Source organism: Salminus brasiliensis, chromosome 5 (genome assembly GCF_030463535.1).
Source record: "Salminus brasiliensis chromosome 5, fSalBra1.hap2, whole genome shotgun sequence".
Lineage (NCBI taxonomy): Eukaryota > Metazoa > Chordata > Actinopteri > Characiformes > Bryconidae > Salminus > Salminus brasiliensis.
The window spans coordinates 36,043,987-36,116,075 of record NC_132882.1 but is presented as its reverse complement, the minus strand read 5'-3'; the positions used below and the strand labels follow the sequence as shown (position 1 = coordinate 36,116,075).

Below are 72,089 nucleotides of genomic sequence, written 5' to 3'. Positions count from 1 at the left end.
CTACATTGATCAAGAATACTGCATTTCTAATCCTGTAAATCCTGCATTTTGTACTGTTTCTACCTTAAAGTGCTAAACCCCGCTGCAGAAATCCACCCATAGCAGCGGAGAGGAAACTTTAAATATGAAGAAATAAGAAGTAGTTGAGCTCTTCCTCACAGTTGTGTTTTCTTCTTCCAGGTAAGATCATCAGTTCAGGTAAAGCCAGAGTTTTACCCTGTAAATATAGTTCAGGCAGTTTAATGAAGACAGACCTGGTAAAGGAAATGAACTGGGTTTATTCAGTAAATGCTGCCTCTTACGCTGAAATCTTTATATACAGCACACAGGCTTGTTGCTGGTGCTGTGCCCAGGTTTCTTGTACCAGTTAAGGTAATATTAGGCATCCTAAGAGGTTAAGATGTTGCTTTAAACTATGGTACAGCTGTGTACCCTTTCCAAAAGGTAGCACTCCAGCAACAGGCCAGTTTGGAGCCTACAGTGAATAAAGTGTTCAGAAATCTCCACACAGATGTTCATAATGTCTTTCCATGCTGTTTTATTTAGTAGTAAAGATACACAGCTTTAGCCTTCATTCAGAGAGCAAAAGAAACAGAGCTCCATATTAACAGAGCAATGTTTATGAAGGGGAGATTAAGGAGTTAAAAACACAACCTGAACTCAGTACCATTACAAAGTTGACATTAACAGCTACAAAACAATGAGACCAAAGCAAAAAGGTGAAAATGTTTTAACATCCATATTGAAGAAATCACTGACATGGTGTGACAGAAGACCTGAAATCCTCCACCAGACACCAGCATAGAGGACATTAAAGCCAGATGACCGGCTCTGTTTAAGGCCTCTCATGTGAGCTGCAGTGCTGCTTAGACTTGCATGTTGTTGAGATCTATTCCTAGTCGATGCCTCACGACTGCATTAGTGTGTTTGTAGATTTAGCTTTTAAATGTAAATGTTCTCCACTGTTTTCTTAATTGCATTATTCTTATTAACTTTTAATCATTTGCTATTTATCCTTATTTAACTTGGGTATGTAGTTTATAGGAACAATATTTCAGTCAGTACAGACATTGAAGTTCTGTGATACTAAAAAAAAATCAGTATATTGACCTGCTGTACAGTCAAATAAAGCAACCCAGACTGTAGACAATGAGCAAATATTGATAATGCTGTACATTGAGCAGTGTTTTATTTTCTTGCTGTTAAAAACAGTCTAAGAAAAATAATAATATTTCTACTATTTGAGGCTCTAATGCTATTGTATGTCTTTCAGCCCCAGGACGAGTTTCACAGAATCACAACAGAGCACCTTGAATCAGAGTTCATGTCCAAGCTGAATGAATTTACTCCAAAGCTTCTTGTTCTCTTCAGTTCTAAGGGTGGAGCTCTAGGGTTGAAGCTACAAGCTCTCCTCCTCAAAGTATCCTTCAATTACTTCTTAGTTTGTTCAAATCTTATTACAGGGATTTAATGACCGAACTGCAGGAATATCATTTGCTTATTAGTGAACTTTTCAACAGTTATTTTATTACAGATTTTTACTGTAAAATAACAATGGCATGTGATGATGAAGAATAAGGATTATCATTTCAGGCTCTCACCCATCCTTGCATTAACATGACCAGTTGTCATTTAGTGCTTGATGGTGTACCTCGGAGCATCGACAGATCAGCTCTTACTCTAAAGAGTAAGAGGTGAGTTGATGTTTATGTAAAAAGGGAACATAGTCATGTCTCTCTTTTCTTAGCTCTTCTTGTATGTCTTGGGAAGGTCAGCACCAATCAGCCATAACATCAAATTCTTGTTTCTACAGTGTCAATTGTATCAGCTCCACATACCATATAGGAGCACTGAGTAGTTACAGTTACAGACTGTAGTACATTTGTTCCTCTGTCTACTTTATTACCCTGTTCTTCATTGGTCAGGTCCCCACAGGACCACCACAGAGCAGGTGTTATGCCGAGGGTGGATCACTGCAGTCACACTGACAAGGTGAATGTATGTAGTGTGTGTGTTGTGCTGGTACATGTGGATCAGACGGTCATGCTGCTGGAGTTGTTAAAGACTGTCCACTCTCTGTCCACTCTATTAGAAACTCCTACTGGTGTTGCTTCTCCACCTTGTGGGTGTAAAGTCGGAGCTGATCACTCATCTGCTGCTACACAGTTTGTGGTCTTCTGGTCTTTCATCAGTGCCCACAGGACGCCTGATCCACTCAGGTAAGACACAGCACACACAAACACACCACTACCATGAGAGTGTCACTGGAGTGTTGACATTGATCCACCTGCTCTGTGGGGGTCCTGACCTTTGAAGAACAGGGTGAGAAAGTGTACAGAGAAACAGATGTACTACAGTCTGTAAGTGTAGAACTACAAAGTGCTCCTATAAATTCATTATGAAATGGACAAATGGTTAGATACAAGGAGGGGGCTTTAATGAATTGGCTGTTATTTCTAGTCATTTTTCCAAGCTAATAAGTTTTCTTTCTGTGTGTAATCACTGTCCTGTGTTTTACATGAATTGACCAACTGGCAGATTTCATTATCCTTCAGCTAACCCAAGAAATGCATTACTAACAGAGGCAGCTATGATTGAGCCTTTTATGTTGGAATTACTTTGTAAATTACTCTTAAACCAAACAGATATAAAACTGTAATTGTTATACGTGCCATTATTAAGACTCCAAACTCAGAAATGAGCAACTTCAGGCCCGGGGAGGTTTATTGGATTAAACCGTTTATTTTCTTGTTGCTGTTTACAATATTCTTGCGGTTTCATGATGCTGATGGAAATTTACAAAATCAAGACGGGAACATCAGGGTACTGACAAGGGGGATGCTGCTTCTACGAGTGCGAGATGAGAGTCACATGACTGAAGCTGGCTATCAAACCCTGTATGAGAGCGGTATGGACTTTGGAGTGAGGAAGAGAAGTCAGACACAGACAAGAGGGTAAGAACTGCTGCCTGCCTCACAAAACCGTTTCTCCATCCCTTCTCAATGGTCTCTTCTACCTTCCTCTTATTCTTAGTAGCTTAACGTGAGACACTGTTCTGTGACCAATCAGGTGACCAAGATACAAACAATCGAGCAAATCAGAGTATGCACCGTCAAAAGTCTCCACCCATTCATTCAACAGACCCTGTAGGCCGACGGATTTAAAGGGTCTATGTTTGTGCTGCGGTCTAAAAAGATAGCCGTAATAACCATGGAGTTCGATACTCCCAAAAAGATAAAACTGACTCTGGCTGAAAAATGATTGCTCTTGAAAGACGCTGACATTCATGCATGGTGTTTGTCTAACAGTGATTATTTTGGGTTCTATTATCATGAAGAAAATTACAGTGTCGTCTTGTACAGTGGGCCGACATCGAGTTTATTATATTTATTATATATTGTGATCTGTCTCAACAGGCCACCACAGAATTTTCTTTCCACTGCCTGAAACACAAACCAAACAATATGCATTAGATACAGATGCACTCCTTAAGATTTGCAATGCTGAGATTATTTCATGTTAATTGATATTTCTAGAAAGTTAGGAGCATGTACTAATATCACACTATCAGCTCCTCTCTATCACCAAAAGACATATTTTAGCTTGTACTGCTTCTTCTCTTCCTTTTCTCCCTGGCTAACCTGATCCTAAGCTGAGTCGTTGCATTGGAACCAACTGTGCTGCAAGATCTGCTGAAAAGTAGGCCTCCTGGATGGTTTGTACTGCAGGCACCAGCTAATCAGATTGCAGCATTCTGTGTAGAGTGATGGGATTGGATGAGAGAAAGATGCTTCAGCATGACGTTTAGCTTTTCTTTTCTTTTAATGATCTCTACATTTCAAAAAGACTACCATGCTAAATACACAGATCTGAACTTCTACATTTGGGGACACCTGGTATGTACTGCAATCCTTCAGCTTTAGTTCTGCATATTCTCCCAACTACAGATCTAGTTTCTGATTTCTGTCTCTTCCACTTAGATATGTGTCTGTTTTCTTCTTGTTTACCAAGATGCTCCCATTTATCTTACCACTGGATAGGCCGTCCTCAAAGCACAGAAGCCCCTCGAGGATATCCAGGCCGTTTCTAAAGGGCAGGAATCCACACACCATCCTGAACAGAAGGACTCCTAACGACCACACTGTTGCAGGCCTGGCGTGGTACCTCCGCTTTAGGAGGAATTCTGGAGGCCAGTATTCCAAGGTGCCTGAGAACATAACAGAGGAAGAGAAATAAGGAGAGCTGAGCACAGATCTTCATTTAACAGCTTAAGTGGCTATGGGACATCAGGCTCCTCTGAGGATCCTCATTTTGTAAGCAATGTGTGAATTTTGTAATGATTTCAGTGCCCTAAACTCAAATGTACCTGCGTAATCAGTATGTCCAGCCTTCCTGACCCAGTCACCACAGCTAAAATCAATGAGCTTTAGCTCCGAGGTGTCCGTGTTGATAAGGAAGTTCTCTGTTTTGATGTCCCGGTGCAGGACACCTCGCTTGTGGCATTTTTTTGCCGCCCCAACTGCCTGGACCATTAAGTTTCTGGCCATGTCTTCAGTGATTGAACCTCCGAAGTTGTCAATGAAGGCATCCAAGTCCATGCAGGGATGAGGACGCTCAAGGATTAGAATATAGCGCTCAGGCTCATCAAACCAGTCGATGAGCTTTATAATATTGCTAATGGGTGGCTCACTCATCGTCTGCATGAGAGCCACTTCAGCAGGCACAGACTTGGAATCATCAGGCTGCAGGAAAACATTGTGAGATCAGATAATGAGAACTGATCATGTGAAATCCAGTTCTGTGTTACTACTAGTATGCTTTATGGACAGGTTTTGAAGGTAAAACTGGGTTCTAGGTACACTTACACTTTGGACGTATAGATCACCTTCCTGTTTTGTGACAAATTTAATGGCCACCTGCACACAAGGATAATACCAGGTATTAGGATTATGGGGACTGAAAAGACAATAGACGAGATAATGAAGTTCTGGAGAGACTGAGGTAACAACCTGTAGGAGATTGGAGAGACGTGTTCCTGCGAAGACTGTTCCAAAGCCTCCTTCGCCCAGTTTCTTTCCAAAAATATATAAATCATCAAAGGTATCTGTGGAAAATAGTGGTGAACGTGAGTATTAGCTCTCTTTAGATCATTTATCATGAGTTTATCTATTAACATCACCTGCAGTGCAGGGGGCAGTGGAATTTACATCATGTAAATTTGGATAATTAAAGATAATTAAACTTATATACACAGGACCTTCTTCAGGTCTGGCCAATGAACTGACCTGGCTTGGTGGCCTTCGTCTGTCCATGAGTTGTATCCTTGGGACGGTTTACGGTCCCTTTCCTCTTTTTCCTGGTAGAGGCTTCAGTATCAGGGACTGGACTCGTTCCTACCAGAACACTGACAGACTGGTGTGCAGTCAACAACCTTCACTGGAATGTAGAGAAGACCAAGGAAATGGTTGTTGACTTCAGGAAATCAAGACCGGACCACTCTCCGCTTAACATCAACGGCTCCTCTGTGGAGATCGTTAAGAGCACCAAGTTCCTTGGTGTCCACCTAGCGGAGAACCTCACCTGGTCCCTGAACACCAGCTCTACAGCCAAGAAAGCCCAACAGCGTCTCTACTTCCTCCGGAAGCTGAGAAAGGCCCGTCTCCCTCCACCCATCCTCACCCTCTTCTATAGGGGAACCATAGAGAGCATCCTAAGCAGCTGCATCACTGCCTGGTTTGGGACCTGCACAGCCTCTGACCGCAAGTCCCTCCAACGCATTGTGAGGACAGCTGAGAAGATCATCGGAGTCTCTCTCCCCTCCGTCATGGACATTTACACCACCCGCTGCATCCGCAAAGCAACCAGCATTGTGGATGACTCCACCCACCCTTCACACAGACTGTTCTCCCTCCTGCCATCAGGAAGAAGGTACCGCAGCATCCGGTCCAACACGACCAGACTCTGCAACAGCTTCTTCCCCCAAGCCATCAGATTCCTCAACACAACTCAACTTCTGAACTGATATCTTTCTGGTACATGTACACTCTCCCTCTCTCTCTCTCTTTCCAACCATTTACCCCAGATAACATGGGAAGCATTTTTTGCACAAGCATTTGCACTAATAACTTTACTACCTCACTGGACTCTATTTATTGCACATTGCACAATTTGCACACTACCGTCATTATTTATTATTCTCTGGTCTGTACTGTGTTGTGTTGTCTGTCCGCACTTGTTTGTTTGTGTTGCACTTGAGTCTTGTATGCACTGTCTATGTTGCACCATGGTCCTGGAGGAACGTTGTTTCGTTTCACTGTGTACTCTGTATGTAGTTGAAATGACAATAAAACCCACTTGACTTGACTTGAACACTGCGGCTGAATTCCACCTCTGTCCTTTTCCTTTTTCTTCCACCACCATCTGTGTACAGGATGATTTGTATTTTTAATGGAATTTCATAGACTGTGAGCTGCGTATATTTCTGCTAATGGTAATACTAGACAGGTACATAACATTCATATACTATTTTTTTATGGTAAAGTGCTGTTTAAATGTGCTGAAACTGCACTAGTGTCCATAAACAATGTTGCTAAGTAAAGAGCATTTTTGTCCCGTCACTAAAGTCTCATATTAGATTCAAAAGTGGCCTTAAAACAAAAGCAGCTCTAATAAGTAAAACTTCAGCAGAAGTGTATGGACTGACCTGTATGTTTAGAGCGCTGCTCCATCGTTTTCTGAGTGTTTTCGTTCATTGAACTCAACAGAAATGACCAACTTTCAAGTTGTACAGTTTTGCAGTTCTGCATCAGTTCCCTCATTTATTGTGACATCATAATGAGCTTGTTGCCACAGTGATGTACTGAAATCTAGACATGGGCCATGTATACTCTATATGTATGTATAGAAGTGTGTGTGTGTGTGTGTGTGTGTGTGAGAGAGAGAGAGAAAGAGAGAGAGATGCACCCATTGCTGACACAGATGTGCAAATGCACACACACAGCTTGTCTAGTCCCTGTGGAGAAATACTGCCAACAAAATAGGACTGCCAACAAAAATCTGGAGCAGATTAACAATAATGTCTTGTGTAGGTGCGGGCAGCATAAAGCTCATTAAGTAATCAGTCTCATAAAATTACTGTTAGAATCAGTGTCAGTGCATACCCATGATTATGGGATAGACATGGGATTTAGGCTTGTATGACACGTAGGCCGTAGCTTGTGTTTCATATGATTTGACTATAACTTTTAGTGACAGTCTTAGTGGATGAACATGTCTCCAATTTATCTGTTGTTTAGACTCGTCGACCCAAGATGTCATGACCCTCCTTGGGGCTCAGAACATATTGTCTCTATTATTCGATCACATGATTAAGTAATGACTATATGTGCCTCTCCTTTTTTCTATGTATATACACTCTGCCTTTCTGACCAATAAACAGGAAATCATTTGAGTACAGAGCTGTCTCTGTCATTCTTCGAGGTCCCCCCAGCTCGCTGCAGGATCGGGTAGGACGGAGGGCTTCATGCTTGTACTGCATCTGCCAGTTTCCTCACAGCACTTGACTCAGTCCATCACTGAGGTTCATTACTGGCGAGTCTTACTGGCACTCATCACTGCAGACTGTAGCAAAAAGCTGGTTGTACTTCACTAGCAGCTCGACAGGAAACACACTGATTTATCCTTATTAAAAACACTCTCCGGTCATATGACCGCCTACATCACACTGATGGGGACTATTAATCATGGTTTGCGAGTGCGGACCACACTAGCTGAGGCAAGGAGGGAGAACTCAAGAAATTTGGGCTGGAGTTCTGGGGGGCTTCAAGCGGATGGAATTCGAAGCCAGACCCCAAAAGTTCCAGCTTATGGTTGCCTTAGCCTGAGGTCATTGAGCATCATCAATTTGTAAAGAATAATCTGAGAAATGATTTGGAGTGTGACTTAAGAGCGAGACAATTAATAGTTATCATCAGTGTGATGTAGACGGTGAGGGAGGGTGAGGGAGGGACGATCTCACTTAATCAAAACTTTCGGGTGGACTTTTACTGCTCCATATGAAGGAGACCACAAATCAGTTACTCCCCTTCAGCCGGAGTGGAACAAACTAGCTACTCCTCCGATCCCAAGTGTAGACCTTATCTGTTTTCTCTATGCTGGCCACAGTGAGTTATTGTTCAAGTGACCTCAAAGTTGCATACCAACTCGTTTGGGTATCACCAGGTGTGAGGGGCTTCTAAAAAACATATTTGAGCTTCCTTCCTCTTCATTAATTATGCACGTATGTTAACGCCTTTTGTTTATTCATATCACAATTAGGTGTAACCAATGCGCTTCAATAACTTCTTTTTCTTCTGTGAACCAATGGAAAGTGACAACACCCCTTTGGAGAGATATATAACCTTTTGTAACTTGGTCAACCTTCAGAGGTCTCTGAGTATTTGCCAGGAGCTTCTCCCCGGCCGAAAGCTTTTCAATAAATATATTACTTTGGAACATTAATTGTGATTTCTGCTTATTTAAAAAATCCACCATGGCTTAGTATCAGTTTTAGGTTCAGCTCAGGTTTAGACTTGATTTAAAGTTAGGCTTGACATCAGTTTTAGGTTCATCTGAGGTTTAGGCTTGATTTAAAGTTAGGTTTAGTGTCAGTTTTAGGGTTAGCTAAAGTTAGGCTTGATTCAAAGTTAGGCTTGACATCAGATCTAGGTTCAGCTGAGGTGTAGGCTTGATTTACAGTTAGGCTTGATGTCAGGCTTAGGTTCAACTGAAGTTTAGGTTTGATTTAAAGTTAGGCTTGACATCAGTTTTAGGTTCAGTTGAGATTTAGGATTGATTTAAAGTTAGGCTTAGTGTCAGTTTTAGGTTCAGCTGAGGTTTAGGCTATTTTAAGCTGATCTTTGTAGGAAGATAAAGTAATGGAAGGTAAAATACTGGACAGATCAGGTTGTTATAGGAGAAGACTTTAATGTAGTTCCAGACGACTGGAAATTTCACCTTTGAACAAATGGGAGTGGTTTAAATGCAATGTTAGAGCAGCAGCAATTAGGACAGTATGCTTCTAAACAGATGAGGGTCCAACACTCACAACAGACACACACAGACTCGTTCAGCATTGATTAGGAAGTGACCCCATGGGATGAGAAACAGGAAGTTGTGAATTACTAATTAAATGTCCCTACATACTCTGATCAACTTCGTAAACTACTGTAGAATTTACAGAAATACTTTAATTAAATTTTTTTCCTAAGAAATGTTAGGGGTGCCAATAATTGTGGAACAGATGATTTTATGAATAATCATTTCTTAGTCAGGTATTTTTTTTCCCCCTTTAAAATTCACTTGAGTTAAAGGTTAGATTTTACTCTTTTTTCCATCGTGGTCCTATATTATTTAGAAAAAAAACTAAATTTATTAGAAGCTAAAGAACACATCTTAACCAAGGGTGCCAATAATTATGGAGGGCACTGTATAACCACTAGACTACTATAATAACACACAAAGAATGATTTAAAGTAAAGTAACAGCAAATATTACATGTATTATGATTTTTATTATTAGTGGAATATAAAGGATTAAAGACTGCACACATTGCTTTCAGAATATAGAAGAGTATATATGATATACAAGCTTTGACAGCCCTAGTTTCTCTAAAGCAGGAACGTACAAGCAGTTGGCGTCATCACTCGGTTATATGTTCAAAGTGTCAACAAGTAATATATAATAGGAAAAGGGAGTGATATTAAAACATGGGCAAAAAACTAAATTGATAACAGGACAATTTGTTTATTTATAAAACACTTTTCACAATGAATGTCATCACAAAGCAGCTTTACAGAGATCTGGGTATAAATATCTAAAATAAAACCCAGGAATAAAAACAATAAATTCATACTGAATTAAAAGAATATGGAAATGCGCCGTCAAGCCATAAAAGATGAAAACGTGCATCTCAATACATGGTAGAGAGAGAGACAGAGAGAGAGAACAGAAAGGAGGGGGGGGGGGAAGGGGTTAGGAGATCCAATAGGTAGGGTGGAAGTCAGATCACGGCAAGCTGGGGAAAAAAAAAAAAAGTAAAGGTTTCAAGCCAATTTAAAACACATCTTAGATAAAACAAGGCCTTGGTTCACAGGGAAGGTCCTGACTACATAAACATACTCAAAGGATTGGATACAATAAAAATGTCCTTTCCTAAACTCCTAAAAAGGACTTACTGTACAAATGACACAGGTAGAATTGATCAAGGTCATAACAGTAGAGACAGAATTGTGGCCAAAATACATTTGCAAAGAAACAGACATATCTACCACTCAGAGAAAAAGGCCTCGAATGAACAGGATAATACAGCAGCCACCGAGCACAAGCACTGCAATCCATATGATCAGCTCAGAGTCCATAAACATTTTCCATTTACCAAATATGGATTTCTATCATCCCGTAAGACTGGTGTCCTCACCCCTTATTCCAGTCCTGAAGCACTGTGGCTGTAAAAGCTACATAGGACAACCACATGCTGTCATTTCAGTAGCGTTGGTAAGAGTCTCGAACGTGAGAACAGCTCAGCCAGTTTGGATGAAACACTTTGTTTTGAACACAGAAACTCACAAGAGACATCGGTATGATTGACTAACTAAACATTAGGTGGTGCATTGTCCTTGTGTGTAAAAAGGATAGGAACCAGATTCCTGGGGGCCTGAAAGGAGGTCAAGGGTACACAATGTTCTGGGCCATTTTACTCAGAAAGTGTTCTAAATAGTCCAGAGTTCAATCCTGTTCTGGGTGCATTCCCAACCTACAAATCCATTTCTGTTCCACCACAACTGAAACAAAGCGTCCTGGGTCAGATCTTGCAGGTGGTGGGAAGCGAGCAATACAATCAGTCCAATGCGGTTGTTCACAGGGTGCTGAGTCAGGAATTCTCCTGTCACAGTCTTTGGCCTTCAGAGCTAAAAGTTTAAGTGTGGTGTGTCAGCGTCATCGCAGGCAGCCAAGGCGGCGCTAGGCTCACCTTAGGCTGTGTTGTCAACGTAGGATGGAGTCAGGATGACTGTTTGCCAGCCATTGCCATTGACTCTTCAGATGGTCAGATCATCTGATCACATGCATCTTAAAATTGTAACAATAAAAGTGTCACTCAGGTCATTTGAAGTATAAGAACTGTACAGAACACACTGATTATTGATTGTTACAGACTTACTCTACAATAGACGGAGTTCTACACAATGACAAAGTAAAAGCAGGGTTTTAGACATTTGTGGTAATTAAAAAAAATAAAATAAATAATAATAATAATGTAAAATCTCATATGTACACAAGTTGAAGAAAAAAACCCTGAGAGGAACCAAGACAGCACAACACGACAGAACAAGAATAAAAATCAACAAAGAAACAGTAGTGCATTTTAAGAGCTGCTGCAAATGTGACATCAAGCCAAAAATGATGAAAATGTGAGTGCAATGTGAAAGTGTGTGCAGGTAAACAGTCATGTGCACAGCTATGCAGTGAGGTAAGAATGACTCAATATAAAGACGCAGAGCAGGACAACATATCAGTGGGAGGAGCGCAGCAAAACAGGGGGGGTTTACAGTGGGACAAGGCTGACCCAGAGGGTAGGCACCAGCACCCAACCACGAATAAACTCACGTCAGCAGCGAGCAGCTCAGCGTATGAGGAGAAGGAAGAAAATTAAGAAAGGGATTTAGGAGTAGGAGTAGACTGGTGTACGACCTGTAAACGTAGATTAGAAAGACAATAATAATCAGAACCTGTAATCAGATCAGGACAGAACAGTGTTAGTATGAAAACAGACTACAGCAGCATGATTAGAATACTAAAAGTGTGCCCAGAACAGCAACAGGACGTTTATTCCAGAGTTGGAGGCTCTTCCCCCAGATTTGCTTCTTCTGAAGTGGGAAACTGATAGTAGTCCAGAATCCTGCAAAAGAAATGTACGTTACTGGTTGTAAGGTTTAAAAAGTTCTCCAAGATGCTGTGGGGACAAACAATCGAGAGACTCAAGTCAGAAGAAGTATTTTATAATCAAAGTAGATATTAACTTGAATCCAGTGCAGGGATGAGAGAATAGACAGATGTGGTCACAATTTCAAGCTGTAGTGAGAAGTCAAGCTGCTGCATTCAACTTACAATACAGTCAGAGTTGCAACCAGAGTCTAAACAGAATGAATTGCAGATTTATAACCAGAGAGGTATAGATTGACAGACAGCCAGAGATGCAGAAGGACCGAAAGCCAGCCAGCCACAGAGTTGCACATGGAATTGCACAGTCAGAGCAGCACACAACCACAGAGATGCAGACGCATAGTCAGAAAGAAAGCCATCATTGTACCTGACAGCCAGCCAAACAAAGTTGCAGAGGGATTATCATACATTTGCAGATGGATAGGGAGTCAGTCTGACAGCCAGTCAGAGTAGCTGCCAGAATCTAAACAGAATGAACTGCAGATTTAGACAGCCAGAGAGAGGTGTAGATGGACAGACATACCAGAGTGTTGTTGATTGACAGAGGGACATACAGTCAAACATGGTTGCAAATGCATAGTCAGAAAGACTGCCAGAGTTGCACATTGACAGACAGACAGACAGACAGACACTGAATTGCACACAAATGGCCAAGCAGACAGCCACACAGTTGTAAATGAAAAGGCAACCAGAGTTTTAAATGGAGAGACAGCTAGAGAACAGGCAGCCAACCAGAGATACACATGAATAGCCAGGCAGCGAGCGTTGCACATGGACATGCAGACAGCCATAGATGGAGTGAGACAGATAAAACAGAACAAGTTGCAGATGGACTGAAAAACAAATACAGAGCAACAGATTTATAGACAGACAGTTGCAGACGGAGAAGACAGTTTTACATAGACATCCAGACAGTGTTTGCATATGGACTGACAGCCAGTCAGAGTTGCAGCCAGTCTAAACAGAATGAATTGCAGATGAACGGGCAGGTGTACATGGACAGCTAGAATTGCAGAGGGACATACATACAGTCAAACAGTGTTGCAGATGCATAGTCGGAAAAACAGCCAGCCAGCCAACCAGAACTGCACATTGAAAGAAAATTAGCCACTGAATTGCCACACAGTTGCAGATGGATACAACCAGCCAGAGATGCAGATAGTCAGACAGTTTTACATGGATACAGTGTTTCATATGGATGAAAGAGTTGCTGCCAGAGTTGCTGCCAGAGCCTTAGCAGGATGAATTGCAGAGTTTTAGATGGAGACAGACAGAGATGCAGAACGGTAAGCAGCCAGTGAGCCAGCTAGAGTTGCACACGGACAGCCAGTCCAGCCACAGAATCACACATGGAAAGAAAGCCAGCCAGCCACAAAGTTGCACATGGACATGCAAACAGCGCCACACACAGTTGCAGACAGACACAGTTCAAAATGGACAGCCACCCAGTCAACCAGTTGCAGATGGATATACAGCCAGTCAGAGTTGAAGCCAGAGTCTAAACAGAACCAATTGCAGATTTATAAACAGCCAGAGTGTTGTAGATGGAAAAACAGCCAGAGTTGCAGAGCGAAATATACACTGCCAAACAGTCAGAAACCGCCACAGTCAGAAAGACAGCCAGCCATAGAGTTGCACATTGTTAGACAGCAAGCCACTGAACTGCACATGGATAGACAGCCAGCCATCAGAGTTTAAACAGAACGCAACAGAATTGCAGAGTCATAGACAGCCAGAGTGTGCTAATGGACAGATAAGCCAGAGAGTGTTGATGGACATACACACAGCCAAATATAGTTACAGACGCACAGTCAGAAAGACAGCCAGCCACAGAGTTGCACATGAATAGACAAAGCCTAGGCAAAACCAGTTTTAAAAACTGTGATGGAACTATGCTAAACAAGTCCTTTTCAGTAACTGAAGCAGGTATGCTTTGGAGCTGGTGCACCATTCATTAACACAAAAAGCTGTGGTTGGAGAGTGTGGTGCAGGCTAGATCATCTGTTACATGAATCAGATCTTTAGGGTGAGTCGGTAGGGAGATTATCTGCCTTATATGTAAAGAGAGCTACCTCTGATTAAAAGTTGGACAGACAGAAGTTGCAGATGGATGGACAACCAGCCAGAGTTACAGATGGACAAAGAGATAAGGATAGACAGACAGTCACACACTGTTGCAGATGGAATAGATAAAAAGACTTAGCTTTTTATCATAAAAACGCCGCCACTACCAGACCTGTAAAGAAAACTGTAATGGTTAAAACCTGGAGGAGTGGATTCATTCAGGGCCATGTATTCATTAGACATGGTGAACTAAGGTGGTTATCCCTAATAATGTCATTGATAATGTTTGGTTACAATGTGAGGGACCGACAAAGGTTAGATACTGCAGGGTTTGTCAGAAATATGAGCTAGAGACAATTTTTAATACAAGCAGAGCAATGGCAGAATTAATGATTGGAATAAAGTAAATCATGTAAATCACTTACCTGACTGGTGTGACTGGGTAGGGCCAGTCCGTCCTGGCATAGCACCTTCTTGATGTTCCCGGGGAGATCAACAAACCCCAGGGAGCACAGATGAAGCCTTTCTTTGCAGAAGGGGACCAGACGTAAAACCTGCAGCCAGCAGTGGAGCGTGAAGAGTTGGCTGAACGCCTTGCTCCCTCATCAGTAGATGGGCATGGGGCTAGATGCGACGATCAGTGTGCAAAAGAGGGTTATAGATACACTCTGGTGAGAGCTATCCAACTACTGTTTTTGGGTTGTTCCAATAGACAAAGTATGAAAGAACCATTAAAAGAACTGGTGGATGTTTGTATGTTTTGTTGTGTTTTCAGTGGGTTTGTGGGGCAGTAAACAAAATAACACTTAGTGGATGATTCTCTCTGCATTTTTTTCTTTTTGATTTCAAGACGACTTACAAAGCCATAACCATTACAATGAGTACAAGACCTGATCCAAGTTGGACAGTCAGTAAATTGTCGCTGTTCATTTGGCTCAGATAAGAACAACACTGGACTGCAGTCAAGCATGTAAGGAGGTACTTAAAGCCTTTAACTGATCATGGACTGTGTTACCAGAAGAGAGGAGAGAAACTGAAGCTTGAGGCACACAGTCATGCAGATTTGGCTTCAAATACTGAAGACAGGCGAAGCACAACTAAAGACGGTCCTCTTACTCTCTGCTCGGTCTACATGTGAAGGAGAATGTATGGCACTGGCTGCCACTATTCAGGAAAGCTTGTACCTCACACAGCTATATGCACCTGTGAAAATATTGGAAGACCACCAAGACGCAATTGCTCTTTCCATGAACCCTGTATGGTGACACCACTTCATTAGATCAGCACTCCATGAGTGTAAAATAACTGAACACTGTCCCACAGCAGATATGGTTATGAAAAAGCCAAACCTTTTAAAGATGAGAGTATTTGGATCAGTATACTACCCTTACAAACATGACAGATAGAAGTTAGACTCAAAATGAGAAAGTGAATCTTTGTAGGGTACGACAAGAACAGTCCATCATACCTAGCTTACTATCCAGACACAGGGAAAGTCCTCAAACACAGACTGGTGAAATTTCTTACAAAGTGTGTTACTGAACGCCAAACCCAGACTGACCAGTCAATAGCAGATGACTTCCATGAAGAGAGATGTGTATCCCCATTCCAACAGCTAACAGTGTTCAGACTCCAGAAGAGGTAAAAGAGTTTCAAACTGACGCTTAAGATGGCGTTTAAACAAAGGCTGACATAGCACACACCATTCAAAGAGAGACAGGACAGCACCTCAGTATTTAAACTGACTGTGTGTCAGATATTAAAGACCAGATACTGACCAATACTGACTACTGTTACAGGATCTGTAAAGTACCACAGAGCTTCAAAGAGGTGTTCAACAAAATCCCAGTTTGAGTTGATGCAGATGAGCTTCTGCTCCACCAGGTGGACGTTACAACATCCTACTTGTATGCACAGATTGATTGTGAGATGTGTATGGAGAAACCCGAGGGATTTAAAGCAAACACAAATACAGGTGAAAAGGTTTTCTGTAAACTGAATAAGTCACTGTGTGCTCTCAAACCATCTGGCTTTACACAGAACCTAGATGACCATTGTGTCTACAACAAACACCCTAAAAACAGGAGGATGATACTGATAATCTGTGTTGAGGATCTAATCATTGCTGCCAGAGACAATGACTTACTCATGGAGGTGAAAAAGAGGTCAACAACATTCAAGAAGAAGGAAAACTGAACTATTTTCTAGGTACTGATTTGGATTAAAGTCAAGAAGCAGTAAAGAGGAGTCAAAAGAAGTACACATCAAAAGTACTAGAACAATTTGTCTGCTAAGGTCAACCCCATGTGGACAAAAGTCACAGTGTAACAAGTACTGATTCTGTTGATCCTACAAGATCTCACAAAGCAGCAGGTAGATTGACTTATGTGAAGAGACAAAAGGTGTGGGGGGCATTAGGTAGCAAGGAAACTTAGTAATGTGGCTAAATTCAGGCCTCACTGTATTGAAGACCCTTATTCAAGGAACATACGGTTCTAATACTCATTGCAAGTTTTTCCATGGTTCCTTTTTTTATATATTCATGTTGTGTGTAGGTTTTACTCCTTACAATTAACTTGCTCCCCATATGGCTATTGGGATAAACTTTACACAGAGTGAGACACTGAATGGACTCAAACCAAGGACTTCCCTGGTTTAGACTTTCCTTTCACAAGAAAACACCCAGGATTTATAAACTGTCTTCAGAAAGAAGGACATCTGAAGTAAAAAGACAGACGAAGCACAACAGGCTCCAGTTTTAGTCCAACTAAAGACAGTTCTCTTACTCTCTGCTCTCTACATGTGAAGCAGAATATATGGCACTGGCTGTTACCACTCAGGAATGCTTGTACCTCACAGCTACTAAATGCCATGAACAGTGATCACCAATATGCATCTGTGAAAATATTGGAAGACAACCAAGAAGCAATCGCTCTTTCCATGAACCCTGTATGTTGATAAAGATGGAAAGATGGATGTTGACATTAGATGCCAGTATTTGGATCAGTATACAACCCTTACAAACATGACAGACAGAAGTTAGACTCAAAATGTTAAAGGGAATCTTTGTTAGGTAGGACAAGGACAGTCCATCATACCTAGTCTACTATCCAGACACAGGGAAAGTCCTCAAACACAGGCTTGTGACATTTCTTACAGAGTGTGTTACTGAACACCAAACCCAGACTGACCAGGTAATAGCAGCTGATTATTTCAATGGGGAGAGATGTGTACCCCCATGCCAACAGCTAACCATGTTAACCCACCCCAGAAGAGGTTCAAGAGTTTCAACCTCATGCTCAGGGATGGCGCTTAAACAGAAGGAGACAGACATAGTGCACGCCATCTAAAAAGAGATAGGAAAGCACCTCAGTATTCAGCTGACTGTGTCAAATATTAAAGACCAGATAATCACAGATACTGACTTCTGTTACAGGGTCTGTTTTGGGTTCATGCAGATGACAGCACAGTATGACCTTCAGCTCCACCAGATGGACGTTACAACAGCCACTCGCGCCGACTGATTGTGAAATGTATATGAAGCAACCAGAGGAATTTGAAGGAAAATCAAGAGGTGAAAAGGTTTCCTGAAAACATAAAATCACTGTATGCTCTCTTGACAGTGATTTCTTTAGAGTCTAGAGATCATATATTTAACAGCCCACATTCAATGCGGGAGCTGCCTGTACTCCGAAAGCCAAACCTTTTAAAGATGAGAGTATTTGGATCAGCATACAACACTTACAAACATGACAGATAGAAGCGAGACTCAAAATGAGAAAGGGAATAATTTTTTTCATGGGGAGAGATGTGTACCCCCTTGCAAACAGCTAACCGTGGTGATCAGATTCCTGAAGAGGTTCAAGAGTCTCAAACTGATGCTAAAGACATGGTACTCACTATTCAAAGAGAGACAGAAAAGCACCTCAGTATTTAGCTGACAGTGGGTCAGATATTAAAGACCAGATACTGACCAATACTGACTACTGTTACAGGGTCTGTAATGTACCACAGATCTTCAAAGAAGTGTTCAACAAAATCACAGTATTGGGTTGAAGCAGATGACCTTGAGCTCCACCAGATGGACGTTACAACAGCCTACTAGCATGCACAGATTGATGGAGATGTACATAGAGCAAACAGAGGGATTTAAAGGAAAGACAAATACAGGTGAAAAGGTTTTCTGTAAATCTGGAGGAACCTGAAACGATCATTTACACAGAACCCAGCTGACCATCGTCTCTACAACAAACACCCTGAAAACAGCAGGAGAATACTGATAATCTGGGTTGAGGATCTCATCATTGCTGCCAGAGACAATGATTTACTCATGAAGGTGAAAAAGAGGTCAACAACATTCAAGATGATGGATCTAGGAAATCAGAACCATTTTCTAGGTACAAATTTGGATCAAAGTCATGGAGCAGTAAAGAGGAGTCCTCTTTACTGCACATCAAAAGTACTAGAACACATCAAAAGTACTAGAACAATTTGGTATGTCTGCTAAGGTCAACCCCATGTGGACAAAAGTCACAGTGTAACAAGTACACTGTATTCCCTGACAGTGTGGTGAACTCATTAAAATTATTCTATTTGTAAGCAAAACTGCAAAACAGTTCAAACAGCTTAAAACATTCAAGTTCATAGAACGATATTCAAGTTTTAATCTCAACAAGCTCAATGTGTTCAAGTAAAGACAATCACTAAACTCATTGTTTTTCATTTAATATTTACGGAGCGTCTGACGCAATGCGCTCCTGCATGCCCATTGGTTATAGCCGTCTAATTAGCATACTGGGATTTCTGAACAAACATGGCGGACAGTGCGGTTGGTGAGGGAAAATAAGTTTATTAGCAGTTTTTAAAAAAGAAACAGTTAATTTACTCTCTTTCTCTGGATAAGTACATGTTTTTGTTCTAAACACTGGCATAATTTGCGGCAAGTGATGTTTTTTTTATTAAGGGGAGCTATTTTGAAGTGCGCGCACGTTTTTTGAACTCCATCTCGCGCGCCTCGTTAACAGCACCTGGAGGGAGAGAGAGCGAGCGAGCGAGCGAGAGAGAGTGCTGCTGACCTGCTGAACTCTCATAGTGCAACACAAGTCCCAGCGGTCTTCATTCTCCTTACTGTGGCTGCTGCTCTCATGCTTGGAAGTGTAATTTGGTGAGTATATTTAAAAATAGTTTAACTGTAGTTCGTTTTTGAGGTAAATAAAACTGGTAGTTTGTCCGTTTACTTTGCCTGTAACTTGGCTTGTCGTAATGGGGAACAGCTAACTTGCTAAGCTAAGCTAAGCTAGTACCTAACCTAGGTTAGTTAACTAGCTAGCTAGCCAACGTTAAAGAAGAAAGTTAACTTAAGTTAGGCTAATTAGGTAACGTTATTTTACATCTAAATACCCATAATAGTTGTTAATGTCTAAACTTGGTTAAACTATAGTTATTTTCTTGGTACTTTACAGTGTGTTTAAACTTGTATTTCCCATATTCACATTTAGTTTGAGTGAGTTTGATATTCCTGCACTGACAACAGAAAATGCAGTGAAATAGAGAGGTTTAGCTAGAGATTGATAGTGGAAAGGCCATGAAAGCAGAGTCTAAACTTTAATTGTTTTTGCTGTGTGTTCATTTAAAATTGCCTAATGTCGATGTAGTTAGCTTCTGAAATGTTTTGTTATTTTGCATGCTTAAGGATTTAATGATAAGAGCAGATAACGTAGATGTAAATGCAATTCATTGGTGCTTTTGATTTTTTTTTATCATTACAAACAAAATCATTATTCTCTGGCATTGACTACTGTGTACACATTGATACATTTGTTGCATTGTCAAAGAGATTTGTATTTGTGTGTGCATGAACAGGAGGGTACACTAAAGATGAACGTGTCCAGCCCCTAAAACATAACTGCATAGGTAAGTATAATATGAGTTAATTAAGTGCTAATTTTGTAAAGCAAATTTAGAGCAGAGAGAAATATAACAGAAATTTTAGAAATATAGAGCTCCTACCTCAACAAGTATTAGCTTTTTGTCACTTGCCTGTCATTTTGTCAGTTGGTTTATAATGGCAGATATGGAGTGGAAATGCAGGTTATGTGATGCCTTCTCTGATACTCGTGGCAAGTTACTTTGTCATTACCGCTTGCAACATAACCACTATTCAAAAGTCTGTCCTTTGCCATGTCTTTACGACTCGTGTATTTGCACATTTCGGTCATTCAATGCACTTAAAATTCATCTTTCAAGGATTCACAAAAACACAAAAGGGACAAGTCAAGGGGGACAAGGAGTGCAAGTGGTGTATACATGTCCCTTGTGTGGGTTTAAGCAGCCTTTTTCAGAGAAAACACTATTCACTCATTTAAGAGGGCATTTGAGGACCCATGAAATGGTAACATGTCCATATAAGAGCTGTGCCTATAGTACTAATGTGTACACTTCCTTTAATGCTCACAAAAGCAGAACACATGGAGACTCTAGTAGTGCAGATCTATTTAATCATGTCTCTACTGATGAAGACTCTGTAGGCCTAAGTGCTGCTGGTTCTTCTGTGGAAAATGTTGACCTGTGTGAGGGGTTGGGACCATCTGAAAATGAAGACACATTAGATGATGAGGATGATGGTCTGTGTGACATGAACCAGTTAAATATACAGTTGCGTCAGAATTTAGCCTCTCTTTTTTTGAAGATGCAGGCTATACTTCATGTTTCTGATCTAGCAGCGCAGGAGATCAAGAGAGTGCATCATTTGGGTCAGGTGTTTCTCTTGTCTAGACCTCTTCTGAAACAGAACATAAGTGAGGTGTTGCAGAAACATTCCACCATTGTAAATGATGCTGTTCTTGAGGAAGTTGTTAGTGTTGTCATGGACAGTAATGTTTTTGTCAGGGCAACAGCTGAAGGGGCAGAATTATCCTCCAATAAACGAAGGAAGTCCTATATAGAGAGGGCCTATCCTGTGGTCATGCCTTTCCAGTATGTCATTGAACATGGGCACGCAGCTGTGTATGTCCCTATACTTCCAATGATTCAGGAGCTGTTCAAACATACTGATGCATTTGATAAAATTCAAGAAGCACGTTGCTCTCAGCCCAGTCACTACATGAGCCATCGAGATGGTTCATATATTCATGCAAATGAACTGCTGTCAGCATCACCTGAGCTGAAATTGCCATTAATTTTATATGTTGATGAGCTAGAAGTTTCAAATCCTTTAGGTACTTCAAGGAAAATACATAAACTCTTATCAGTATACTGGGTTCTTGCAGATCTGCCTAGCAAATATCGATCAGCCTTGCATGTCATACAGCTGGCATTATTATGTAAAGTGCCAGATCTCCAGAGTTATGGATATGAAAAGGTTCTTGGTCCTTTGGTGCAAGACATTCAGACACTAGAAAATGATGGTGTGTTCATTGAGTCTCTTGGTCAGTCTGTCAAAGGCACTGTCTTCTGTGTTGCAGCAGATAATCTAGCAGCTCATGGATTAGCAGGCTTTGTCCAGTCTTTTAGGTCAGAATATGTGTGCAGGTTCTGCCTGGCTACCCAAGACCAGTTTCGATCTCAGGATGCTTCTGAGGGTGAATTTGTTTTGAGAACCAAAGCAAGCCATGACCTGAATGTCCAAAATGTCACCCAGGGAGAATGTGGCAACAAATTTGGGGTGACAGGAGACTGTGTCTTAAGACAAAAATTGAATCATTTTCATCCCATCACTGGTTTCCCCCCTGATATTCTTCATGACTTTTTGGAGGGGATTGTGCCAGTAGAGTTGGCTTTATGCATTCAAGAAATGATCCGTCTTAAGTATTTCACTCTTGACTATTTGAATAATAGAATTGTGTCATTCCCATATGAACATGCAGACAAAGTTGATAAACCAAAGCCAATTGTGAAGACCTATGCTTCGAAAATGACCATAGGTGGTAATGGGCATGAAAATGCTGCCTTACTCCGGCTACTTCCCTTAATAGTCGGTAATGTAATTCCAGAAGGAGACGGTGCCTGGGCTGTGTTAATGGAATTAAAAGACCTGCTGGAGCTAGTCTTGGCCCCATCTTTTACTGAAGAAACAATTCAGTATTTACAAAGTAAAATTAGGGACCACCGACAGATGCTACTTGAGGTGTTTCCCCAGTTTAGACTCCGGCCAAAACACCATTACATTGAACATTACCCAGAACTGATCAGATGTTTTGGTCCTCTGGTTCACTTGTGGACCATGCGATTTGAGGGTAAACACCGCTTCTTTAAGCGGGTTGTACATGACACTCAAAACTTCAAAAATGTGCTCAAGACACTGGCTGTCAGACACCAGTATATGATGGCTTACTATCTTAGTGCTCCAGCGTTCTTCAAACCACATCAGCAAGCATCAGTTGTGACTTCTGTATTGGTTTCAACATTGCCTGAAGTCGCACAGCATTACATTAAACTGAAAACTGACAGTAATTATATATACAGAACATCACGGGTTACCATTGATGGTACTGACTTTTTTGTTGGCACGTTTGTTTCTACAGGTGTGGAGGGTGGATTGCCTCAGTTTAGTAAGATTCAAGATATCTTACTTGAAAATAATGACGTGGCATTTCTTTGCAGACAGCACAAGTCCAATTATATATAACACATAAGGGCATATAAATTGGCTCCAGATGAACTGACTATATGCACTGTGTCAGAATTGAATGGCATCTGTCCCCTTTCTGCTTATAGTGTAGAAGGGCAGTTGCTGTTGACCACAAAGAGGTTTCTGCCAGTACATTGAAAAGGTATGGCTTCCTCCACCTATTTTTTTTTTCTCTTTATCCATTCCTAGCAAAGAGTAGTTTTCACACAAGAATAAAATAATGCACAACCAACTTGTAAATTATATTAAGTGATTTATCTGAAGATAGTGTTTCATTGTTTGCTTCCCATAGATGGCAGAGTCTGACAGAATGTTATTAAGAGTCTTCATTGCCACAGATATTGCCCACAAGATGGTGCTTGCAACACGGCCCACTTCAGTGGAAGAGCTAATCACCATAACACGAGAGAAATTCAAACCTCATCTTGATTTTGACTTCACTCTACAATACGAAGACCCTGACTTTGGAGGAGAGCTCTGTGTTCTGTCGGACATTACAGAACTTCCACAGAAGGCTGTACTAAAAATTCTCAGATCAGAGAGTGATGCTAGCTCAACTGGAACCTCGGATACAGAATTGCTCCCCCATGCCCTGGCACGTATGCAGGCATGGCCTGATGTGTTTCCAGTTCCCCTTTTTTCTTATGATGTTGAGTACTGCCTCGAAGCTGGAAATGCACAATATCAGAATGATAGAAAGATGTTGAAACTAACAAGAGCTCAAAAGCATGACATCTTGGAGAACATGGCCAAAACCATGCACTCTTTCAAGGCTTACCCTAGTGATAAAGAAATCGCAAGAGCTGCTGAAGCTCTTGTTACCAAACATCCTTGCCTTACAGAGCCAGGAAGTCACTGTGGGTGGTATGGCTGGAAGATTAGCCTAAAATTTAAGATGGGTAACTATCGCACCAAGCTGAGCAGGTCTGGATGTGATGAGGTGGCTGTTAACTCTGGTAAGAGGAGCCGAAATAACCCAGAGAGTGAGTCACCCCACTGCAACATCAAAAGACCTCGTCGAGCAGAGGTGAACTATCTACCAAATTTCCCAAGAGGAGAGGATGCCTCAAGTCTGGAGCGACTAAGAGTGCAAGTGGTAGAAGAAGTATCAAAGATGGATAAAAATCTACAGATGATAGAGAGACTAATGCAAACTACATATGCATTACGCCGGAAACAAATAATTGCCGACAACCCATCCCAATCTGTCAAGGACCTTCTGGAAAATTGGCCTGCGCTTCGAATAGAGTCACAGGTAACTTTTTCTTAACTTTCTTGTTACATTTATCCTCATACTGGTATTTGTAGAATCAGATTTCTAGAAAATTTTATTGAAAACTTCTTTATTGCAATCTTCTGTACTCCAAGGTTTGTGATGTGATAGGAATTCCAATTTATAAACAAATTTTAAATGCAGATTGTAATGTACTGTAAAACAACAAATTATACAATTGAACATTAATCTTATTTGTATTTCTATGCCTGAATGTTTAGGTTTGTGCAGAATTTCACAGGATCACAAATATCAACTTGCGAAGCAAGTTCTATGCAGAGTTGGACAAACATACACCGAGGTTATTGGCTGTCTACCGGCAGAAGGCTGCACGTACTGGCAAGACTGCGGAAGCTCTGAGGAGCATATTTAGTGCTTATGATCTTCTGGTATGTGACCACATTTAGTATTAATTTTAACAAAGATATTGCACAAATTTTATGCTTCTTCTGTTTTTTCTTCTGCTTCCCCTGTTTCTTCCTATCCTGCATCTACTGCTGCTTCTGTTGTTTTACTCTTCATTTGTTTCTTCTCATTCCCTCATCTAATCTAAAGAGTTTCACATCTATTTACAGGAGCAATGTGATGTAAACCACAGACGTACTGCTGCGCTTCGAGCCCTCCCTGTGTTCCTTTGTGAAGATGACTCTGCTTTTTTCAGGACTTGGAACGTAAGTTACTAAATATGTACAGGGTTAGTCAAAAGTTGCAGGATACCCTTTTATTAAATGGTCACCATATATTATTACTGAAATAAATGGTGTCCTTTTATTTCAGTACAAGAAGTATTTTTGCTCTCAACAGTAATTGTTCAATTTTATGTCTTGGGACACTTTGTGCCACTACTTAACCAAAAATATTAAAAAATCTATAACCCTCATGTTTTACATTTGAAGACATCCCACCAACACCACTGAATCTTGTATGCTTGTTCTGCTTTGGAAAGAAAGCATAAGTTGGAAGAAAGAAATCAAAGATTGGAATTATTGTTGTATGTGTGTTTACTATTTTGTTTGTTTTTGTTTAATTTATTTTTCAGACTGAGAAAGAGAGTGAACCGGACATCGCAGACTTGGCAGTTGGTCTTCTCACCATGGTGAATGAAGACCCAAGTTCCCCTGTTCAATTCAGCCCTGCAAGGATTGCCATTGTGCTGGAAGGTGATATTGTGCTGAATGACCTTTCTTATTTGGCTGATGCTTTTCTCATGTTACTTGGTTTAATGTATGCATTAAACATCTGCTATCCAAAAAAACTGATCCACACCTTCCACTTCATTCAGAAAGTCATTATGGGCTTGGATGACTTTAAACCACTAACACCCAGGCTGCTAAATCTAAAAAATGACCTGCTAGGGAGGGTGTAATTGGCGAATGATACACTCCCTTTTGATGGGACTTTTGTAGGTTCTGCCTGTTGTAAATTCCTGTTGAAGCATCACCTTTCTATGCTCTGTTAGATAAACCTGCTGTTGTGGTAAGTTTTTTTTTTTTTTTTTTTTTTTTTTTTTTTTTCTAGATTGCATTACCACCTCTTTAAATTCCAAGTTCCAAAAATTGTTCTGTTGGAGAGTCACAAATATGTTCAGAAAATATGCCAGTTTTTTTTTTTATTATTGTTGCCATGGTACAGGCCATTGTACACAGAATTGTTACTGCACAGGTACACATTACTAAGCATTAAGGGCTTAACTAAACATGCTTAACATATTTTGTTTAATACTATATTTTATTTTATTGTATTTTATGGAATATTTTTTCAGTTTATTGTATGCAGAGCAGCCCTATTAATACATGGCTAGGCCTGTCACGATTGCTGTAATGTATTGTACTATATACTGGCCCAAAGATTATTGCAATAGTAAAATAATAAGTTATTTTAAGGCAAATGTATGTGACAGATATAATGATAATATAATGGCATGATAATGCAATTAAACCCTTTTAAAGAGCAATGTACTTTTAATAATTATTAATATTAAGAATTTGTGAGTGGAATATAAGTAAATACTCATTATGCACAAGTTAAGCAAATAAAATGAAACCAAAAAAGCTGACATACTTGCTCCTCATTTGCTTTATTCATTAAACCCATTGTACCATTAGTCAATGTGATTATTGTGACAAGCCTATGCAAAGCCATACATTTTTTTTTTTTTTTTGGTTTAAATGGTGTAATGTGTTTTGACTTCAGCAAAGTTTTATTGTACCTCAGAATGGGTTTTATATATTTGTTGAAATGAGTGGTTTATGACTTGCATCCTGGTTACTGATTTGCTAAAATAAAATGTTAATTTTAGCAGATTAACATTTCCTTGTTTTATATTTATTTTTTGTGAAGGTATTTTGAGTTAAGTTAACTCAATTACTTTGTGGTAATTAGTTTCCTCAAATGTTTTAAGTAAAGTATTAGTCAAGTATGAGTATTTTCTAGTTGAAATGTTTGAGTAAATGAAAAGTGTGTCTGACACAATATTTCTAATTTAAACTTAATACAACTTTTTGAGTATTCCAAACTATTACAGTATACATTTTTTGAGTTCATTAAAAGTAGTTTAGTATAGTTAAGAAAACATTTAAATATTAAGTACAACATATACAGTTATTTTAAGTAAAGTTAGACTGAATTTAAATAGTTCTAAAAATGTAATAATATTGAGTACAAGATAATAAGGTTTATAAATTTCAGTGCACATAAAAATGTTATATTCTTTGCACTTAAAATAAGAGTTTGTCTACTTAAATAGTTTGTGGTAATCAGTTTCCTCAAAAAATTTGAGTTAACTGAACTTATTCGGGTTTACAGTGTAGTGATTCTGTTGATCCTACAAGAGCTCACAAAGCAGCAGGTAAATTGACTTATGTGAAAAGACAAAAATGGAGTCTTATTTGAGGAACTTTAGGTTCTAATACTCATTGCAAGTTTTTCCATGGTTCCATTTTTTATATATTCATGTTGTGTGTAGGTTTTACTCCTTACAATTAACTTGCTCCACATATGGCTATTGGGATAAACTTTACAGAGAGGACTCAGAGGGACACAGGCAGCATTTCTGAATGGACTCACACCAAGAACTTCCCTGGTTTAGACTTTCATTTCACAAGGAAACACCCAGGATTTATAAACTGTCTTCAGAAAGAAGGACATCTGAAGTACAAACACCTCACTAAGAGCTATCCAGCTCCTGTTTTAGGATTATTCCAATAGACAAAGTATGAAAGAACCATTAAAAGAACTGGTGGATGTTTGTATGTTTTGTGGTGTTTTCAGTGGGTTTGTGGTGCAGTAAACTAAATAACACTTAGTGGATGATTCTCTCTGCATTTTTTTCTTTTTGATTTCAAGACGACTTACAAAGCCGCAACCATTACAACGTGTACAAGACCTGATCCAAGTTGGACCGTCAGTGAATTGTCACAGTTCATTTGACTCAGACAAGAACAACACTGGACTGCAGTCAAGCATGTAAGGAGGTACTTAAAGGCTTTAACTGATCATGGCCTGTGTTACCAGAAGAGAGGAGAGAAACTGAAGCTTGAGGCACACAGTGATGCAGATTCAGCATCAAATACAGAAAACAGATGAAGCACAACAGACTCCAGTTTTAGTCCAACTAAAGACGGTCCTCTTACTCTCTGCTCGGTCTACATGTGAAGGAGAATATATGGCACTGGCTGCCACCATTCAGGAAAGCTTGTGCCTCACACAGCTACTAAATGTCATGAACAGTGATCACTGTAATATGCACCTGTGAAAATATTGGAAGACAACCAAGAAGCAATCGTTCTTTCCATGAACCCTGTATGTTGATAAAGATGAAGACACGTCCACATTAGACACCACTTCATTAGATCAGCGCTCCATGAGTGTAAAATAACTGAACACTGTCCCACAGCAGATATGGTGGCAGATGTTATGACAATGCCTGCAACTAAGCTAAAGCTGGAGAAAGTTAAGAGCTTTGTGTTTGGGATGTAAACAGTTAAGTATTGTGCTGTGGAATGCCATGTACAGTGTGAGAACAAGTGAGGCTCGACTTAACTGATGATTTACACACCAACCATTTTACACAGCAATTTACCTAAAGAACTCTTCACAACAGAGCCTTAAACAGCTGTATGAAACCACCTCCATACGACATGCTGACAGGGAGAAAGCCTAACCTAGACTCAAAGTGTTAAAGGGAATCTTTGTAGGGTAAGAACAGACCATCATACCTAGTCTACTATCCAGACACAGAGAAAGTCCATAAACACAGACTGGTGAAATTTCTTACAGAGTGTGTTACTGAACACCAAACCCAGACTGACCAGTCAATAGCAGATGATTGCCCAAAGCCAACCATGTTGATCAGATTCCAGAAAAGGTTCAAGAGTCTCAAGCCGATACTAAAGACATGGTACACACTTTTCAAACAGAGACAGGAAAGAACCTCAGTATTCAGCTGACTGTGGGTCAGATATTAAAGACCAGATACTGACCAATACTGACTACTGTTACAGGGTCTGTAATGTACCACAGATCTTCAAAGAAGTGTTCAACAAAATCACAGTATTGGGTTGAAGCAGATGACCTTCAGCTCCACCAGGTGGACGTTATAACATCCTACTTGAATGCTTTAATTAATTGTGAGATGTATATGGAGCAACCAGAGGTAAATACAGGTGAAAAGGTTTTCTGTAAACTGAATAAGTCACTGTATGCTCTCAAACAGTCTGGAAGAACCTGGAACAACATGTTGTCTGATTATCCAGATGAAAATAACTTTACACAGAAGCTAGATGACCACTGGGTCTACAACAACCCCCCTGAACACAGGTTTAGATGTTCATCATGAAGTACAGTAAGCTAGCTGTGATGCTGTTGGTTATCATGATCACAGGTGTGTATTTATTGTCTCAGGAACAGACTGGCTCCTTTACGAGTGTGTTGCTACAGTATCTGTACATAAAGGCTCTATATAACATGACATTGAGGTCAGAAGACCATCATGAACGCTAAAAGCCTCCACAAACTTCCAGAGGGGCTGATTCTATGTCCCCCACCAATGTGAAAATCCCTCCTAGGCCTTGATTCAGAGCTCTGTATTCACTAGGTTTTGATCAAGGTTCACAGAGACATCGTGAACTAAGGAGCTGATCAGTCAGAACTTCACTGACTGTGACTTCTTTAGGGGCGAGAGATCCTATATTTAACAGCCCAGATTCAGTACAGGAGCTGCTTGTACTCGGAGAGCAGAATGAATCTGGATCAATTCTAATAAAGTTGATAAAGAGGATTTTCTGACTTTACGATTATAAATCATGCGGGACACAGACACAGTCTCCATACTGCAGGTTAGTCTGAAACACTATGAGTGACTCTGATATTTTACTTTTAATACAAGCAGAGAAATCACAGAATTAATGCTGATAAAATCAAGGAAATCCTCTTAAACTGACCTGACTGGTGGGACTGGGAAGGGCCGGTCAGTCCTGGAGTAGCAGCTCCTCGATGTTCCCGGAGAGAACGACGGACCCCAGGCAGCTCGGGTGAACCTCTCTGCGGAAGAGGACCTGCCGCCCCCCAAAGATCTCCCAGAAAAATCAGCCCTCGACTTTTCCGACCACGCCGACGCCCCCAGACCCTCTCCGGTGCGGGAGTGGAGGTGACGATCCTCGGGGTCTTCCGCTCCGGTAGCGCTGGAACTGAGACCGTCGCGTTGGAGACGTCGCGGGCTGCCTCTGGCCTCGTCTTCCGTCGGTGGAACTCGGACTGTCGGTCCAGCTGGACGAGCTTCAAGCTGAGCGTCTGGAGAGCTCGTTCCTCCGCGGTCTCCATGTTCCTCCACAGTGAACAGACAGAAACACAGACGCCGGTCAGTGAGACAGAGGACTGTACAGTAACACAGCCAGCTGCTGTAATCCTCGAGCTCTCTGCTCCCTAAGATCAATCAGACAGAGCTGAGAGTAAAGACTATAAAGGAGAGTCGGTCGCTCGACGCTCTGAGTCGACTCATGTCTCGAACAGCGATTCAGAGACTCGCTCAAAATACCGGAAATCACGTGATCGCTGGAAACGGAGCTTCGTTACGTCACTGAAACAAATCACGTGCCAAGGCGCGTCAGTTCCCCGGTCCCGCTGCAGACCCGAGCACAAGGAGCTGAATATAAACTGAAATATGAACTTAAATAAAATATAAACGTATAAAATCAGTGAATTTGATTGACTTTCATTTTAAGAGAAAACAGAACATGAACATAGTTTTTATTTGAACATCAGGTGTTGTTTCCAAACCGACAGAAGAGATAAAAGTCCTTGACAAACCTCCGTATTCGAGGGTTTTTAACTGGAGACGACGTGAAATGTCCTCTAATAAAACATTAAAAGGAACAATAAGGACTAAATGACAGCAATCGTTAAAAATGTCTACCACAGTCCAATTTCCAAACACTGGAGAGAGGGGTCTGCCCCGCCCCCTCAACCCCAGACCCGCAGCTCGAGCGGGTTGCCAGGTTGAGGACACTGAACCTGCAGGAACGAGCGCCAGACGAGTTCAATAACTTTTACAATGACAAGCGACGACGAGTCATATTCTGTAAGATGATCAGTAAATATACTCGCTTGATCTGTTTTTATTGTCTGTTCATTATAAACCAGCTCATGAGGATTTTATAGAACTCTGTCAACTGTTAGCGAGCTGGATGCAGCGCTGCCGGCTTTATCCAGAGCCAAGCTCGTTCTCCTGAACACAAAAGCCCACTGCTCCTAAAACACACTCTGGAGCTGGAGTTACTCATTTACACATCCTGACAACATACTGCTCAGTTTAACAGATCATATACACACTTTTCTCCGAGTAGTAGCTGCTGTAGACCTCAGTTATGAAGGGCCCTCACTGGAGCTTCACCACACAAACCTTCTGGACACAGGAGCATCATCAGGGCTTCCAGCTCTTCAGCTTTCATTCATCACCAGCTCCCTCCATTTCATGTAGTTACTGTTACACATCAGTTTATTTCAGACTGTCTTTACCCTGATTTACACTTATAACATTGTTGTTTGTTGTTAAAATAAAGTCTAATTATTAATGAACAATTCTGTTGTAACAAAGTATGACTTATGAGTTGATGAAAAAGTCAAGATGAAAATGAACAATTTAATAAACAGTTATATGCATTTCCTATTTACAGAGTAATAAGGGTTTATAAGGGTAAGTAAGTAACAAAATGGTAATCACATTGTTTAAAATGGTTATGATCAACATGATTTACAGTATTAAAAAAGTGAAAATTTCATAGTATATCATTAATAAAACCAGAAATGCTGAGATCAGTATACAAACTCCAATCAGTGCAACAACCTTATTATAAAAATAATGCAAAACAAGGTATAGCAACAGATATGACTAAATATAATACATAAAAATATGTAAAACGGACTTTAAAGGGACTTTAGAGATGTGCAGCTCTTCCTCCAGTGGGAACTGCTGCTCATTAGTCTGTCTGGAACGCTGCACTGTGGAGAATAACTGAAGTTATTACTACTATTATAAATGTAGTTATTGTTTTGTGGGCTAGTTCTTCAACACAGTGTGATGTAGAAAAGAAAGGATAGTTTATAGCTGTGGAGCATACGGTCAAGCCTGGGTTTGCCTGAGTTCCTCTATGGTTGTTGCGGGACAGGTAGAAGCAGGCCAAACCTTCTGAATTCATCAGGGCGAAGCGACCTCAGTCTGGGTCTTCCCCTGCAGTCATGAAGCAGCAGCTGTAAGAATCAAATTATAACAAACTGTTTACAAAGACGAGGAACATATTCCTCATCTGGGCTGTCATCACCTTTTCCTTTTCTCCCTGATCATCTGTTCCCCAATCAAAACTGTGAAATGTGAGATGAGTAAATACTAGGAATCACACTACAAGTACATTTACTTCTACATTACTACTCAAACAATAATCACAACTTCCTGAGCTCACTGATCTCATGTTCATTCATGTTCAGGTTTTCGTTGTCTTGGACTCTCCTATCCAGACAATATGATAAAGAATTATACACTGTCAGCATAGGTGTGGACTGCAGCTACTATTTTCTCTGTGTCAAGTTCAGTAATAAACTATAGTTACCTCTTCTCCAAAGCTTCAGAGACATCCATGGTGCTCTCCAGACCTTCAAGCCCTTCTTCTATATATGGTAGATCTTCTCTATAGAGATAAAACTGTTCTGTTTGTGAAAATGTAGGCCAGCAGTAATACTGTATTTCTGTATTGATATTAGGATCTATAATTCACAATGTGGTCTGAAATCATATTAGTTCAGATCCTGAATACTGACCGGTCTGAAAGTGCTCCACTTGATGGACACCCAGTACTGGACAGGGGCATCAAATGATGCTTCCTCTACTGCCTCTTACTAGGGGTGGAGGTGCTTGAACATTCAAAGCTAAAAAGAAAATCCCATAATCAACTTATTTACACAGAAAAGTAAACATCATTTCACCACAATATCAAACCTGAGTGATCTCTACTAAAAGGGCTTTATGGACTCTTTTAGATACGACGGATAAACAGCTAACGTCTGATAGACTACTGTGCTCACGACTGAAAGATTATTTTCCACGATTCTGAACAAACGAGCACAATTTAAACGATGGAATAAACAATAAGATGTAGATGGGATTATATAATACACTTACACCAAGCAATTAACATTAAAAACACAATAAAACATTATAAATACCAAGTTATCTGACTGCACTGATGAAATGCAGAAAGTCCAGGTAGGATGAAATTATGGCCGGACCGCCAAGCACATGAGTCATGACGTAATAGTGAAGCGCGCATGCGCAGTAAGCCTCTGTAGGACAGTAGCTGGGCAGCTCTAGTCTGGAGCACTTTAGCTACCTAGCTCTCTCAAACACGCGCTGCCTTCATAACCCAGCTGCACTCGGACCACTGGGTAGAAATGAAGCTCTCCAATGTTTAAAGCACTGAAAAAGCCCATCTCTACTAGTGGCTGTAATAAATGATCTAGATGAGGTTAGCTAAACTTAGCTGAAACTCAGTGCTCACCTGTTCAGGAGAAAATCAGCCAGTTCGTCCGTTTTGAGTCCTTCTGGGCTCTAAGCTGTCTCCATCGATCAAACGCATCGCCAGTATTTCCTCTCGTGTTACTCCGTCTCTGCTCATGGAGCTTTTTAGACGAATGCCGAGGCTTTTTAGGTTGTGGAACATCTAATGATCCAGGTCCAGGTCGCTTCCTCGCCTCCACGGCTGCAGCTCGCTGTGTTTCCTTGCTGTTGTTTTTCCTGATCTGGCAACCCGGGGTGTGGCAGTAGGACTGGGGGGTGTGGCAGTAGGACTGGGGGGTGGGGGAGTGGGGCAATGGGCGTTTCATTGGAGAAATGGTGCTGAGCTCGCTAATGCAGGTGAGGGCTCTTCATCTCTGTGAGAGCAGCTGAGCTTGAGGACTAGCTAGCTAACTACCATGTGTTCAGTGAAAGATCAGCATTTTTATTAATGGAAACACAAATAACTAAAGAAAGAAATCAACAGTTAATAGAAAGTCATTTGCATGAAATGATACAGAATTTTCTCTGTGGAGGATATTTCATTATTTTTACTTAGAAAACAAAGCAGGATTTCTCAGTCAGGGAGCTTAAGCTCATAGAGGAGGATTTTCTAATAAAAATGAGCCTCAGCTCTTTGTCTACTGGATAAGATTGACCTTTGGCTTAAGTTGTCCTGCTAATCTGAGAAATCCTGCTTTGTGAAATTCCCCCCAGAAGTGACTAAATGTTTACATAGGATACATCTGGTTTTGTTGGATGAACAGAATTACTGAAACATTTGATTGATTTTGTGGCTCTTGGTGTGCAGGTATTCCACCAATGCAGAGTATGTAATAGTGTGTATGTGCACTATATAAGGGAGAAGCCCTCAACACCTGCATTTGTAATTGGGTCTTGGGACATCCTAATAAAAACGACCCCAGTATGTGCGTTTGTGTAGTTCTGTGTCCTCCAGGCTCTCTGTGTGACAGTGGAATACGGCAGCTCAACTGTGACAGACTGAGGCTCTGCAAAATGCTCAGGACATCACATCTTGCACAAGGTCCCCTTCCACGAGAGACGTTCCTCACCAGCACTGTGAAAATTGGCAGTAGTTTAGTGTTCTGATGGACTTTAGTTTAGTTCATGAAGTAATGTGAAGGAAAGGACACTCTCCCTCTCTATGGAGTTCACTTTTATAAAGCAAAACACACAACAACGGCTTCTGCACTCGAGAGTCTAATGCAGTGTCTTTAATATTCAGCTTCCAATCACTCACTATTAAGGACACAGAAGCCGTTCACTCGAATAGAAGAGTGCACTTCTATATAGTGAGAAGGAATCCCTTTGGAATTGACCACATGGATGGAGCTTGGATGTCACCTTGTGGTCAAACTGATAAACTGCAAGAGTTATAAATAGATGCACATATTGACAAAATCTGAATAATTGGAATACATTAAAAATCTGTTTTAACAGCTTTTAGCTGTTGAGGCTTTTTAACAAAACTAACTGTAAAATAAAGTAATCTTTACTGACACAAATAGCAGAATCATCTGCAATTTAACAAAAAGACTTTAGTTATGCTGATATATCTCTGCCAAATACATCAAATATTGTCAATAATGCATTTACAAATTAAGAACTGCTAGAAAATATGTGAGCAAAGATTGTCTACCTTATGAGACGGTATAAATGATATTTGAACAGATTTGAACTTTGACTTTATTGATGAATTTGATTCATTTAAAGATTGAATTATTCAATAAGTGAAATTGATGTTTCTACAAACTGTGTAAAACCACAGAGTCAAAAGTTATTACCTGTGATTTATTCTTACATTTCTAATATTTAAATCAAGCATAAATGACCCATCCCCACATTCCCCAACACACACATAAAGGTATTACAGTCCAGCTGTGCAACATGTTGGGTGCAGATTCCTACCAGAAAATGATGACCCACCAGTTACAGCAGACATATGACTCTCCCATCATAAAGCTATGAACTCTGCAGATGTTTGCGGTTCCGGTGGACAGGTCGTACGCTCGCTCACCTGCTGTTTGTTTGTTTGCTCTCTTATTACTTGAAAAATGACTTGTTACTCCTAGTCCTCAGTTGATTTTCCTTCATCTTTGCTTTTGCTTATTTGCTTCTTATTTCTCTTAGCTGGTTGGTATTGTAATCTTTGTGCCAACTACGACCTCTTACTTCACGTTACTTCATCTTACCATCCGTCGATTGCGTTTCTGTGTGTTTGTTTACTTCAAGGAACATGGTGACCGCAGAGGAACGTGCTCTTCGGACGCTCAGCAAGGAGCTTGCCCTGCTGGACCAGAAGATTCAGTGGCTTTTGGAGAAGCAGGCCAAGGGAAATAGTAATTTACCAGTGTCACTCTCATATAGCTTATCAGATAAACCCTGCAGTATTGAGACTGTGTCTGTCCCTCATACAGTCCATTTCTGAGCATTACCTAATCATGTAGTCTTAAACCAGGATATCCGCCTGCCGCCTCGCTTTATGAGCAAAAATGTACCGTAACAATGTCTACAGCTAGTGTATTTATTAATAACCTTCCAGATTTAACCATCTCCAGCCCATCTCATCATATAGATCTTGAGCATGAAACAGATAATCTGCTGTCTGTGCTCCGCTCTAATCTTGACAATGTTGTGCCAATTAACATCAAACTAATTAGGGAGAAAAAGCTAGCGCCTTGGTATAATGACCATACGTGTACTCTCTACAGCTTGAATGGCATCATAGTCATGCAGAATGCAAAATAGTCTTAATTAAAGCCAAATCTTCATAAATCGCATCACTAATACACAATAACATACACAACCGCAGATTTCTTTTTAGTACTGTGATCAAACTCAACAGCAGTCACAGACACACTAACTCAGCCATTCCTGCTGACGTTAGCAGGATAAAATTAAAAACATTGGACTAAAAATTCATAGTTAGTCGCTGACCACTGCAGTGAATGTTGATGAATGGTGCACCAGCTTTAATGCACACTCTGAATATTTCCATCCGGTTACTGAAAGGACTTGGTTAGCATTATTAGCTCATTAAAGTCATCCTCATGTGTACTAGATCCTGTTCCAACACAGTTGTTTAAACAAGTTCTGACTAGGGTTATAGAAGCAGTACTGGCCATAGTTAACTCTTCCCTCAACATTGGCTACATACCTAAATCCCTTAATTCAGCAATTATCAAGCCTATTCTCAAAAAACCTAACCTTGACCCCAATGAGCGTTTCAGCTGCTGTGCACCTCCCTTCACAACAGTAGCATTTACAAGGTCTTTCAGTCTGGATTTAGACCCAACCACAGCACTGAAACAGTGTTACTAAGAGCCGCAAACGACCTCCTCGTTTCATTTGATAGGGGCTGCTCTACTATTCTTGTGCTGCTTGACCTTGGTGCTGCAGTTGACACCATAGATAATGCAGTTCTGCTTGACAGGCTTGAAAATACTGTAGGAATTAAAGGATCGGCCCTCACTTGGTTTAGATTGTATCTAACAGATCGCCACCAATGTGTTCTCTTAAATAATGAAAATTCCTCCTACTCAAAAGTACAATATGGTGTTTCTCAGGGATCAATCTTGGGTCCGCTACTGTTTACTCTTTATATGCTGCCGCTGGACAAAATAATCCGTAAACATGGTATTGACTTTCATTGCTATGCTGATGACACCCAGCTCTACTTATCAGCCAAAGCAAATGAGGACATTTGGTGAACAGACTGTCTTAAATACATAAAGAACTGGACGACTCACAACTTTCTTTTGCTAAATCCAGAAAAAAACAGAGGTCTTACTTATTGATCCAAAAATGCAAATATTGCTGTAGATTTAAATGGATTCTCAGTCATACCCAGTAGCACTGTAAAAACCCTAGAGACTCTGTCCTCTCATTTGATGCACGCATCTGTTACATAGTTAAAACAGCCTTCTTCCACCTACGTAATATTGCCAAACTGCGTAAATTGGCAAATCATGTAAATCAATAAAAAAAAGCTCCAACTAGTTCAAAATGCAGCTGCTAGAGTTCTCACTAGGGGCTCGAAATTGAGAGCATATTAGTCCCATTCTCTCGTCCCTGCACTGGTTACCATTTAAATTCTGCATTGATTATAAAACACTCTTTCTGACTAAGAAGTCACTAAATGGTTTGGCCTCACAATATCTTGGGGAACTTCTAAAACCGCTTTAGAAGAATCAACGCTGGAGGAGGAGCTTTCTCTTGTTTATCTTCTATCTCTTATTATGGCTCCCCAACTCTGGAATAGACTTCCTATTGGTGTTCGGGACTCAGACACACTCTCTGTGTGTAAATCCAGATTAAAAACCTACCTTTTTGCTCAAGCTTTCGGATAATCCATCAATGCACTGTACTGTTCTCCCTGCTGATGTAGCTTGTATGAATACTAACAGGTTTGGACTGTACTGCTCTCTGTTCACAGTCTCTCTAATCTACTTCCTTTACAGGCCGTACATCAGTCTAATCTGACATCTCCTGAACGCATCATCATCTTCTCCTTTCTTTTCTCTCCCCTATGTGCTGAGCTGCCCCCTGCTGTCTGCCTGTCCATTTATTGGATCCTATCATGCCATATTATCATATTTTCCTTGCCACTAGCTGTTGCCACTAGCTTGCTCAAAAGAGGCTTGGACCCGGATCTCTGTAAAGCTGCTTTGTGACATTTGTTGTAAAAAGTGCTATAGAAATAAAATAGAATTGAATTGAACTAGCTGACATCTCACCATTCCTTCCTCCCAGACAAACCTCACGTGAGCATTTTCACTAGGATTTCTAAATAGACCTACAAAGACAAATGAATTGCTGATCAGTCATCCACCTATAAAGTGTGCTGTAAATTTTACAGGTACAATTTGTCTGAATTTCGGGCTGCAGCTCTGGATAGAGTAAAGTAAGTTGAGCAGTTCTGCCTCATATGATGAAAATATAATATTAGGTTATTACTAAGACAGTCTAGAACACAGGTATAGCATGTTTAACATGGACTTGTGATGCAGGTAAGCTGTGGGTCCTGTGAATAATGATTTTTTTTAATGAATTATATAAACTATAGAGGAGCATTATTGGGAAGTCCTGGGCATGTCCCTGTTCACTAAATAAGGGCTTTGTTCTATAGGTTGTGTACTGGCAGTAATGAGTTAACTGAGCTCATCAGTTAAGTGATCAGAAATCCATTCTCTCTCCATTAGCCGATGAGTTCAGACTGATCAGCTGCTCCTCAAACCATTGATGAGTTGGATCAGCTGTGCTAAAGCAAAGAGAGCTGGAAAGTAAGCAGAGAGGGTTGCTTCAATGAGGGGAGTTGGGAATCATCAGTCTAGGCTTATGACAGAAATTTGGCCTCATAGAGTAAAGCATCGTCCTTCTAGACTAAACGGAAACTCAGTGTTTCCTGGTTTTAAAGGTTCTGGTGGAACTGGATGTGGAGATGAAGCTGGCTTACTGAGAAGCAATGTAGCTGCTCCACAAGGTGCTGTTTCTCAGGAGACGTTCAATGTTGATTTGTGGTGGAGGAGACTGTTGTATTACACAACCTCAAAGATGTGCCGTGCAGCTTTGCTATTAACTGAGTAAATGTTGAGTAAATGAGTCCACAAGCTAGGAAGTGTTCCTCTGAGTTTCTACAGTGAGTTGTGGTGAAGCTCACACCAGACCAAGCCTCTGCAGGAACACACGGATTAAGAAACATGATCAGAAGGTGCTGTAAAACATTTCTCCACTTGGTAGCCGTTAGCTATTAATGAATGAAATGGATATTTTAGGCTTTTGTTAGTTTTTGTATGTAAATGTAATTTTAGGTTGGTCAGTCTGCTTCATGATTAATGTGTAGAGTATTTTGATCTGTGTTTGTTGTTTAAAGCATATCTCTTATAGACTCTTCTAGTCTATGGTGTAATCTGTACTGCTGGACACACCAGACACACTAGATGGCAGCAAAGAGGAATAAACCGGGCGAGTGGGTGTGTGTTGGGTCAGGTGGGCACTGTTATTGAAATGGGCATGTAGCCACATTTCCGGACAGCAGGAAAATGGCAGGGATGGATGTATTTAGTGCTGTAGAGTGAATGACTGCACTCGTGTTCTGTTAACAGTCAGCGTTAATGAGCTGAATAGTTTCATCAGCAGTTTAACAGGTAAGGAAACAAGGTATTTCTCTCCTTTCAGACGTAGCTTTAATTTTACTAATAAAACCATAACTTTGATCAAAAATAATAAAAATAAAGTTGTTTTCATTTCATTTCATTGTTCTGCACAAACTAACGGTGATACCGGCTAATCATGGTTATATTATATTGATATATCAACATGCTTATATTGATCCCAATAATCTGCTGCTTAGTTAATAAGTGGAACTGGACTCTTGGTCCTGCACTGGTGAAAGAAATAGACCAGTATGAATTGATTAGTGCTGGTTTAGTTCTTCTCCAGTGTTTAACACTAGAAGCTCCGCGCCAGTCTGATCTAGAAACACAGAGCTCTGGTCATCTGACCGCTCTGACTACTCGCCCCACTGTTTAAGAGCTACTTCTACAGGCAGTGAATGAAATAGAAACAGCAGCCTGGGCAGTGCCTTCATTTTTAGAGCATCTGTTCGCTTCAACTAATTCACTGGAAGCAGCGACCAACGATTTAGCTCTGCTTTAATATCAGCTAGTCCTCTTCACTTCAACATGAGGTCTAGAAATAATGCTCACTATGAGATTCGCTCCTGTGGCTGGATCAACTGCTAGGTACCGAGAGTTTTTACTTAACTGGGAAACTTGCTTCCAGCAGCGAGCTGGAATTCACTATGAAGTACTAAAGCTCAGCTCTCTGGAGTCAGTTTAAACCTTTAATTTCTAACCAACTCATTTATTGGTTTTTATTTTAGTTATTGTATTTAATTCATTTATTTCATCTCATTCTTCTACTTTCATTTTCAATTTCCTTTAAATCAGTGCATTAGAAATATGATTCTTTTATTTGATCATTTTAATTCATTTAGCTGTACTTAGTTTTCTTTTCTTATTATTCTGATATTTACATTGTATAATTCTGTTGATTGTTACTTTGATCTACTTTATTTTTAAATGTTATTTTTTAATAGTTGACATATATAGTTGTCATATTTTTTATTTTCTCTCCATATTCTGGTTTTATTTGTGTCAGTTTTGTTTTGTTTTATTTTTCTTAATATCTTAATATTAAATCCTATTTTTATACCTTACTAATTAAACATTAGTTTGTTCATTTTATCATATAATTTACTCTTAAGCTTCTGTTATCTTGGTTTTCTTTTTAATGTTTTTAATTTATTCATTTACCTTCGTTCCTTTTAGATAAAATATATCAAATAAAAAATATTCTCCTCTTTCAGTCCTTGTCTGTTGTAAAAACTCTGTATTTTCCGAGTGGAAATAAAGGTTGATTGGTTGATTGATTAGTTGATTGTATTTTGTTTTAGCGGCCACCCAGAATGTAATAGCTGAATGAAGAATGGCACCAGCAGACCAGAAAGCGTACCTGTGCTGTTCAGCCCATTTCTAAACGAATGACCCTCCAAAAACCCTCACGCTTTAATAAAGATTCCTAAAGAGGGTCTTTGGAGTGATTTCATAGAAAAGCCAAAAGAACCCATCAATGGTTGTTTCTTTAAAGAACTATTTTAATAAATGAGAGGAGTTCAACCCAAAAAACTCCACACTTTAAAGAACCTCCACATAATCTAAAGGTTCTGGATCAGTTTATGACTCCAGTCTAGAACCATGTTTGAACCTTTATTGTACGTTATTTGGTTCTTCAAGCTTTAGGTTCCTAATATCCACATCTCTTTTACAAAAGAACAATTCCTTAAAAGAACCATCAAACCGTCCAGCAGGTCTGACCTCTCCACCTGTTTTCTCCACTTTTGGGGATCACAAACACCAGCAGAGGGTTTCAGTCATGAACAGGGAATAGCTAGAAAAAAGGAGAGACTGAAGTCTGTCCAGAATAAGCGCATGTGTTGTCCAGTGCAGCAGCTTAAACGTCTACCTGTAGAAGGTGTCCATCAGCTAATGTTTGGCAGGTCACTCTTTTCCAAGCATTACATACATATCCTTAGGTTTAAAATTCAAAAGAAAAAAAGGTATTGGAGTTTTATTAATCTTTTATATTATATAACTTTTATATTAGCGGGGTAATTCATTAACACTGAATTTCTGAATAAGTTTTTTTTTTTTATTAACTTAATTGCTACTTAGCAAAACTACCTCAAGCTAAATCAGTTATTTATTTCAATAATCTTCAGATTATTCGATTGTAAAAATAGTTGTTTGTCGCAGCCCTAATCTGCTGCAGCCTGAGAAGCTTAAAAATGATTAAAGATTTTATTTTAATTGAAGTGTTTGTCATTATTGAACAGTATGAATATTACTCCATTGAGTGTCATTTTAGTAAGAGAAGGAAATTAACATGTAATGTTTAATATCTCAAGTGAGTTTGTTAATGAACATTAAAGCACGTACATTTACTCATTTAACAAAACTAATAAATAGCCTTACTCTGCTTACAGGTCCAAGTCATCTCCTTTCAGTCCAACTTGAGTGTCAAGTAAAATAATAAAAAGCACAGTTTTACTTTTACACCTTTTACCTTTTTCAGCTTCATGTCAATGTAAAATATATAAACAAATTCCTAAATAAAATAAAAACTCAGATACAGAAAAGCTCATTTGTGTTTATTTACATTTGGGTTTTAGGCTGTGGCCAATCTACTGTGGTGAGAAGCAGTTTGACCAATGGTTGATGTAGACGCCCGCACATGTAGACCAATCGTGTTGGTGAGAAGGCGGGGCTTCAGCGGGCTGTTTAAAGCTGTATAAATCCACACAGACTGAGTAGCGACTGTAGAAAGAGACGCAGCCCTGAAATAAATGAGCACAGTTTTCACATCCCAAAAAGAGAACATGTCCGGTAAAAAGAGGACGTCTGCTCACCCTGCTTAACCAACCTCCACTTAGTCTGTCCTGATCATTTATATGATCATTAAATCAGGATTTCTACTGGAGTTTCCAGCTGCTGGTCTTCTAACACAGCTTTAACTCAGTCTGAGATTAAATCTGCTGGTCACTTCACCACATTACATCAGCGCCGTATTTTCCACTTACAGCGTCATTTTTAACATTTTTAAATTATACTGATATTGAATTATTCAATCGATGATTTTAAATGAATTTAAATGTATTAACAGTGGTGGCTTTTTAACAGATGTTTTTAAATTAAATTAAATTAAATTAAATTAATGTCTTTTGCACAGACGCTAGAGGGCGCCCCTGAGTGACTCCAAACAATGGGTTTATATGAAGCTGTTCAAAATTATAATTTATAAATGATTCATCATTTTTATACAGATAACAGCTCTCACTGTAACACAGAACAGAGGAAAACAACTCAACACACTTTTAATCAACAATTATAGGACTTCAGTGGTTTCAGTGGTAAAAAATGTTTTAATGCTTTTCTGGTCTTTCAGGCAGGAATTATCTTTAATTACTAAAGCAGAAGAAATTGTTACAGAAATTAATAATAAAAAAATGTAACAGCGCGCACATCCTGCCCTACAGGAAACAGATTTAGAGCAAAAACCGCTTCCATTCTGGCTGCTGAGTGCTGATTGACTGGTGAACTGATCTGCTTATCGGCTGGTCAGACTCACTGACGTCTTGAATTCTGTCTCATAAAAGATTAAAATGTGTGTTGAGCTGTTTTATGGTGTATTGTGTGGAGAACGTGAGCAGTTATCTATATCAAAATGTAGGATCGTTATTACTTTTGCACAAAAGCTCCATATGAACCCATTTATTTTGGACTTGCGGTTGAGCGCCCTCTAGTGTCCAAACAAAACAGAGGGCATAATCAAGTGGTTAATCCCTTTAGAATAATGTCTAATAGTGTAGGTCATATAAAGTCCACAATGGAGGAACTACAAGTTCTCTGTAACAGCAGCAGCAGAGTCACTGGACCTCCTCATTTATTTCATGATTAGCTTTGGTCAGTTACAGATGTCAGCTGCTAGACGGTGACAAAGCGACAATTACACTGGCCATACTCTTACAGACATACTGGATGCGGTCCCCAAATCGTTAGCTAATTAGGCCGCTGTTGCATAGGTTGCTTTATCATTTTATTTGGATCCCAATTATCTGCTGATCTTGCACAAGGTTAGCTCGATAGCGGATAGAAAAGTGCATGATAATTAGCTTTACCTGTTGGTATCAGCTTTAAATGCCAGAGTAGCAACAACAATATTACATTGTTGAAATAAAGATAAATAGCAACGCTTTATTGAGATAAAAACGTCTCAGTAATGATCATAAATTTTAATCTGGCATATGACAGTCGTGTATAGATGGGCAATTAATCACTGGCACGATTTTAACCAATGGAACAGTCAGGGGGATAGGATGGTACCGGCCGGTCTGACCTATTTACACCTAGTTGGGCCAAGTTTCGGTCATCTGACCGCTGAGTCCTTATACAAGGAAGCTTATAACGATCGCTAAATGGCTAGATGGCTAGATTCTTCCATGCACCATTCAGTTTGGTGTAGATATTCTCGATATGCCAGGTGAATGTAAACTGTAAATAATATTATAATTACATAATATATCATAATAAAAATATATTTTAGAATAATCCATTGATAGTATAATAACAAAAGTACATTTAAACATTAAATAATTGTTTACTGTTGTCAATAGAAATTTGGTTCCAAAAAATACCACTCCCCCTTTTATTACCATGAAGCTATAACACAAGTAAACGGCATTCTTTACTATTTACTATTTAAGTGGTGAAAAATGCACACAGACACATCAGTGGAACGCACCTCGCACCAGAAGGTGTTACAATATAAGAGCATCACAAAGACCAGAAACCTTTGAGAAACTGCCCTTCTAGAAAAAACAGCATACACCAGCAAACCAGACCAGCTTAAACCAGTTCAGACCATTTTAGATGAAGATGGAATTCATACTGGTCTAAGATGTTTGTTTCAGTCGCATGTTTGAATATTTTATTATAAACAGAATTTTAAGCCACAATAATTAAACTTTTCACAATCATCTTACATCAACTTTGAACATTTCGGACTCCAGTTATCAGACTTTAGACGTAAAAGTGTCTCGCTTGTAGTGAAGACGTCAGTGAGTGTGAATCACTTTACGGCAGCCGTCAGGAAAGTATACACCAATTTAACATAATTGTAATAATGGAGCTGCATGAGGGGTGTCTAACTCTTTTGAGGTAACGGGCTGCATTACACACAGCCCAATGTCAAGCAGGCTGGATTGATGTTATTTGAAGTTTATTATTTGGTGGGGGGATGCTTGGATGTTCAGGAATGAACAGCTCTCACACTCATTATTCTACAGTAGTAAAAGAACACAGTATCTGATTAGCCAGTGTTAGTTATCCAGACAGCTAACTGCTTGGGTATTTCCTCAGGTTGGAAAAGTGGAGATTTTCCACAGGTTTTAGGAGGCATCGTTGGCAGCTGATCATGAATAGGCTTTTATTAATGCTTTTGAAATTGATTAAAGATGAATGAAGATGACCTATGGCCCAAATATGTGGTGTCCTCATACTTTATTAAAACTACTGTAATGAGAGAAGTTGGAATGTGTTACTTTTTACCTCTGGAAATAGATGAAAACAGACCACTTTACACAGTAAACCCCAAATCTCAGAATCTCTTTATTCCGCCACCTGGGCTGCACTTCACGTTTCTTGTCCCTTTGTTTGGTGTTTGGTTTTGTTAATAAACCATCTTGCTTTGATTTCCATCTCTGTGAGTGTTCATCCCTTCAGGTCTGGCCGTACACGCCATGACACAAATCCAAATGTTACAAACCTCTCTGATTAAATAAAATCAGACCAATTCATTAAAAAATCACAATGTGTTTTTATAATATCTTGAAATAGAGTTTTATTTGGGTTTATATCTTTTCAACTTTTGCATATTTTTAAACATTTACTTACCGTCATCAACATTAAAAGAGTTGTAAGATGTAATAACTAAAAGTTTGGGAGAAGGACCACGCCCAATCTCCTTCTCCCTATTACAACTCTCCTCTCCACTCTCCTTCTTGTGACCATGGAAACTCAGACTGACTGACAGGGGGGAACCTGTCAGCCATGAGAGACGAGTAAGATTTTGATCAAAATCTCATTTAATCATGTGTTCCTCCTGATCATGGAGTAGATGTATTCAGCGTTACTGTTTATAAAGTTCTGTCCATATTTTACCACAGAACTGAAATATTGATTATTAAACTAAATATTAATATTCAAACAGAAGTAAGAGTAGCGTAGCTGTTGGGTGGTGTTGGGAAAACCATGACTCAGGGTGTTTTCTCCAAAATTGCAGTTAAGAAATAACTAAATTGTGGGAGGAGCAACAGGCCTGAAGCCCCTCCTCCCTAACCCCTTACATCTCTACCTCTACAAATCTGCGCAACCCTGCCCCCTCCCCTGTAACTTTCAGTCATCTGTCATCTATCATTCCTGGCTTCATTAATCAGAGGTGGGACTTGGCTTCCTACCACAATGCAGGAGGAGCCACCTGAACCCCCCCTTACAGTCTTCTCCCAAATCATCATAAGCTAAAGACACAATCTGATCTAGCAAATTATGACGACATAGATGGAAGCTGAATCTGTCAACGTCAGTTTTATTTATAAAGTAAATTTTAAAAGAACTAATGCTGATCAAAGTAATAGTAAATTAATAAACAGGGAAGACAAACATAAAAAAACCAAAACAAAAACACAACATTAACTCTTAACTACATTAAAAGGCAGAATAAAAAGTGAGATTTGAAACGGGATTTTAAAATCGTGCCGTGCCGTGTTGGGGCTCGCCTGACATGTGGTGGCAACTCATTTTATAGTTTAGGGGCTATGACCTAACCCCTGTGCATCAGCCTGGATTTAGGGACCACCAGAAGGAGCTGGTCAGCAGATCTGAGTGACCTTGATGGAACGTATGGCTGCAAAAGCTCAGAGAGAGAGGTTTAGCTAAATCGTTCAATGATTTATAAACAAAGAGCGAAATCTTAAAATCAATCCTAAAACGGACAGGAAGCCAATAAAGGGACGCAAATAAGGGCGAGATGTGTTCTAGATAACGTGTTCTTGTTAAAAGACCAGCAGCAGTGTTTTGAACTGTAGCTGTGCGATGGAGGCCTGACCGACACCAGCGTGAAGCCCATTACAGTAATCAAGTCTGGATGAAGTTAAAGCATGTAATACCCTCTCAAAATCATTGAAGGTGTCAGCCCCTCGGTTTCGCACCCTCCCCCAGGGCGATTCATAAAGCCGCCGCCCACACGCTCACAGAATGACTTTTGTTGTGTTTCGGTTCTGTTTTTGATTCATGGATCCGGTTCTTGTTCATATACGTTCATGTATTTTCGGTTCAGTTTCTTGATTCGGTTCAGTGTTTGATTCAGGCTCATCACGTCATGTTTAATTAATGTGTTTCACCTGAGACGGGGGGGGACTTAAGGGGCTTCAACGCTCAGTTCGATGCCGAGAATTAAATGGTTTGGAACCTTGATGTACCCCGAGAGGTTCCCGTCTCTGACCACGGTGTGTTTAGGCCAGCTTCGGCTCGACTTCCTCATTTGCGAGCAAGCCACCCGGCGGTTCAGGCACTCAGCGAGGTTCGTTCGCTATCTGTAGTTATAAGTTATAACACGTCACAACATTTTTAGTCTGTATGGCTGTAAGACCTCAGTAGATCTCTAAAGGACACAGAGAGAACAGTGTGAATACATTAGCGCACCCTTTGGACTGACACATCTTACTTGAAGACGTTCCTTCATTAAATCTTTACTCAAGCAATTATTTAATATTAAAAATTACATAATCAGTATTCATTTTTTAGGGTGGACGTCATCGCACAGGAATCAGAAAGTCGGGTCTGAGCCTCTTTTGAGCAAGCCAGGGGCGACAGTGGCAAGGAAAAACTCCCTCAGATCGAGAGGAAGAAACCTTGAGAGGAACCAAGACTCAAAAGAGGAACCCATCCTCCTCGGGTCGACACCAGAGAGCTGAACAGAGAAGGAGAAAGCGGGAGAATAACAGCTGAGGAGGAAAATAATGGAGACATGGGAGTGATGTGGGGGGCGTGAAGGCTGGCTGGTAGCTGCATTGGGTCTTGAGAGGACCTGAAGCTGCTGAAAAACTGCTGACTGGGGTTCCAGTACTAAAGACTGGCTACAAGAGGTTCACTCTTCCTGTCTTCTGGGTCTGATGGAAGAACAACTTGATAACAATTAACATAAGAATAACATAAGACAATTTCCAGTGATTTTCAAATTTCAAATACCTCATCTCAGACTGAGTAATCTGAAGGGGAGCTGAAGCATCCTGTAGGGCTCCTGGTTTCCTGCATCACTGTAGACCTTGGGAGAAGAGGGTCCTCCAACAATGGCCCATGGAGCGAGACTTCACCCTGAAATGGATCCTTCCCATCAGAACTCCTGAAGGGCTCCTGGTTTCCTGCGTCACTGTGGGCTGTGGGAGAACAGGTTCTGCTTCCTCTACCAGCCCATGGAGCGGGACATTCCCTTCAGAGCCGGACCCAGCCAGAAGGTTATCGTTACCAGGAGCCGTGCTCGATGTCTACAGGGGGTGAACCCTGTTCGTCTTCTTCAGGATCTGTTGGAGGAACAAAAGGACAAAGATTGACCAACTGAAACTGAACATTTTGGACCATCACAATCTCTCAACACTCGACTTACATACCTTAAACTTGGGGAATCTCAGCCTCCTGTTTCCCTGCCTCATCGTTGGCTGCGCTTCTACAGCTTCCGTCTCCACCACTGGTTCATGGAGCAAGATGTCTGGAGTCCCATCCTCGCGTCTCTGCTCAGAACATGAAGAAGCAGGAGCTTCTGTAGAGGCAGCAGAATGACGAGCACCCTCCTGAGAAGAGGAGGAGAAGTCGTGCACAATGGACGTCCTTTTGAAGAACTTCCTAATTCTTCTTCGAACTGCTTCAGAAGCTCTCAAGATCGGTGCTACAACATAGGTTTGAGCTGCCTTCTTAAGTGAAGCACAGCTGAAGCAGCCAATCTTCTCCCCTACAACCTCTACGCTTCCAGCTCCACTGCAGTCGTCCTCCTGGAGCGGGAGGACCTCTTGATGAGAGCAGCTTGCCCCATCCTCTTCATCAACGGGTACCACTAAAAACCTGCCGATAACTCTGGAGATAGTAGACAGAGAAATGTGCTTATTGTTAGTGAGCTGACACTGTACTTTATCTACTCTACATGGACAAATGTATTGGGACACCTGATCATTCATTGTTTCTACTAAAATCAAGGCTATGAAAAAGAGTTTATCCTGTCTTTCATGGAGTAACTGTTTCACTGTCCAGAGAAGAAGGTTTTCTACTAGATTTTGGCAGGAGCATTGCTTTGAGGATTTGATTGCATTCAACCACAAGAGCGTTAGTTAGTGAGGTCAGGATGTTGGATGATGATCACCACCCCACCTCGTCATCCCCAACTCCCCAACTCATCCCAAAAGCACTGGGTGAAGCACCACCATCATTCCAGAGAGCAAGGGGGGGCTTTATACCCCTGCAGCCCTATCCTGGCATTAGGCAGCATGGTGCCAATATGTTCATGTTTATCTGCTCCAGAGAGTCCTATTCTGTTGGCGGTACTTCTCTAAACTGACTAGACAAGCTGTGTGTGTGTAACTTAAAGTTGCTGAATGATTTCATTATAATGGGTGTCCACAAACATTTGGTATATGATTAAGTGTATATAAACATGGAGCTTGGACTTGATATCCAGCACAACATTCAACTTAAAGTTCTTGCCTTGATTTTAGCCAGGGGTGCCGAGCCACCTCTTTCACAGAAGGCCGAGTGACAGGATCTTTCTGCAGCATGTAGGAGATGAAGGCTTTGCAGGGTTCCTCCACTGCAACCTCCTCTGGATACTCCAAGGGTCTTCGCTGGAGAATTGGGATCATAGCCTTCATAGAGTCGTAGAAGGGCAAGGACGCAGTAACCATGGCATAATAAATCACACCAAGGCTCCACACATCGCTCTTCTTTGGATCATATCTCTGACGCATGTTTATCTCAGGTGCACAGTAGTAAGGATTTCCACACAATGTCTTGCATAGGTCAGGGAAGCCTCTTGAGAAGCATCCTAATCCAAAGTCTGCCAGTTTGATTTGACCATCAAAGGTCAGCAGAACATTATTTAATTTGAGGTCTCGATGGACGATGTCCTGCTGGTGCAGGAAGTCCACCGCGCTGAGTAGCTGGGAGAACCACGTTTTGGCCTGGTCAGTGGGGATAGGGCCAGTCTCAACAATATGATGAAGGAGATCTGTGGCAGCAGCCTCCATCACAATGTACACACGTTCCTGCATCTCAATAATTTCATGCACCTGAATGATGTGAGGGTGCTTTACTCTTCTGAGAATGGTGAGTTCCTGGGATTGTGCCTCGTAGTCCATTATTTTGATGGCCACCTGGTTTGGGTGCCTTTCAGATGAGGCCAGCTTAACTGTGCCGTAAGTCCCTTCACCGATGACGCTCAACACGTCGTACCCAAAAAATGTCAGAATGTCATCAGTTTCCATGTTTTCCCTGCAAACAGAATGTAGAATTGACAGTTAGAGAAGGTAGAGGAGGTGTGAGGACCGATTCCCCCTGTGAATTCCTGCTGGAATGAAGTTTATTTAGTCTTGATTAGGGATTGATCTTAATCCTTGACACTCATTAGCTCTCCTCCCCTATCACATGTAATGCTCCTAACACTGGGCAAGTGAGGACTGGCACATTGCCTCCTCTGACACATGCACAACCAGCCACTGCCTCTTTTCGAACTGATGCAACATCACCCAGCAACCAGCACACTCGGAGGAAAGCGCTGGGTACCCAGAACTGATGCTGTGGCTAGCAGAAGCCCATGCTGCCCATGTACCCACCTGGAGAGAATGAGGCCAATTGCGCTCTCTCAGCCTCTGGCTGCTGATGGCAAGGAGCATGACCCAGGGTTTGAACCAGTGACCCTCGATCAAAGTGGTTAGACAATGTCATTCTGTCTCTCTAAATGATCCTATAAAATCTCATGGAATGTTAGTGTCAGCCAATCAGCAGGGTCGATTAGTTAATTGGTTGGAGGGAGGGGGAAAATATAGCTGTGAGTGGCGATTACAGTGTTTAAGCACAGGCAACTCTTTGGGAGACCTTTTCGAGAACTTCTAACAGACAACGATCAGTAATAGGGTGGCAGAGCTGATCAGAAGGTCTCCATATGTATGATTATTGATCAGAGGCCCTTCTGAAGAATAATTTGATTTGAGTTTTGCACAGATTGACCTTTTGACCTTGGAATAATAAGCTGCAGATATTAAACAAATAAGTCAAACCACTGGACTGGGAGAGCGCTTTCTTACATATCTAATTACAAAACTGTTAAACTCAGAAACTGAACACAGCATTACATTAGAAGAAGGGCTTTTAGAGAATTTAAGTGTTTTTTAGTGTATCGCCCCCTAAAGGCAGATCTGTGTCAAAAAAGGCATCATCTGACAAGAATCTCTATGTTATTTTTTAAATAATTAACATTTGTTTGTTGGATTTTTCAGAAGTGTATGTACAATATACACTGTATTGACAAAAGTATTGGGATAGCTGCTCATTGCTTCTTCTGAAATTAAGGGTATTAAAGAAGTTGGAGTAACAGTCTCTACTGTTCAGACTTTTGCACAGCACTGCTGTGTGGATTTGATTGCATTCAGCAACAAGAGTGTAAGTGAGGTCAGGATGTTGACTTTTCACCATCCCACCTCATCATCCTCAACTCCCCAACTCCCACAAGTGTCATGTTCTAATACAGAAGGGGTTCTGTTCCATAGAAAGAGGGATAAACACTAAAAAGCAGTGGTTCTGATCACAGTCTTTTCGGACCTGCATTTGAGGTTCTGATGGAGGAGCTGTCTGCTCACAACACAGAACCTTTAGTGTGGAGTAAAAGACAATGCCTTGTGCATTACATCCAGCTGGGGTTCTAGACTCACACACTCATTATCATAATGTGACGTCAGCCTTCTTTTGGCTTGAGCGGTTCGGTGTTGTTGTAATCAGTAATTAATAAATGGTTCTTACCTCGTCCTCTGTGTGAGAGAAGCAGGTGTAGATACTGTTTCTAGGTTCTAGATAATAAGGATCTAGATAAGTGTCCACCAAATGATGTCCGCACCAGTAGTACCGTAGGAATCAACTGTCTCGCGAGCTGCTGAATCGTAACTGAGCCAATGAGGGACAACCTGCCTTTTATAGGTGTTCCGATTCCGTGACATCATCGATGACATCACAATGGGGGGTGGAGCCTGGGTACTCTACAGTGTTCTGAGAAGCAGAGCTGTGTGTCCTTCATTGACTGTACACACAGTGCTGTGCAAAAGTACTGCCCCCTCTGGTGGTTCTCTGTTACTGCAGATTTGCAGCAATTTCTTTTAGAACTTCCATCAAAATGTTACACAACAAATGTATTTTGCATGCAGATCAGCCCTGTGAAAAAGTATTTACCCCTTCAGTTACTTCAGCAGCACATAACCCAAACTGCAGTGCTAATCAAAAGATTCTCTCAAAGATTCTCGAACGTTCCGTCTACAACCAACTGTCTCTCTTTCTCACTCTGAACAATCTTCAGGACCCCCACCAGTCTGGCTTCAAAGCTGCACACTCTACTGAAACTGCTCTCATTGCAGTTACAGAGAAGCTCCATGCAGCTAAAGCTGCCAGAATGTCCTCGGTTCTGATCCTTCTTGACCTCTCCGCAGCTTTTGACACAGTGGACCACAAGATCCTCCTGTCTATCCTTGCCGGTCTTGGAATTACCGGCTCTGCATGGCAATGGTTTGCATCATACCTGCAGGGACGCTCATACCAGGTAACGTGGCAGGTCGACACGTCCGCTCCTTGTAGTCTCTCCACTGGCGTTCCACAAGGCTCAGTTCTTGGTCCTCTTCTTTTCTCACTGTACACTCACTCTCTTGGTAAAGTGATATCCTCTCATGGATTCTCTTACCACTGTTACGCCGACGACACTAAACTCATGCTCTCTTTCCCACCGTCTGACACACAGGTTTCTGCCCGTATCTCAGCATGCCTCGCCGACGTCTCGTCTTGGATGGCGGCTCACCACCTCAAACTCAACCCCAGCAAGACGGAGCTGCTGTACATCCCGGGACTGCTGGACCAAGAAACGATCTTGCCATCACCTTCGAGAACTCACTGGTCACTCCCTCTACTGAAGCCCGAAGCCTTGGTGTAGTGATGGATGATCAGTTATCGTTCTCAAGTCATGTTGCAAACGTAACTCGGTCCTGCAGATTTCTTCTGTACAACATCCGGAGAATTCGACCCTTCCTCTCTAGAGAGGCCACCCAGGTGCTTGTTCAGTCTCTCGTCACTTCCAGACTTGACTACTGCAACTCTCTTCTGGCTGGTCTCCCTCTGCGCACCATCAGGCCCCTGCAACTCATCCAGAATGCAGCGGCACGGGTCGTCTTCAATGTCCCAAAATATAGCCATGTCAAAAGCCGATCCGCACCAAGAGCCCTTCGAGCTTCAAGTACGGCTCGGCTCGACCCCCCATCCCTCAAAATCCGCGGAAGACAAGCGTCCAGGCTTTTTTCTGTCCTGGCACCAAAGTGGTGGAACGAGCTGCCCCTGGGTGTCCGAACGGCCGAGTCGCTCGCTGTCTTCAAACGCAGACTGAAGACCCACCTCTTCAGAGAGTACTTGGACGAATATTTCTATGGTCGCCTTATTGTATTGTGTTTAGTAATGTCTAAGCTTGGAGGTATCTTTTGTATTATTAGTCTATTCTAACTAGCTAAGGCTTTTCTTGGGTAAATAGCAAAGCACTTTGTAAGTCGCTCTGGATAAGAGCGTCTGCTAAATGCCGTAAATGTAAATGTAAATGTAATCAGACTGAGCTGATTGAACACAGCCAGGTCTGCTGAATGAACCCTCACTCATACTGAAGTTCAGATCAGGTCTGAATGACAGGATTCCCAGAGCTTTATAGAAGAAGCACTGATTCAGGGTCTCAAGCTACTTGTTAAGACAGGAGATTTCCCAAATAATGGTGCATAAATTAGCTGAGCATTCTACATGTACGGGCGTCTACATCAACCATTGGTCAAACTGCTTCTCACCACAGTCAATTTGCCACAGCCTAAAACCCAAATGTAAATAAACACAAATGAGCTTTTCTGTATCTGAGTTTTTATTTTATTTAGGAATTTGTTTATATATTTAACATTGAATCTGAAAAACGTAAAGTAAAAGGTGTAAAAGTAAAACTTTGCTTTTTATTATTTTACTTGACACTCAAGTTGGACTGAAAGGAGATGGTTTGGCCCTGTAAGCAGAGTAAGGCTATTTATTAGTTGTGTTAAATGAGTAAATGTATGTGCTTTAATGTTCATTAACAAACTTACTTGATATATTAAACATTACATATTAATGCCCTTCTCTTACTAAAATGACACTCAATGGAGTAATATTCATACTGTTCAATAATGACAAACACTTCAATTAAAATAAAATCTTTATTCATTTTTAAGCTTCTCAGGCTGCAGCAGATTAGGGCTGCGACAAACAACTATTTTTACAATCGAATAATCTGAAGATTATTGAAATAAATAACTGATTTAGCTTGAGGTAGTTTTGCTAAGTAGCAATTAAGTTAATAAAAAATAAAAAACGTATTCAGAAATTTAGTGTTAATGAATTACCCCGCTAATATAAAAGTTACATAATATAAAAGATTAATAAAACTCCAATACCTTCCAGTGAATTATTTGAAGTGAACAGATGCTCTAAAAATGAAGACACTGCCCAGGCTGCTGTTTCTATTTCATTCACTGCCTGTAGAAGTAGCTCTTAAACAGCTGGGCGAGTAGTCAGAGCGATCAGATGACCAGAGCTCCGTGTTTCTAGATCAGACCGGCTCGGAGCTTCTAGTGTTAAACACTGGAGAAGAACTAAACCAGCACTAATCAATTCATACTGGTCTATTTCTTTCACCAGTGCAGGACCAAGAGTCCAGTTCCACTTATTGACTAAGCAGCAGAATATCGGGATCAATATAACCATGTTGATATATCAATATAATAGAACCATGGTTAGCCGGTACCACCGTTAGTTTGTGCAGAACAATGAAATGAAATGAAAACAACTTTATTTTTATTATTTTTTATCAAAGTTATGGTTTTATTAGTAAAACTAAAGCTACGTCTGAAAGGAGAGAAAGACCTTGTTTCCTTACCTGTTAAACTGCTGATGAAACTATTCAGCTCATTAACGCTGACTGTTAACAGAACACGAGTGCAGTCATTCACTCTACAGCACTAAATACATCCATCCCTGCCATTTTCCTGCTGTCCGGAAATGTGGCTACATGCCCATTTCAATAACAGTGCCCACCTGACCCAACACACACCCACTCGCCTGGTTTAGTCCTCTTTGCTGCCATCTAGTGTGTCTGGTGTGTACAGCAGTACAGATTACACCATAGACTAGAAGAGTCTATAAGAGATATGCTTTAAACACCAAACACAGATCAAAATACTCTACACATTAAACATGAAGCAGACTGACCAACCTAAAATTACATTTACATACAAAAACTAACAAAAGCCTAAAATATCCATTTCAGTCATTAATAGCTAACGGCTACCAAGTGGAGAAATGTTTTACAGCACCTTCTGATCATGTTTCTTAATCCGTGTGTTCCTGCAGAGGCTTGGTCTGGTGTGAGCTTCACCACAACTCACTGTAGAAACTCAGAGGAACACTTCCTAGCTTGTGGACTCATTTACTCAACATTTACTCAGTTAATAGCAAAGCTGCACGGCACATCTTTGAGGTTGTGTAATACAACAGTCTCCTCCACCACAAATCAACATTGAACGTCTCCTGAGAAACAGCACCTTGTGGAGCAGCTACATTGCTTCTCAGTAAGCCAGCTTCATCTCCACATCCAGTTCCACCAGAACCTTTAAAACCAGGAAACACTGAGTTTCCGTTTAGTCTAGAAGGACGATGCTTTACTCTATGAGGCCAAATTTCTGTCATAAGCCTAGACTGATGATTCCCAACTCCCCTCATTGAAGCAACCCTCTCTGCTTACTTTCCAGCTCTCTTTGCTTTAGCACAGCTGATCCAACTCATCAATGGTTTGAGGAGCAGCTGATCAGTCTGAACTCATCGGCTAATGGAGAGAGAATGGATTTCTGATCACTTAACTGATGAGCTCAGTTAACTCATTACTGCCAGTACACAACCTATAGAACAAAGCCCTTATTTAGTGAACAGGGACATGCCCAGGACTTCCCAATAATGCTCCTCTATAGTTTATATAATTCATTAAAAAAAATCATAATTCACAGGACCCACAGCTTACCTGCATCACAAGTCCATGTTAAACATGCTATACCTGTGTTCTAGACTGTCTTAGTAATAACCTAATATTATATTTTCATCATATGAGGCAGAACTGCTCAACTTACTTTACTCTATCCAGAGCTGCAGCCCGAAATTCAGACAAATTGTACCTGTAAAATTTACAGCACACTTTATAGGTGGATGACTGATCAGCAATTCATTTGTCTTTGTAGGTCTATTTAGAAATCCTAGTGAAAATGCTCACATGAGGTTTGTCTGGGAGGAAGGAATGGTGAGATGTCAGCTAGTTCAATTCAATTCTATTTTATTTCTATAGCACTTTTTACAACAAATGTCACAAAGCAGCTTTACAGAGATCCGGGTCCAAGCCTCTTTTGAGCAAGCTAGTGGCAACAGCTAGTGGCAAGGAAAATATGATAATATGGCATGATAGGATCCAATAAATGGACTTGTATCAGCAGCAGGCAGACAGCAGGGGGCAGCTCAGCACATAGGGGAGAGAAAAGAAAGGAAAAGATGATGATGCGTTCAGGATGATGCGTTCAGGAGAAATTGATTTTTGAACGTCTACAATTGCGGACTATATGAGGGACAGACACAGTCTCAATACTGCAGGGTTTATCTGATAAGCTATATGAGAGTGATACTGGTAAATCACTATTTCCCTCTGCCTGCTTCTCCAAAAGCCACTGGATCTTCTGGTGCAGCAGGGCAGGCTCCTTGCTGAGCGTACGAAGAGCACGTGTCTTCTCTGTCGCCATGTTCCTTGAGGTAAACAAACACACAGAAACGCAATCGACGGATGGTAAGACGAAGTAACGTGAAGTAAGAGGTCGTAGTTGGCACAAAGATTACAATACCAACCAGCTAAGAGAAATAAGCAAATAAGCAAAAGCAAAGATGAAGGAAAATCAACTGGAGTAACTAGGAGTAACAAGTCATTTTTCAAGTAATAAGAGAGCAAACAAACAGCAGGTGAGCGAGCGTACGACCTGTCCACCGGAACCGCAAACATCTGCAGAGTTCATAGCTTTATGATGGGAGAGTCATATGTCTGCTTTCACTGGTGGGTCATCATTTTCTATCTGTGGGGCTCTGGTAGGAATCTGCACCCAACATGTTGCACAGCTGGACTGTAATACCTTTGTGTGTATTGGGGAATGTGGGGATGGGTCATTTATGCATGATTTAAATATTAGAAATGTAAGAATAAATCACAGGTAATAACTTGTGACTCTTTTGAGGTTTTACACAGTTTGTAGAAACATGAATTTCACTTATTGAAGAATTCAGTCTTTAAATGAATCAAATGCATCAATAAAGTCAAAGTTCAAATCTGTTCAAATATCATTTATACCGTCTCATAAGGTAGACAATCTTTGCTCACATATTTTCTAGCAGTTATTGACAGTATTTGATGTATTTGGCAGAGATATATCAGCATAACTAAAGTCTTTTTGTTAAATTGCAGATGATTCTGCTATTTTTGTCAGTAAAGATTATTTTATTTTACAGGTAGTTTAGTTAAAAAGCCTCAACAGCTAAAAGCTGTTAAAACAGATTTTTTATGTATTCCATTTATTCAGATTTGGTTAATATGTGCATCTATTTATAACTCTTGCAGTTTATCAGTTTGACCACATGGTGACATCCAAGCTCCATCCATGTGGTCAATTCCAAAGGGATTCCTTCTCACTATATAGAAGTGCACTCTTCTATTCGAGTGAATGGCTTCTGTGTCCTTAATAGTGAGTGATTGGAGGCTGAATATTAAAGACACTGTATTAGACTCTCGAGTGCAGAAGCCGTTGTTGTGCGTTTTTGCTTTATAAAAGTGAAAAGAATCAGCTAAAAGAATCATATTTCATCCTGACATGGCAAAATGTACGTAATGTAGGTTTCACTTATATAAGAGAATATCAGCCTTATTAAAAAGAAAAACACCCACCAGAAACCACAAGCAACATTTTACCACACAGAACCCACACAGTATCTGTTTTTTATATGTGACTTTCCAAAACAATGGAATCACTTCAGTATGCAGACGGCCCGTTACACCAACATCATCAAGGGAATACTTACATAATTCTCCCTCTGAGAGCATCACTGAATTTAAGAGTCTTCTGTAGGTCTGCTGGTGGAGATGAAAATGGTGTGCTTACACTTTTGCTGAGCATCTCTTGAAGATCACCCTGGAGTCCTTTAGAGGAAAACTTGCAGCCCTGTTTGCAGCGGTTACAAATGTTCCCCATCACAGGATGGACGGCATCAACCTCATCATACACTGTAAGACAAAAGCAGAAAATACACAAAAGCTTCATTATGATGTTGCAATAAAGTGTAGTGATGAAGGCAGTAGTGCAGAGAAAAAACCTAGAACAGTCATAAATATCTTTTAATAGACTATAAAAGACACAATTATTCATATGAAGTTGGTTTATCACATCACATTTGATGGCTATACTGTTTTACCTCCCATTACTTTATTCCACTTACCCCTGAATCTTCCAAAAGTCTTCAAAGGTCTTCTTCATGTGGTCCTTCACAATCAACAAATCAGGTTGTGTCTCCCTGTACTTTTCATGAGATACCTCAATGTGGGCCTCAGACGTAGCATCCTCTCCAACAACGCAAGATTCCTTCAGCAAAGATACCATAAGTTATCAGTCCCAACCAAAAAAAGAGAATTACTCAAATCTCTCCACCAATATTACACCAACTACTCTTCTGTGATCAACCATAATAAAATCATTCTTAAACAAACTTACATAACCGTCCTCTTCAACATCCCTCAGGAAAGAGCATTGGTGGAATACCTGCACACCAAGAGCCACAAAATCAATCAAATGTGTCAGTAATTCTGTTCATCTAACAAAATCAGATGTATCCTATGTAAACATTCAGTCACTCCTGGGGGGAATTTCACAAAGCAGGATTTCTCAGATTAGCAGGATAACTTTAGCCCAAAGTCAAGCTTATCCAGTAGACAAAGAGCTGAGGCTCATTTTTATTAGAAAATCCTCCTCTATGAGCTTAAGCTCCCTGACTGAGAAATCCTGCTTTGTTTTCTAAGTAAAAATAATGAAATATCCTCCACAGAGAAAATTCTGTATCATTTCATGCAAATGACTTTCTATTAACTACTGATTTCTTTCTTTAGTTATTTGTGTTTCCATTAATAAAAATGCTGATCTTTCACTGAACACATGGTAGTTAGCTAGCTAGTCCTCAAGCTCAGCTGCTCTCACAGAGATGAAGAGCCCTCACCTGCATTAGCGAGCTCAGCACCATTTCTCCAATGAAACGCCCATTGCCCCACTCCCCCACCCCCCAGTCCTACTGCCACACCCCCCAGTCCTACTGCCACACCCCGGGTTGCCAGATCAGGAAAAACAACAGCAAGGAAACACAGCGAGCTGCAGCCGTGGAGGCGAGGAAGCGACCTGGACCTGGATCATTAGATGTTCCACAACCTAAAAAGCCTCGGCATTCGTCTAAAAAGCTCCATGAGCAGAGACGGAGTAACACGAGAGGAAATACTGGCGATGCGTTTGATAGATGGAGACAGCTTAGAGCCCAGAAGGACTCAAAACGGACGAACTGGCTGATTTTCTCCTGAACAGGTGAGCACTGAGTTTCAGCTAAGTTTAGCTAACCTCATCTAGATCATACAGCCACTAGTAGAGCTGGGCTTTTTCAGTGCTTTAAACATTGGAGTGCTTCATTTCTACCCAGTGGTCCGAGTGCAGCTGGGTTATGAAGGCAGCGCGTGTTTGAGAGAGCTAGGTAGCTAAAGTGCTCCAGACTAGAGCTGCCCAGCTACTGTCCTACAGAGGCTTACTGCGCATGCGCGCTTCAATATTACGTCATGACTCATGTGCTTGGCGGTCCGGCCATAATTTCATCCTACCTGGACTTTCTGCATTTCATCAGTGCAGTCAGATAACTTGGTATTTATAATGTTTTATTGTGTTTTTAATGTTCATTGCTTGGTTTAAGTGTATTATATAATCTCATCTACATCTTATTGTTTATTCCATCGTTTAAATTGTGCTCGTTTGTTCAGAATCGTGGAAAATAATCTTTCAGTCCTGAGCACAGTAGTTTATCAGACGTTAGCTGTTTATCCGTCGTATCTAAAAGAGTCCATAAAGCCCTTTTTAGTAGAGATCACTCAGGTTTGATATTGTGGTGAAATGATGTTCACTTTTCTGTGTAAATAAGTTGATTATGGGATTTTCTTTTTAGCTTTGAATGTTCAAGCACCTCCAGCCCTAGTAAGAGGCAGTAGAGGAAGCATCATTTGATGCCCCTGTCCAGTATTGGGTGTCCATCAAGTGGAGCACTTTCAGACCGGTCAGTATTCAGGATCTGAACTAATATGATTTCAGACCACATTGTGAATTATAGATCCTAATATCAATACAGAAGTACAGTATTACTGCTGGCCTACATTTTCACAAACAGAACAATTTTATCTCTATAGAGAAGATCTACCACATATAGCATAAGGGCTTGAAGGTCTGGAGAGCACCATGGATGTCTCTGAAGCTTTGGAGAAGAGGTATCTATAGTTTATTACTGAACATGACACAGAGAAAATAGTAGCTGCAGTCCACACCTATGCTGACAGTGTGTAATTCTTTATCATATTGTCTTCAGAATAGGAGAGTCCAAGACAACGAAAACCTGAACATGAATGAACATGAGATCAGTGACCTCAGGAAGTTGTGATTATTGTTTGAGTAGTAATGTAGAAGTAAATGTACTTGTAGTGTGATTCCTAGTATTTACTCATCTCACATTTGACAGTTTTGATTGGGGAACAGATGATCAGGGAGAAAAGGTGATGACAGCCCAGATGAGGAATATGTTCCTCGTCTTTGTAAACAGTTTGTTATAATTTGATTCTTGCAGCTGCTGCTTCATGACTGCAGGGGAAGACCCAGACTGAGGTCGCTTCGCCCTGATGACCCCAGAAGGTTTGGCCTGCTTCTACCTGTCCCGGCGCCAACCATAGAGGAACTCAAGCAAACCCAGGCTTGACCGTATGCTCCACAGCTATAAACTATCCTTTCTTTTCTACATCACACTGTGCTGAAGAACTAGCCCACAAAACAATAACTACATTTATAATAGTAGTAATAACTTCAGTTCTTCTACACAGTGCAGCGTTCCAGACAGACTAATGAGCAGCAGTTCCCACTGGAGGAAGAGCTGCACATCTCTCAAGTCCCTTTAAAGTCCATTTTACATACTTTTCTGTATTATATTTATTCATATCTGTTGCTATACCTTGTTTTGCATTATTTTTATAATAAGGTCGTTGCACTGATTGGAGTTTGTATACTGATCTCAGCATTTCTGGTTTTATTAATGATATACTATGAAATTTTCACTTTTCAATACTGTAAATCATGTTGATCATAACCCTTTTAAACAATGTGATTACCATTCTGTTACTTACTTACCCTTATGAACCCTTATTACTCTGTAAATAGGAAATGCACACAACTGTTTAATAAAGTTGTTCATTTTCATCTTGTCTTTTTCATCAACTCATAAGTCAGACTTTGTTACAACAGCATTGTTCATTAATAATTAGACTTTATTTTAACAACAAATAACAATGTTATAAGCGTAAATCAGGGTAAAGACAGTCTGAAATAAACTGATGTGTAACAGTAACTACATGAAATGGAGGGAGCTGGTGATGAATGAAAGCTGAAGAGCTGGAAGCCCTGATGATCTTCCTGGGTCCAGAAGGTTTGTGTGGTGAAGCTCCAGTGAGGGCCCTTCATGACTGAGGTCTACAGCAGCTACTACTCGGAGAAAAGTGTGTATATGATCTGTTAAACTGAGCAGTATGTTGTCAGGATGTGTAAATGAGTAACTCCAGCTCCAGAGTGTGTTTTAGGAGCAGTGGGCTTTTGTGTTCAGGAGAACGAGCTTGGCTCTGGATAAAGCCGGCAGCGCTGCATCCAGCTCGCTAACAGTTGACAGAGTTCTATAAAATCCTCATGAGCTGGTTTATAATGAACAGACAATAAAAACAGATCAAGCGAGTATATTTACTGATCATCTTACAGAATATGACTCGTCGTCGCTTGTCATTGTAAAAGTTATTGATCTCGTCTCGCGCTCGTTCCTGCAGGTTCAGTGTCCTCAACCTGGCAACCCGCTCGAGCTGCGGGTCTGGGGTTGAGGGGGCGGGGCAGACCCCTCTCTCCAGTGTTTGGAAATTGGACTGCGGTAGACATTTTAAACGATTGCTGTCATTTAGTCCTTATTGTTCCTTTTAATGTTTTATTAGAGGACATTTCACGTCGTCTCCAGTTAAAAACCCTCGAATACGGAGGTTTGTCAAGGACTTTTATCTCTTCTGTCGGTTTGGAAACAAAACCTGATGTTCAAATAAAAACTATGTTCATGTTCTGTTTTCTGTTAAAATGAAAGTCAACCAAATTCACTGATTTTATACATTTATATTTTATTTAAGTTCATATTTCAGGTTATATTCAGCTCCTTGTGCTCGGGTCTGCAGCGGGACCGGGGAACTGACGCGCGTTGGCACGTGATTTGTTTCAGTGACGTAACGAAGCTTCGGTTCCAGCGATCACGTGATTTCCGGTATTTTGAGCGAGTCTCTGAATCGCTGTTCGAGACGTGAGTCGACTCAGAGCGTCGAGCGACCGACTCTCCTTTATAGTCTTTACTCTCAGCTCTGTCTGATTGATCTTAGGGAGCAGAGAGCTCGAGGATTACAGCAGCTGGCTGTGTTACTGTACAGTCCTCTGTCTCACTGACCTGCGTCTGTGTTTCTGTCTGTTCACTGTGGAGGAACATGGAGACCGCGGAGGAACGAGCTCTCCAGACGCTCAGCTTGGAGCTCGTCCAGCTGGACCGGCAGTCCGAGTTCCACCGACGGAAGACGAGGCCAGAGGCAGCCCGCGACGTCTCCAACGCGGCGGTCTCAGTTCCAGCGCTACCGGAGCGGAAGACCCCGAGGATCGTCACCTCCACTCCCGCACCGGAGAGGGTCTGGGGGCGTCGGCGTGGTCGGAAAAGTCGAGGGCTGATTTTTCTGGGAGATCTTTGGGGGGCGGCAGGTCCTCTTCCGCAGAGAGGTTCACCCGAGCTGCCTGGGGTCCGTCGTTCTCTCCGGGAACATCGAGGAGCTGCTACTCCAGGACTGACCGGCCCTTCCCAGTCCCACCAGTCAGGTCAGTTTAAGAGGATTTCCTCGATTTTATCAGCATTAATTCTGTGATTTCTCTGCTTGTATTAAAAGTAATATATCAGAGTCACTCATAGTGTTTCAGACTAACCTGCAGTATGGAGACTGTGTCTGTGTCCCGCATGATTTATAATCGTAAAGTCAGAAAATCCTCTTTATCAACTTTATTAGAATTGATCCAGATTCATTCTGCTCTCCGAGTACAAGCAGCTCCTGTATTGAATTTGGGCTGTTAAATATAGGATCTCTAGCCCCTAAAGAAGTCACGGTCAGTGAAGTTCTGACTGATCAGCTCCTTAGTTCACGATGTCTCTGTGAACCTTGATCAAAACCTAGTGAATACAGAGCTCTGAATCAAGGCCTAGGAGGGATTTTCACATTGGTGGGGGACATAGAATCAGCCCCTCTGGAAGTTTGTGGAGGCTTTTAGCGTTCGTGATGGTCTTCTGACCTCAATGTCATGTTATATAGAGCCTTTATGTACAGATACTGTAGCAACACACTCGTAAAGGAGCCAGTCTGTTCCTGAGACAATAAATACACACCTGTGATCATGATAACCAACAGCATCACAGCTAGCTTACTGTACTTCATGATGAACATCTAACCCTGTGTTCAGGGGTGTTGTTGTAGACCCAGTGGTCATCTAGCTTCTGTGTAAAGTTATTTTCATCTGGATAATCAGACAACATGTTGTTCCAGGTTCTGGTTGGCTTTTGGCAAGGGGGGCTACACCTCTCTCCCCATGGAAATAATCATCTGCTATTGACTGGTCAGTCTGGGTTTGGTGTTCAGTAACACACTCTGTAAGAAATTTCACCAGTCTGTGTTTATGGACTTTCTCTGTGTCTGGATAGTAGACTAGGTATGATGGACTGTTCTTACCCTACAAAGATTCCCTTTAACACTTTGAGTCTAGGTTAGGCTTTCTCTCTGTCAGCATGTCGTATGGAGGTGGTTTCAAACAGCTGTTTAAGGCTCTGTTGTGAAGAGTTCTTTAGGTAAATTGCTGTGTAAAATGGTTAGTGTGTAAATCATCAGTTGAGTCGAGCCTCACTTGCTCTTACACTGTACATGGCATTCCACAGCACAACACTCACCTGTTTACATCCCAAACACAAAGCTCTTAACTTTCTCCAGCTTGAGCTTAGTTGCAGGTATTGTCATAACATCTGCCACCATATCTGCTGTGGGACAGAGTTCAGTTATTTTACACTGGAGCGCTGATCTAATGAAGTGGTGTCTGATGTGGACGTGTCTTCATCTTTGTCACCATACAGGATTCATGGAAAGAACGATTGCATCTTGGTTGTCTTCAGGTATTTTCACAGGTGCATATTGGTGATCACTGTTCCTGGCATTTAGTAGCTGTGTGAGGTACAAGCTTTCCTGAATAGTGGCAGCCAGTGCCATACATTCTCCTTCACATGTAGACCGAGCAGAGAGTAAGAGGACCGTCTTTAGTTGGACTAAAACCGGAGTCTGTTGTGCTTCGTCTGTCTTCTGTATTTGATGCTGAATCTGCATCACTGTGTGCCTCAAGCTTCCATTTCTCTCCTCTCTTCTGGTAACACAGTCCATGATCAGTTAAAGGCTTTAAGTACCTCCTTACATGCTTGACTGCAGTCCAGTGTTGTTCTAATCTGAGCCAAATGAACTGTGACAATTTACTGACGGTCCAACTTGGATCAGGTCTTGTACACGTAACGGTTACAGGTTTGTAAGTTGTCTTCAAACTAAAAGGAATGCAGAGAGAATCATCCACTAAGTGTTATTTTGTTTACTGCACCACAAACCCACTGAAAACACAACAAAACATACAGACATCCACCAGTTCTTTTAATGGTTCTTTCATACTTTGTCTATTGGAACAACCCAAAAACAGTAGTTGGCCTGAGGTGTTTGTACTTCAGATGTCCTAATGACCTAAACCGACAAAAACCCTTTTGTCTCTTCACATAAGTCACATAAATCTACCTGCTGCTTTGTGAGATATTGTAGGATCAACAGAATCACTACTTGCTACACTGTGACTTTTGTCCACATGAGGTTGACCTTGGCAGACATAGCAAATTGTTTTAGTACTTTTGATGTGTACTTCTTTTGACTCCTCTTTACTGCTCCTTGACTTTGATCCAAATCAGTACCTAGAAAATGGTTCTGATTTCCTAGATCCATCATCTTGAATGTTGTTGATCTCTTTTTCACCTCCATGCGTAAGTCATTGTTTCTGGCAGCAATGATGAGATCCTTAACCCAGATTATCAGTATCATCCTCCTGTTTTCAGGGTATTTGTTGTAGACACGATGGTCAGCTGGGTTCTGTGTAAATGGTCATGTTTCAGGTTCTTCCAGATGGTTTGATAGCATTCAGTGACTTATTCAGTTTACAGAAAACATTTTCACCTGTATTTGTGTTTGCTTTAAGTCTCTCTGTTTGCTCTATGTACATCTCCATCAATCTGTGCATGCTAGTAGGATGTTGTAACGTCCATCTGGTGGACCTCAAGGTCATCTGCTTCAACCCAATAATGTGATTTTGTTAAACACCTCTTTGAAGATCTGTGGTACATTACAGACCCTGTAGCAGTAGTCAGTATTGGTCAGTATCTGGTCTTTAATATCTGACTCACAGTCAGCTAAATACTGAGGTGCTGTCCTGTCTCTCTTTGAATAGTGTGTACCATGTCTTTAGCATCAGTTTGAGACTCTTGAACCTCTTCAGGAATCTGATCACCACGGTTAGCTGTTTGCAAGGGGGTACACATCTCTCCCCATGGAAATAATCATTCTCTTTCTCATTTTGAGTCTCGCTTCTATCTGTCATGTTTGTAAGTGTTGTTTGCTGAACCAAATACTCTCATCTTTAAAAGGTTTGGCTTTCAGAGTACAAGCAGCTCCCGCATTGAATATGGGCTGTTAAACATATGATCTCTAGACTCTAAAGAAGTCACTGTCAAGAGAGCATACAGTGATTTATTCAGTTTACAGGAAACCTTTTCACCTCTTGATTTTCCTTCAAATTCCTCTGGTTGCTCCATATACAATTCACAATCAGTCGGCGCGAGTGGCTGTTGTAACGTCCATCTGGTGGAGCTGAAGGTCATACTGTGCTGTCATTTGCATGAACCCAAAACAGACCCTGTAACAGAAGTCAGTATCTGTGATTATCTGGTCTTTAATATCTGACACAGTCAGCTGAATACTGAGGTGCTTTCCTATCTCTTTTTAGATGGCGTGCACTATGTCTGTCTCCTTCTACTTAAGCGCCATCCCTGAGCATGAGGTTGAAACTCTTGAACCTCTTCTGGGGTGGGTTAACATGGTTAGCTGTTGGCTTGGGGGTACACATCTCTCCCCATTGAAATAATCATCTGCTATTACTTGGTCAGTCTGGGTTTGGTGTTCTGTAACACACTCTGTAAGAAATGTCCTCAAACACAGGCTTGTGACTTTCCCTTTGTCTGGATAGTAGACTAGGTATGAAGGACTGTTCTTGTCCTAACTAACAAAGATTCCCTTTAACATTTTGAGTCTAACTTCTATCTGTCATGTTTGTAAGGGTAGTATGCTGATCCAAATACTGGCGTCTAATGTCAACATACATCTTTCCATCTTTATCAACATACAGGGTTCTTGGAAAGAGCGATTGCTTCTTGGTTGTCTTCCAATATTTTCACAGATGCATATTGGTGATCACTGTTCATGGCATTTAGTAGCTGTGAGGTACAAGCTTCCAGTAGTGGTGGCAGCTAGTGCCATATATTCTCCTTCACATGTAGACCGAGCAGAGAGTAAGAGGACCGTCTTTAGTTGGACTAAAACCGGAGTCTGTTGTGCTTCGCCTGTCTTCTGTATTTGATGCTGAATCTGCATCACTGTGTGCCTCAAGCTTCAGTTTCTCTCCTCTCTTCTGGTAACAATCCAGGATCAGTTAAAGCCTTTAAGTACCTCCTTACATGCTTGACTGCAGTCCAGTGTTGTTCTTGTCTGAGTCAAATGAACTGTGACAATTTACTGACGGTCCTACTTGGATCAGATCTTGTACACATTGTAACTGTTGCAGCTTTAGATTAGATTAGTCGTCTTTAGATTAAAAAGAAAAGAATCCACCAAGTGTTTGTATATTTTGTTTTCTGTTCCACAAACCCAGTAAAACACAAAACACACAAACATCCACCAGCTTTTTTTTAACTGTTCTTTCATACTTTGTGTCCATTGAAACAATTGAAAACAGTAGCTCTCACCGAGGTGTTTTTTACTTCACATGTCCTTCTTTCTGAAGACAGTTTATAAATCCTGGGTGTTTCCTTGTGAAAGGAAAGTCTAAACCAGGGAAGTCCTTGGTTTGAGTTACTGTGAGTCCATTCAGGAATGCTGCCTTTGTCCCTCTGAGTCTTCTGTGTAAAGTTTATCCCAATAGCCATATGGGGAGCAAGTTAATTGTAAGGAGTAAAACCTACACACAACATGAATATATAAAAAATGGAACCATGGAAAAACTTGCAATGAGTATTAGAACCTTATGTTCCTTGAATAAGGGTCTTCAATATAGTGAGACCTGAATTTAGCCACATTACTAAGCTTCCTTGCTACCTTATGGCCCCCCCTTGTCTCTTCACATAAGTCAATCTACCTGCTGCTTGTGAGATCTTTTAGGATCAACAGAATCACTACTTGTTACACTGTGACTTTTGTTCACATGGGGTTGACCTTAACAGACATAACAAATTGTTTTAGTACTTTTGATGTGTACTTCTTTTGACTCCTCTTTACTGCTCCTTGACTTTGATACAAATCAGTACCTAGAAAATAGTTCAGTTTTCCTTCATCTTGAATGTTGTTGAGCTCTTTCACCTCCATGAGTAAGTCATTGTCTCTGGCAGCAATGATGAGATCCTCAACCCAGATTATCAGTATCATCCTCCTGTTTTTAGGGTGTTTGTTGTAGACACGATGGTCAGCTGGGTTCTGTGTAAAGCCATTTTCATCTTGATAATCATGTTTCAGGTTCTTCCAGATGGTTTGAGAGCATACAGTGACTTATTCAGTTTACAGACAACCTTTTCACATGTATTTGTGTTTGCTTTAAATCCCTCTGGTTGCTCCATACACATCTCCCCATCAATCCGTACATACAAATAGGATGTTGTAACGTCCACCTGGTGGAGCTCAAGGTCATCTGCATCAACTCAAACTGTGATTTTGTTAAACATCTCTTTAAAGCACTGTGGTACATTACAGACCCTGTAACAGTAGTCAGTATTGGTCAGTATCTGGTCTTTAATATCTGACACACCGTCAACTAAATACTGAGGTGCTTTCCTATCTCTCTTTGAATGGCGTGTGCTAAGTCAGCCTTTGTTTAAACGCCATCTTAAGCGTCAGTTTGAAACTCTTTTACCTCTTCTGGAGTCTGATAAACACGGTTAGCTGTTGGCATGGGGATACACATCTCTCTTCATGGAAGTCATCTGCTATTGACTGGTCAGTCTGGGTTTGGTGTTCAGTAACGCACTTTGTAAGAAATTTGAAAGTGACAGTAACTAATACTCTCATCTTTAAAAGGTTTGGCTTTTTCATAACCATATCTGGGTTCATAGAAAGAACGATTGCTTCTTGGTTGTCTTCAGGTATTTTCAGAGATGTATATTGGTGATCACTGTTCTTGGCCTTTAGTAGCTGTGTGAGGTACAAGCTTTCCTGAACGTTGGCAGCCAGTGCCATATATTCTCCTTCACATGTAGACTGAGCAGAGAGTAAGAGGACTGTCTTTAGTTGGACTAAAACCGGAGTCTGTTGTGCTTCGCCCGTCTTCTGTATTTGAAGCCAAATCTGCATCACTGTGTGCCTCAAGCTTCAGTTTCTCTCCTCTCTTCTGGTAACACAGTCCATGATCAGTTAAAGGCTTTAAGTACCTCCTTACATGCTTGACCGCAGTCCAGTGTTGTTCTTGTCCGAGCCAAATGAACAGCGACAATTTACTGACTGTCCAACTTGGATCAGGTCTTTTACACGTTGTAATGGTTACGACTTTGTAAGTCATCTTGAAATGAAAAAGAAAAAAAATGCAGAATCATCCACAAAGTGTTATTTTGTTTACTGCACCACAAACCCACTGAAAACACAACAAAACATACGAACATCCACCAGTTCTTTTAATGGTTCTTTCATACATACAACCCAAAAACAGTAGTTGGATAGCTCTCATCAGAGTGTATCTATAACCCTCTTTTGCACACTGGATCTATAGGACCAGCTAGTATTTAGAGTGAGACTCCAAATTGCTGTTTCGATATGGTCCTGCTTTGAAAGCTTGTGATGTAATTGGACTCAGAGTCGAGCAACTGTCCCTACTTTATTGTCTTAATATTGGCTTTGTCTTATTTATCTTGTAATCCCTGTGCTATCTGCTACCTGTGTTACTGTACAGTACGTTTTCTCACTAACTGACTTTTGCATTTCTGTCTTTGTGTTTGCACTCGAGGAACATGGCGACCGCGGAGGAACAAGATCTCCAGACGCTCTGCATGGAGCTCGTCCTGCTTGATCCACAGATCTAGTTGCTGTTGTAGAGACAGACCAAACTCCACAGATGGAAGACGAGGCCGGAGGCAGCCTGGGAGAGTCGTCGTGTTCTCATTGTTGGAGATACCGCTGTGAACCACTTACATTTTGGGCCCAAAGAGTAACGCAGCTGTCTCCTGTTTTCTAGGTGCCTGTGTCCTGAACGTCGCCAGGCAGCGTGACACCTTCAGCATCATCGTTCTCCACTGTTCTCCACCTGACTCAGCGAGACCCTGAAGGTGCACTGCCACACACTTCTGGACACTTTTCGGAAAAAGACAGACTCCAGGATCGTAGATGCCGCCTGGGGTCCGTCATTCATTTTTGGTGATTTGGACAGTTGGCAGGTAAGTGATTGTGTGTGTGTGTACGTGTGTGCGTGCGTGCGATATTACTTTTTAATACAAGCAGAAAAAATAATATCCGTGTCTCTCACTGTGTCAGACAAGTCTTGCAGTATCGAGACTGTCTGTCCCTCGCATGATTTGTAATTATACTGTCAGAAAATCAGATTAATCAATTAGAATTAATCCAGATTCTTCATCCTCAGGGTAGGAAAACTGGTAAATGATCCATAATCCAGATTATTAGTATTGTCCTCCTGATTTTGGTGTGCTTGTTTTGGACACAATGGTCATCTAGGTTCTGTGTTTTCAAGTCATTTTCATCTAGATAATTATGCACCCCCAGGTTCTTCCAGACTGTTTGAGAGCATACAGTGACTTCATTATACATAAAACCTTTTCACCAGTGTTTGCTTAAATCTCTCTGGTTGCTTCATACAGATCTTACAATTAATTAAAGCATTCAAGGAGGTTGTTGTAACGTCCATCTGCTTGAGCTGAAGGTCGTACTTTGCTGTCATCTGTATCAAAGTCATTGGTGTAATGACTGTATGTTTGTTTGAATGTTGGTTTTTGATTGGGTTTGGGGGTTTGTGGTGTAGTTAACCAAATAACTTTTAGTGGATTGTTCTCTTCTCACTCTTTCTCTTTCACCTGAGGACGAGCTACAAAGCCATGATTGGGAATGGGTTAATAGGTCTACATGTAAATAAAGGAGTGATTGCAGACAATTTAACTCCCCTCCAAGTGCTAGTGAGCAGTACACAATTTTTCTAATATAGGTTCATCTTAATCTCCTCTGTCCGCAAGACCTCTCATGTTGCTTGTTACTCCTAGGCATTTCTTTATTTTCTTTAATATTAGCATTGGCTTGTTTCTTAGCCAGTTTTAATCCTTGTGTTATCTAGTGTGTTACTTTACATTATTTTGCTTTACTAACTTACTAACCCCTGTGTTTACTCAAGGAATACAGTGGCAGTGGAGAGGCCCTGGGAGAGTCAGCATGACCAGGGAAACAGGTAAAATGTCCTCAGCACTTTATCTTCAGCGAATGACAACTACTTAGGGCGGTGTCCTGGAGGACCACTACTGCACGCTCCCAGACAACATATGCTTGTATTAAAAATTGTCTCTAGCTCATATTTCTGACAAACCCTGCAGTATCTAACTTGTATCAGTCCCTCACATTGTAACCAAACATTATCAATGACATTATTAGGGATAACCACCTCAGTAACCACCTCAACCATGTCTAATGAATACATGGCCCTGAATGAATCCACTCCCCCAGGTTTTAACTATTACAGTTTTCTTTACAGGTCTGGTCGTGGCTGCGTATTTATGATAAAAAGCTAAGTCTTTTTATCTATTCCATCTGCAACAGTGTGTGACTGTCTGTCTATCCTTATCTCTGTGTCCATCTGTAACTCTGGCTGGTTGTCCATCCATCTGCAACTTTCAGTGTCTGTGTGTCTGTCCAACTTTTAATCAGAGGTAGCTCTCTTTACATATAAGGCATATAATCTCCCTACCGACTCACCCTAAAGATCTGATTCATGTAACAGATGATCTAGCCTGCACCACACTCTCTAACTACAGCTTTTTGTGTTAATGAATGGTGCACCAGCTCCAAAGCATACCTGCTTCAGTTACTGAAAAGGACTTGTTTAGCATAGTTCCATCACAGTTTTTAAAATTGGTTTTGCCTAGGCTCTGTCTATTCATGTGCAACTCTGTGGCTGGTTGTCTTTCTGACTGTGCGTCTGTAACTATATTTGGCTGTGTGTATGTCTATCAGCACACTCTGGCTTGTCTGTCTATCAGCACACTCTGGCTGTCTATGACTCTGCAATTCTGTTGTGTTCTGTTTAAACTCTGATTGCTGGCTGTCTATCCATGTGCAGTTCAATGGCTTGCTGTCCAACAATGTGCAACTCTATGGCTGGCTGTCTTTCTGACTGTGTGACTGTTTCTGTGTGACTATTTGCAGTGTGTATTTTGCTCTGCAACTCTGGCTGTTTGTCCATCTACAACACTCTGGCTGTTTATAAATCTGCAATTGGTTCTGTTTAGACTAGGCTTCAACTTTGACTGGCTGTATATCCATCTGCAACTGGTTGACTGGGTGGCTGTCCATTTTAAACTGTGTCTGTCTGCAACTGTGTGTGGTGCTGTTTGCATGTCCATGTGCAACTTTGTGGCTGAGCTGTCTTTCTTTCCATGTGTGATTCTGTGGCTGGACTGGCTGTCTGTGTGCAACTCTGGCTGGCTCGCTGGCTGCTTACCGTTCTGCATCTCTGTCTCCCTCTAAAACTCTGTAATTCATCCTGCTAAGGCTCTGGCAGCATCTCTGGCTGGTTGTATCCATCTGCAACTGTATGGCAATTCAGTGGCTAACTTTCTTTCAATGTGCAGTTCTGGTTGGCTGACTGGCTGTTTTTCCGA

The 72,089-nt window shown here is 40.9% G+C and overlaps 3 protein-coding genes across 3 annotated transcripts; 1 reads left to right on the top strand and 2 right to left on the bottom strand.

Moving 5' to 3' along the window:
* Nucleotides 1-2,847: 2,847 nt before the first annotated feature.
* LOC140556624 (serine/threonine-protein kinase pim-1-like) lies at nucleotides 2,848-6,728 on the bottom strand. Its single transcript, XM_072680704.1, has 6 exons — nucleotides 6,704-6,728; nucleotides 5,010-5,104; nucleotides 4,866-4,916; nucleotides 4,367-4,742; nucleotides 4,031-4,183; nucleotides 2,848-2,915 (listed from the first exon to the last, which is right to left on the bottom strand). Exons 1-6 carry the CDS (start codon nucleotides 6,726-6,728, stop codon nucleotides 2,848-2,850), a joined length of 768 nt encoding a protein of 255 aa, XP_072536805.1.
* A 16,808-nt stretch (nucleotides 6,729-23,536) lies between these two features.
* LOC140556623 (uncharacterized) lies at nucleotides 23,537-33,994 on the top strand. The gene is made up of 5 exons (XM_072680703.1): nucleotides 23,537-23,927; nucleotides 24,167-24,334; nucleotides 24,521-24,616; nucleotides 24,985-25,105; nucleotides 33,963-33,994. Exons 1-5 carry the CDS (start codon nucleotides 23,568-23,570, stop codon nucleotides 33,992-33,994), a joined length of 777 nt encoding a protein of 258 aa, XP_072536804.1. The 5' UTR covers nucleotides 23,537-23,567.
* Nucleotides 33,995-48,862: 14,868 nt separating this feature from the next.
* On the bottom strand, nucleotides 48,863-49,660 carry LOC140556621 (testis-specific serine/threonine-protein kinase 6-like; the record flags this gene model as incomplete). Its single annotated transcript, XM_072680702.1, has 1 exon — nucleotides 48,863-49,660. A coding segment is annotated over one exon (798 nt), but the record flags the coding sequence as incomplete, so codon positions are not given.
* Nucleotides 49,661-72,089: the final 22,429 nt, after the last annotated feature.

What these genes read in the sequence shown, in the direction of transcription:
- LOC140556624 (XM_072680704.1), bottom strand. Translation starts at nt 6,728, where the DNA reads ATGGAGCAGCGCTCTAAACATACAG. An exon ending in GCAGCGCTCTAAACATACAG is followed by an intron (nt 5,105 to 6,703) that starts GTCAGTCCATAC and finishes TATTTTCCACAG; the next exon opens with ATACCTTTGATGATTTATAT. An exon ending in TGAGGACGGCCTATCCAGTG is followed by an intron (nt 2,916 to 4,030) that starts GTAAGATAAATG and finishes CTCACTCCAAAG; the next exon opens with TCCATACCGCTCTCATACAG.
- LOC140556623 (XM_072680703.1), top strand. Translation starts at nt 23,568, where the DNA reads ATGGGTAACTATCGCACCAAGCTGAGCAGGTCTGGATGTGATGAGGTG. An exon ending in CGCTTCGAATAGAGTCACAG is followed by an intron (nt 23,928 to 24,166) that starts GTAACTTTTTCT and finishes CTGAATGTTTAG; the next exon opens with GTTTGTGCAGAATTTCACAG. An exon ending in GATTGCCATTGTGCTGGAAG is followed by an intron (nt 25,106 to 33,962) that starts GTGATATTGTGC and finishes TCTGTGTGACAG; the next exon opens with TGGAATACGGCAGCTCAACT.